Here is a 71423-nt window from a genome sequence, read left to right on the forward strand (position 1 = left end):
GAAGAGGAAGACCGCATGTGCTAGGGATCTAAGCACAGGTCGTTGCACCCATAATGCTCCCTTAAAACCTTTATTTCATTCATTTGTGTGTGAGAGGGAACAAGCACCTTGGCCTGGTTATGGAAGTCAGAGGTCAGCACACAGGCAGGAGTCAGTGCTTTCCTTCCACCATGTTCTGGGGATTGAACTCAGGTCATCAGGCTTGGCTGCAAGCGCCTTTACCCACTGAGCCATCCACGATCCAGACACTTTAACAGTCTTACGTGAAAGATCTCCATATAGAAAGCCAGTTGTCTCCAGTTGTCCAGCTGCACAGCAAGGATTCCTAATTGGGTTGGAATTCTTGACTCTCAGCTGGTGAGAGGCTCCTCTTCCACCCTGCGGCTCCTTATCTTTCCCTGCCTCTGGCTCCTGCCTCTGTTCCCTCCCTGCTTCAGCGGTAGAACCCTGGGAATCAAAGATCCCTCTGCTTCTTTTTCTGGCTCCTCCATCCACTTTTTCTGTGACCTTGGAAAAAAATCACCTCCCCTCTTGGGGCATGGCGGCCACTGCTAATAGAACCTTACATTTGTAGAATGCTTTTAACTTTATCAAAATGTACTCATGCATTCTCCAAGAGGCGTCGGAGACCAGCTTTATCAAGGCACTGATTTGACAAGTGAAACAGCAGAGAATCCAAATCGCCCAGAGCTCCTTGGAAGTGATCTCCAGAGAAGGCTGTCATGGGCGACCCCTTATAACAAGCCCTGGGATTCTCCCCCACAACAAAGCCAGTCCCTGGATATGGGCCCATGGTAGTCATTTCAAATGATGCTAGGACAGCACGGTTCCAATGTCTGCAGGATGCTATAAGGACAAAGATACCTTTATCTTTTATTTAAAAAAAAAGCCACCACTATGAACATTTCAAAGATTCACGAAGAATGCTTCCAATTCAATTTGAAAACAGGCCATCCTCCAGGCCTGGGACAGCTCCTTACTTAACAAGTGGGGATCCTAAGGCCTCAGAGCCCCAAGCGGCCCTTTAGGAGGGGAGAGGAGAGATGCCGGCCCTACTGCCTCCCCCCAGTCTGAGGCAGGCTGCCTCGGCCTGTGATGGAAAATTAGAGTGCTTACTCCCCACATACCCACCGTGCAGGGAACACTTTCATTTTACAGGTGGGTCAGTTGAGACTCGCAAGGCAGAAAGGCAATCATGTAGACCTGCCAGATGGTTGGGATGGGGTGGGGTGAAGGAGGTGAGCTTGCATGCCTGAGGAGTTGAACCCAGAACGGAAAAGAGGGAACAAACTCCAAAAAGGGAGGTGTCCTCTGTGTGCCCTGAAGTGTGCATTCACATCCACACTCACAAATAGATGGGTAAATATGTTTTAATTAAAAAGAAAGCCACACATCTTGTACAGGTTGGACTGGGGTCCTTGGGTGGATTTTGGGAAAGCTCACAGGAAGGCACTACCAGATGAGAGAAGAGCAAATCTTTTTGTTTGTTTGAGACAGAGTTTTTCTATGTAGCTTTGGAACTCACTCTGTAAACCAGGCTGACCTCAAACTCATAGAGATCCACCTGCCTCTGCCTCCCAAGTGCTGGGATTAAAGGCTTTGCTACCAACACCCGGTGAGAAGTACAAATCTTACAGGACTTGGAGGTCACACAGTCATTGCTAGTCTTTTACTGCCTTCCCTGGAGCCTACCCATTCTCCCTTCTGCAGGCACCTGCTTCTTTTCCTTGTCAAGCCCGCCATCCCAAGCCCTGTCCCCTCTGCCTGGACATGAGATGACACCTCAAAGCCTTCCAGCCTTTCCTCCCCAAGGCAGCCAGTGCCATCCTCCCTACAACCAATTAGATAAAGTACCTCTCCCTGCCCAGTCTTCTTGGGCTCTGCATGGCTCTGGGGCATCCCAGTGAGTCTCTGGGGCCCCGCCAGGTCTTCAAGCTTCACCTCTACTGTAGGGAACTCTCCTGCAGTGTTGTTACCCCACTGCTCACTCCCAACCCTGCTCTACCTGTCAGCCCCTTCCCTCCTTTTTCTCTGGGTCATTTCCGCTTCTCTCCCACCCTCAGCTCGTACTTGATTCCTTTAAGCATCCAGCAGATACTTACTCCACCCAGGCAGGCACTGTTCCAGATGGAGGAGGTGTTAGTCGGAGACCCGGAGCTCGGTTCTTAGAACAGCCTCCTCCAGGAAGCCTCCTTGGCTCATTCTCAAAGCTGTGTAGCTAATAACACCACTCAGCCTGCCTCCGGGTTAGCAGCAAGCCACATGCAGCTTGGATGCATCAACACACAGGGGTGCCTGTAGGGGAGGGTATCTCTCTGACTGAGAGCTTCCTTTGGCTACGCAGGTCCCTGTAGGCTAGCCTGACTTCTCATAGTGACCTGACTGCCCGCCCAACAGAGGCAAAAGATCAAATCATATGAGAAGGGAAGAACCTGCACCCACCATCAGTTCCCCCTGACCCACCCAGATGCCTAGGGCTGTACTCCTAACTCTCTGGCCCCACACTGATCCCTCCCCCGCTTTTTCCCAGTTCTATTTTTACTGCTTATGCAAATCTCCCATCAGGCCTAAGCGAAGCATGTGAGAAGTGGGCCAGTGCACAGGATATACGATAGGAACGACAGATTGCAACCATGCACTCCGGTAAACACGGTCTAATTGCTTTTTCCGATGGGAAAGTGGTGGGGGCAGGCTCAGAAAGAGCACATTTCCAGTCAGCTGTGTCAGGCCAAGGAGCTGGGCAGGGCTGGTCTATGACCTGGGAAAGGGGTAATGGGACTTAAGGGGTGACCCTGGTGACAGCACTGGTCATTTGGGTCAAGGGTGCTTTGTAACAGGATAGGGAGGTGGTGCTGAGAGCTGCCTGACCAGCTTCCCATGTATCTTTAGTTGCACCAAGAATGGACCGGGCTGTGGCTCAGTTGGTAGAGTACCCACCTAGCGCACACAAAGCCGTGAGTACAATCTCCAGGGGTGGTGGTGCAGGCCTGTCATTTCAACTCCAGGGAGCTGGAGGCAAGAGGACCGGGAGCCCAGGGTCATTCACTGCAACCTGGGCTACCCAACAATGGCAATGACCCCACCCCACCTACGGGTCCTACCATGTGCTGATTGAGAGTGTTGAAGACAGAGGCAAGAGTAATTGTCTGCCCAGATCCCATGGGTCCAGAGTCAGCAAACCCACGAGTGTCGAGATGTCACTCAGTGTCAGTTACTGCCTGACATTAATAAGGATTGAGCCTGAGATTCAAACCCTGGCCTGCCTGATGCCAGGTCTTTGAGCTGTAGAGCACTGATAAGCTACACCATGTTCCTGGGTGCTAAGATGCAGATGCCTTTGAGCTGTACAACACTGATAAGCTACACCATGTTCCTGAGTGCTACTGCTCGTGTCTCAGCAACAATGTATCCAAGAGCTCATTAAGCACTTAGTCCATGCCTGGCCCCAGGCTAGGGATAAGACAGAGTCCATGTGCCTTAGAAGTCCTCGATCTAAAAAGACTAAAAAGACGAGAGGACTGGAACCTTCCTTCAGTAGAGGAGGAAAGGGACGGGAGAATAGAGATGTCAGAGCAAATGCCTCCCAGCAGTCGAGTCCCTGGGCAATGGGCACAGAGGCATGTCTGGAATGACAGGTCACTGTTAAGGGGAACTGATGTAAGACGGGACTCTTGGTAGGGTCACAGGTCAAGTCTCAGGAGGAGTAAGCAGGGAATAAGGGGGCACTGAGGTCAAGTTCTAGTGATTGGCTGGAGTAGAAGGGAAAGGCTTGTGTTAACACACTTCTCTCCAGAGAATGCTGCCCATCTCCTTGAAGACTGAGCCAGTGGGTGATGTTTAGAACCATCTACATCTGAGAGAAGTTCCTGAGGAATCAGAGTTTGGGTGCTGAGCTCCTGGTTGACCCACTCAACCTGGCTGTCCCTGGTGAGAGCAACCTGTAATTCAGGGAACAAAAGCCTCAGATGGCCCCTGAAGGTCACCCATCCTGTCTCAAAGCCTGGGATCTAGACAGGTGATGGGGGGTTAGGAGGAGCTGACCCCAACTTCCAGAGTGGGAGGCACAGGGCTTGAGCACCCCCAGGCCTCATCTTACCTGTAGCCTGAGTGCTCAGAGCTGGACCTCCAGGAGTCAAGGACTCAGAAGATACACCAAGATAGACCTGGTCTGGAGCTGAACCCTTCCTCCTGTGAAACTCTGCTGTGAGGCCTGGGAGGCAACAGGAGACGCAGGCCCCGGCCCCACGTGCCCAGTACCCATGGGGCTTGAGCACTGAGTCCTGCTGGGTGACCTCAAGAAAGCTGCTTTCCCTCGCTTAGGTTGAGAGTGTGACTGGGACCTCCCTGGATGACATGATGCACATGACAAGGATGCCATTTGGTGCCATCCACACACACAGCAGCCATGCAGGGAAGTCGAACCTGCACCCCTACTTCGGACATGCTCAGTGACAAAGAGGGACACTTGGAGGGTGTTGTTAGTGAACTGAATGCTCTACCGTCAGTGAGGGGGGGCGGGAAGTCTGGGTCCCAGAGAGACCGGTGCGCACTGAAATGAGCCCCCATCAAAGGCTAGCTGAGAGACTCAGCCGCAAAGCAAATCCCAGAAAGGCTGATCCTGCTCAAGGGCAGCCTACACTGACCACCATGATGAAGGTCCTACTGTGTTCCAGGCATTCTACATGTCTGGCTAGGCCCTGCCCCCTTCTGGGGTGATCTAGGAACTGGGCATGTGCGGTTCTGCCCGGAGTCAGTGAGGGGCAGGTCTCAGCAACACCGTTACTCCACCCAATGTTGGAAGGCAATGTAAGGACTCAGACACTGTGCTGGCTGCCCCTGTCACCTGGCAGAATGCACTCAGGCAGTACCCTGGTCAGCCCAGGGTTCCATGATTGCGTAGTCTGCATGGAAGTGCAGGGGCCCCTTTAAAGAAAGACCCCCGCCCACTTACTCTCTCTTTCTCTCTCCCTGCCGTTCCCCTGGGGCAGACAGGACTTTTCCTGTCTCCCTTTTCTGTCCTCTCTCTGTCTCTGTGTCTCTTTACCTGTGTCCTCTTTATTTCCCCCTTCCCTCCCCTTTCTAATAAAACCTCTCACTTAAGCTCTGTCTGCCTGGCATGTTTGTCCCTCTGCCTCGGCCACCCTCGCCTGCCGTGGAATCCGCCAACGTCCCCCACAAGCTTTATCATAACAGACAAGGCTGAGGGACTTTGGAGCCAATCCTACTTCTGCTTCTTCTCAGTAATCCAGGAGGCCCTCCTGGCGGAGGCAGAGGCCTAGTGCATCTCGGGAATGACTGATTTGTCCGGGACAGAGGACATGAAGGAAAGAGTTCCCTGCCTGAGAGCCCTTCTTGCTCTCAGTCTGTGTTACAGATCTCAGACACACTGCACCAGCCCCCAGTGCTCCAGGGGGGTTCATCTAAACATGATTAAACAACCATTAGGGCTCCGCGGTTGGGAAATGCAGATTTACAGACTTCCAGGCCTCCATTTAAATGCAAATGTCTCTTCTAGGCTGGAACTAGATCCCGCAGCACCAGCGATGTCTTCCTCCTCCGCCTCCTTAGTGCTCCGGGAGAGGTGCTGAGTCACCTTGAGCCCTAGTGAATCCCAGGAGGCCAGGACACCTGCCAGACCCCGGAGCAGGCAGGGTGGAGAGTGAACGTCCCTGCCTCGCCTTGTCCTTGGGCACAATTCCCGGCAGGTTAACCTCTGGCACATAGCAGCAGGCCCCTCGTGGGACCTCAGTGAGTTGGTGCCCAGAAAATTGTCACTGATTAAAGCAGAGAACCTGAGGGTGGGCAAAGAACACAGTAGGGCTTTGTGACCACACACTGAGTGCCAGACAAAGAATGCCATCTTCCTCCTCCCTAGATCCTCCAAGGCGGGTTTGGGGGTCACCCCCACACACTCACTGATCATTTTATTTTCTTAATGTTAGGGATCCGGATGGTACCTCACACCTAGGCAGGTGTTTCATCACTGAGCTGCATCCTGTCTTTAAAAGAGAATCTGAGAAAGGGAAGGTGTGGGAAGGGGAAACATCAACAGTATCCACTCTGGAGGACCGAGCCCTGGATCAGGACTTGAACCTAAGTCTCTATGTCTCTCCAAACCACTTAGCCACCTCTCTGGGCTCTGCTCCTGAGCTCCTGTGTGGCCTTTGTGAGCAACTTGTCCTCTCTGGGCCTCTTCTGTGGGATCTAAAATGGGTGTAAAATACACAAGAGTTAAGGGGCACAGGGTCCAAGCAGTAGGCGGGCCATCCTGAGGAGGTACCACACTACCAAGTCCTTCACAGCCAAGCCTGCGAGTGGGGACAGTCTGTGGCTGAGCACAGTGAGTGAGGAGGTGGGGGCACCGGGAACCATAGCCAGGGGCGTGACTGTGCCTGAGTACCTGGGTGCTGGGTCCAGTCTGTCCACACTGTCTCACTCCCTCCTCTAAGCGACCTTGCCAAGTTGGCATTCAGGATTACTACATAAGTTCCATGAGGCAACCATGAAGGAGTGGGGAGTCAGGCTGAAGGTCACCTAAGGCCACCAGTGTCCCTGAAGTAGTAGACTCAAGGCTCTAGACACTGGCCAGGCTCCTCACACTCCACTCCCAGCCTGCTGCTCCCTCTGACCCTGACTTCTCCATCTGGATGCCCAGCTGAACCACATCTTGGGGTTCTCAGAGCATCCCTGTGTACCTGAGGTAAACTGAACAGGCTCATCACCCCTGGGCTGCCCCGGGCGAAAGACAGAGGTGAGACGGATTAGCCAAGGCTATGCCATTTGCACAACACCTCCGTTTCGGTTGAACTGTGACAATTCTCAGAAGCAATTTGGTTTTACAGTTGAAGTAACTCCTCTAGAGTGTTGCTCCCACACCCTACCAACACCAGCAAAGGCCAAGGAGGAGAGATGTTTATCCATCACCAGACATCGGTAACCCCTAGCAACATCCAACTGCGGGACAAAAAGAGAACTTCTTCTCCTTCCCATCCGTCTGTCCATAGGCACGCCCACCTGTGAACAGATGAGGGGGTCTAATGCTCATACCAGAATCATCCCTCCCGCAAGCAGCTTTTTCTTTGAACGGCTGCCGGCCGCTCAATCGGTCCCCTGTCTGTCCTCCCTTCCAGCCGACCTTACAAATGGGAAGAAGATGGGCAGCGTTTTCTGGTAAGTCGAGGTAAGGCTCCAGGCATCAGGCCGTGCTGTTGTTCAGGCCAACTTTGGAGCCAGCCATAGAGACCTAGAAAGCCATGAAAGAGTGACCACGGAGGAGGAAGCCTTTCTTCCACAGACCAAGACGGCTCACTGGACTCCATCCCACTCCCGGCGGCCTTGCTCTCCAGCCTCCTGGCTTGAATGCAGGGAACTGGGCTCCAGTGTCCTCTGGCACTGGGACAGCTCTCACCCTGAAATATGCCCAGCGGAGCTTCCCAGCAATGCCAGCGAGGACAGAGGCCAGTGGCTCCTGTTGTGTATAAGTCCTTCCCGCTTCCCCCAGCTCACTTTACCCCTGGCCTATTTGCCTCTGATCTTTGTCCTCAGTGACGGAACCCCAAGGGTAAGAGAGGCCATGGCCAGCTCTGTCCACTACCACCCCTAAGACGAGGAACACGCTGCGGCTGGTAAGGATTTAGCCTCCATGCCCAGGTGTACAGGGTTGCTGTTTTCCTTGGCACAAGACTAACAGGGGAAGAGCACAGTCTAAGGATGTTAGGGGTTCTGATAGCCATCACCCATGCTGTGACCCTGGAGCAGTGGACTTCGGTTTAATCATCCATCGGAGGGGTACCATGGTAACCCATTCAACTTCCTGGGATGCTGTGGGCAGAGGCTGGTCAAGACCATGAGCAGTGTCCTGGTTAGGAAGAAAACAAGAGGACAATGAAGGGCAGGACGGAGAGGGAGATGGGTATAAATGAGGTGGGGGGAGGCTATACACCAGACGACAGAAGGCAGAGGCAGGTGAGTGCATGTTAAAGAGGAGAACCAGATGTGGGCCATCAATCAGATCTTCTGTGCCCTGCCCTCCCCTCTCCACCGCTTCCTGCCCCTCCCCGCTCTGTGGATAATTGAGAAGGACACCGATTAGGAGCCTGGGCCATGGGCTCCTTTGTTTGAGGGTTTCTGGGTGAATTATGCAGGAGGTTTCGGAGTGAGGGCCTGGGAGCACTTTATTATTGATGAGAGACAGCGGATCCTCTGCTGACAGCCTGCCTGAAAGATATGATTAGCTTGTAAAATATTAATCACCGTTCTGGGGAGGACATGGATTAAAGCCCCCAAGGAGTGGTGTTATCGATGGTCCCTAATTTCAGGGGACTTTGAAAAGGTTTTAGCGTAACTTGGAGGAGACAATTAAATTCAATTAGAATCACCAGTACTGAAATGTCACTCCCTCCCGGGAGGCTGGGCTGAGGAAGGTCCCCCCACCCACTGGTGAGATTCTGTCCTTGCTCTGTGAGCAGGCTCATCCTTACCTGTGGCTTCAACTCCTATCCAAACTCCAGCTGAGGTTTCTCCCCAAAAGGCCCCAAGCCGGATGGCTAACTTTATGTCAGCTTGACACAAGCCAGACTTATCTGAAAGGAGAGATCTTCAGTTGAGAAAAGGTCTCCATAAGACCAGACTATAGTCTATAAGGCATTTTCTTACTAGTGATTGATGGGGGAGGGCCCAGCCCGTTGTGGGTGGAGCCATCCCTGAGCTGGTGGTACTCTGGTCTATAAGAAAGCAGGCTGAGCCGGGCGTTGGTGGCGCACGCCTTTAATCCCAGCACTCGGGAGGCAGAGGCAGGCGGATCTCTGTGAGTTCGAGACCAGCCTGGACTACCAAGTGAGTTCCAGGACAGCCTGCAAAGCCACAGAGAAACCCTGTCTCGAAAAACCAAAAAAAAAAAAAGGAAGCAGGCTGAGCAAGCTATGAGGAGTAAGCCAGTAAGCAGCTCCCTCCGTGTCCGCTGCATCAGCTCCAGCCTGCAGGTTCCCACCCTGTTTCGGTTCCTGTCCTCACTGCTTGTATTGCACCACAGCAGTAGTGACCCTGACCAAAGCACCAACAACTATCCACCTGCTGGTCTCCACGAAGTACCTGAGATACGGCAAAACCACCTCCCGGTGGTCCCATGTGATACTGAACCAGCCATCTCCAGCCACTCATCCTGGTACCAGGCCCTTCTCCCAGCCTGAAATGCCTGTGAAAGAAACTCCCTTTAATCCCAGCACCCAGGAAGACAGACGAGTGCTAGAGCCTGGTGGATCTCTTTACATTCTAGGCCAGCCTGGTCTACACAGCAAACTCCAGACCAGTCCGTGCTACATAATGAGATGGATCCTGTCTCAAAAACAAACAAACAAGAACCTTGAAATATTTGGGGGGCAGGAAATCCCTCCCCTTCCCTCCTCCCCGGCCACGCCCCTTGTTCACCTGAATAGATGTGGCGAGCCCTTCTGTGTACTGTGCAAGCTTGCCTGCACTCCACCTCTCCTGACCCAGCCACAATCCCCTGGTCTAAGACTCCCAGTACTCTGGCACCGTCTGGTCTAACCAATGCTCATTGCTTATCTTCCCTTTGACCTAACATTTCTGTGAAGTTCGGAGTCTGGAGGTGCTCAGAAGTGACCCCCCCCTCCAGGGGCCAGCTCCCCGATGTGAAGCACAAAGTAGGCACTTGACTTAAGCTGTAAAGTGCTTGCTCCTCTCTTGACCCACAAGGCAACTGACCGCGGGATGTGGACCTCGTGGTGTCCTCCCTATCGTGGATCCCCTGCTTTTAACCAGGGGACCAGGCCAGTTCATCACCCAAGGAGCACACAGGTCTCCAGTAACCCCAGACATCTGACCCCCTCTGCCCTCAGTTCCCACTACTATAAAAAATAACAATAATTCCCTCTTTTTCCTTTGTAGTCATTAACTGGGGCTTCTGTAACAAAAGACAGATTAGCGAGAGAGACACAAACAGCAGTTGATTGGTATTTGTTCCTGTTGCATGCTGGGAAGAATTGCTGACTCTCCAGAGTGGATCTACAGGGAAGCTTAAGCCTCGGGCCTCACCATCTGAGTTTGTGGAAATAAAAATGCAAAAGAAAAGAAAAGCTGAGGGAGGCTAGGACTTGCTGAAAGGAGTTCCTGAAACAAGGCAGCTCAAAATAGCCATTGTGCCAGAGGGGCATATTTGAAGCTGGTGTGTTCTGATCCATAGTCATACTTTGAGGCGGTGTGTCCCTATGGCCACTCTGCACAGCCTTGTGTTCTCCGGGATCATGGAGTCTACACATATGACACACATGGCCTGCAGTCCTCCCTTGGCCTTTGCTGTGAGGCTCACAGACTTCCTCGGGTCTTAGCTAGTCACCATGGCATATGGAAGATTTCTCTGAACAATCCATAGCCTGGGGAGCTGGCTCCGTCAGAAGCTGCATGATGAGTTGGGATCCCCAACATCCATGGAAAAGCTGAGTGTGTCAGCCTGTGTCAGACAGGAGGATTCCCTGGGGACTTGCTGGCCAGCCAGTCTCAAAAGAACAGGGAATTCCAGATTTAGTGGAGGACCTCACCTCAAAAAGCAGCAGCAACAACAAAAAAGCAAGTGGAGATACAAGGCACCTGCCATTGACCTGTGGTAAAAAGCAAGTGGAGATACAAGGCACCTGCCATTGACCTGTGGTAAAAAGCAAGTGGAGATACAAGGCACCTGCCATTGACCTGTGGTAAAAAGCAAGTGGAGATACAAGGCACCTGCCATTGACCTGTGGTCTCTGCAGTGCACACACACACACACACACACACACACACACACACATATATATGTATGTTAGTGTGTACATGTGTATGTAGACAGAGTTTCTGTCCTGCCTGTTCCCACAGCTCTTTAGTCCCAAATAAACACACAGAGGCTTATATTAATTATAAACTGTTTAGCCAATGGCTCAGGCTTCTTATTGGCTATCTCTCTCTTAATTATTAACCCATTTCTATTAAACTATGTATTGTCACAAGGCTGTGGCTTACCCATAATGCTACGGCATGTTACTGCTTCAGCAATTACATGGTGTCTCTCTCTGGTGTGATCCCTGCTTTTCCTCTTCCCATAATTCTCCTAGTCTGGTAGCCCTGCCTATACCTCCTGCCTGGCTACTGGCCAATCGGCATTTATTCATCAACCAATAAGAGAAGCATATAATCACAGCATACAGAAGGACATCCTCCATCATGTGTACATACACAGTATGTGTGTGTGTGTGTGTGTGTGTGTGTGTGTGTGTGTGTGTGTGTGTGTGTGTTCCGGGGATATACATACACACCTGCATGCATGCATACATACATACATATAAAATAATCCAGTAATCAAGGTGATGTATGAGCTGGATTAAAATCAAAGCCATACACCCAGGACCAACTCAACACGAGCTTTCAGGTTCATTCTCTGACAAGAGCCTCCCCCTCAAAAGCCCTGTGCACTGGACTTCCCAGATGCTCCTGTATTTGGAAGGTGACAAATCCTCGTCACTCTGTAGGGTGTAGGCCTGTGACACGTATTGGCTTTTAAGAGGGAGCAGATAGTCTTGAATGCAGTGATAAAAGAGACCAGGAAGCTAATTATCAAGACTCTGCACTGGGCATTCAACACATGTGATCTAGCTGCGCACACAGGTGCCATGTTGCCGCGTCTCCCAGAAACAGACATTGCCCAGGAATGCTTAGGAATCTTGCCCCAGCCACGCGGTTTGTGAATGTCAGAAGGAGGCCTCAAGCCTGGGTTCCCTGCTATGGCTCCTTGCCTATTTTATTACTTTACCTATTTATTATTTTTAGGGTATTTATTTTGAGAGATAGGGTGTCTTGGCTACCTTTCTGTGACTGTGATAAAATTCCCTGCCAGAAGCAACTAAAAGGAGGAGAGGAGTTTTTCCGCTCACAGTCCATCACGGCTAAATGTCAGGGCAGCAGGAACCTGAGGCAGCAGGTCACATTCTTCTACAGTCGGGAAGAGGAGAGCAGAGGAAAACGGGTATTGATCACTCTTCCTTCTGCAGCCCAGGACCCCAGCTCAGGGAGTGTGCTGCCCACTTTTAGGATGGTTCCTCCCACCTCAACAGAATCAAGACAATTCCTTCCAGGTCCACCTGGGGGCTCAGTGACTCTGGATCCTGTCAAGCTGACAATTAACCCCAGCATCACCCAGAGTCTACTCTATCACAAGCTGGCTCCACAAGCTTGCTCTGTAGTAGATGGTAACTTTGAACTTCTCCCCCTGCCTCTCCCTCCCCAGGGCCAGAATTACAGGTGTGCACCACCACACCCAGCAGCGCTGGGGATGGACTTCACAGTTTCATGCGTGCAAATACTCTACCAACTGAGTCTCATCCCCAGCCCCTTTCTGCTGTGTTCTGGGTACTGAAGCAGTTAGAGGCTGGACCACACTCAGGGAAGAAGGCAGAAACGATGTCGTGGGATAGCCTCAAAGTCGGGGCAAGTCCAGGGATGCTCTCTAGCGGCCATCAGTGCAGACTGACCTAGTTCGTCAGAGGCATGAAGATCGAGTTCATTAGTGAACATTTGCAAAGCACTTAGGCCAGGGCCTAGCATCTCAGGAGCAATCAGCCATCCTCCGGCTGTGATTCTCGGTGTGGCTATTGTGTTTATTTAGGAAGGGAGGTCCACAGTTGAGCGGTGGGTTGGGCATCTGAACTGTGACTCCATCCGGTTGTCTGGTCTCCTGTCTGTAGCCGCCCTTCTCATTCTTTTTCTCCCTCCTTGCGTCCCTCCCCCTCCTCCTCTCCAGCCCTGAGGCAAAGACACTCTGGAATTCATCCCCACCCGATGCACTCAATTCCTGGAGCCTTCGGAGCTTCAATATTGTTGCAGCTAATTTAGCGCCATTAAAACGCAGCGGTTATTAGCGACTCCTCAAGCAGGTGGATGGCGCAGCTCCAACTCTAGCAAATGAAACTTACTGCTCTGGGAGATTGATCCACTGCTCTTCCACGGCGTCCTTGGCTTCTGAGAGAGTGGAGCTGCAGCCTTGACGCCCAAGCCCGAGCCCCCAAGCCCTCGCCGGTCTGACACTAGGAACTATGCACCCCACTCACTCACTTACATGGGAGCCAGGGAACAAGGGACTGGTGGCCTTCAATAGACCACTTAGCTTCAACCCTGCAGTTAAGTAATTAATTAATTAACTTATGGGAGGGTACATGCATAACAATCCAGGCAAATCTGGCTCTGCCCCTTGGGAATCTGACACAGTGTGTCACCCCTCTGCACATGGCAGGCAGTACCCTGGCTCTGCACACATGTGTGGAGGTCCCTTTAAGAGACAAACCCCACCCACTTCTGCTCTGTCTTTTTTGCCATTTCTCTGGGGAGCCAGTCTGTCTCTGTCTCTGTCTCTGTCTCTGTCTCTCCCTCCCTCCCTCTCTCTCTCTCCCTCCCTCCCTCCTACCCTCCCTTCCTCCCTTTCTCTCTCCCTCTCCCTCCTTCTCTCTTTCTTCTCTCACCCCTCTCTTTCTCCCTGACCCCACTCCCTTTCCTTTCCAATAAAAACTTCCTTTCCATATAAGCTCTGCCTGATGGCGTGTTTGCCCCCCCATGGGATCCGTCGTGTCCTACCTCATGCCATATTCCTAACAACACACACACACACACACACAAAAGCATCAGAATCCTAGAGCTGCAGTTATAGATAGCTGTGAGCTGCCTAACTGAACACTGGGAACCAAGTACAGGTCTTCTAGAAGAACATCTAGTACTCTTACCCCGGAGCCATCTTTCCAGCCCCCAACTCTACAGCTGGCTGGGGTCTTCTCCCTGAGACAACAACCGTGACCGGTTGTAGTAAGCACCTGCTAAAATTGCTAAAATTTCATATTCCTGGAGCCAATTCTCTCCTGAATACCGCGCCCTGATGACCTCAGAATAAGACTTGGGTCAGGAGAGAAGTTTTGGAGTGGAGGGTGGTCACATTACCATCACCTGAGCCCCAGTCTCAGGATGCAGGCCTACCAACAGGATGCTTGAGAGTCATGAGGAAAGCATTCTGAGGTAATGGAGGGCAGTGTCTGACTTGCCTTCAGGGACTCCATACAAGCCAGCTGCGTCCACTGTCTTTCTAAGAGGTACATGGGAACAAGGCCGGAAGCCCCTCCTCAAAGCCCTTGTCCTTATGGTATTGGCTTTCAGGTGTTGGGCAGACAGGCTTGGGCCTGACCATATCTGCCCAGTCTGCCACAGACAGGTGAGAATTATCCAACTAGCCCTAGTCACCCTCAGATTTTACCCAATAAGTTGACTTGCTGAACCCACAGTTCTTTTACTTATTTATTTTGGTTCTTTGAGACATGGTTTCTCTGTGTAACAGCCCTGGCTGTCCTAGAACTTGCTCTGTAGACCAGGCTGACCTCGAACTCACAGAGATCAGCCTGCCTCTGCCTCCCAGGTTCTGGGACTAAAGGTGTACACCACTACATTCTTTTATTTATTTATTTTTAAGTCTTAGTTTTAGACATGTTCTAACTCTGTTGCCCAGGCTGACTTTAAATTTCTAGTCCTGCCTACACTTCCTGCTTAGCTGCAGTTACTTGCCTAGGATCCTGCGCCCTAAAATCCCACATCTGTCCCTCCATTCAGCAACACCAGCAGCCGGTGACTCCTCAGAGACCTCTATAAACTCACAGCTCTTATCCAAGCAGCATCTGGGACCTGGACCTCGCCCTTCTCCTTGGAGCTGTGGCTATACCACATTCAAGCCATGGTCCTCATCCCTGGAAGGGTGCATCGTGAAGCCACTGTAAGGATGCCAAAGTGCCCTGGCACAGGGCCACCCTAATTCCCAGGTCCTGATGTTGCTCACTCGGCCACCTCTGCCTTTTGAGAACCCCTTCACAGCCTGCCAGGCAGCCCCGATTCTGAAACCCCTCTGTGAAAGAGCCCAATCCCTCTGTAGCTCACAAGCTCTCTCCAAGCCAAGGCCCTGGACCCAGAGGCTTCCCCACACCTGCCCCAGGGAGGAAGAAAGCCAAGCTGCTTTTCTTCACTTGCTAATGAGCATCCCTCCCATTGGCCAAGGATGTGGCTTTCAGAGCTCTTGTGAGGCATCCTAGGAATCCCAAAGGACATGAAGAAGGTTCCTGTGCCTCACAGGGTATTTCCCCTGTCATCTCCCTCTCCTGTAGATCTCATCACCATTCCTCAGGAGGCAGAGATGCTGGTCTCCATCTAGAGGGGACCATGGATTTCCCTGTGAGCTGGTGTGTTAACAGGGCAATAGAAACAAGAATAAACAACCAAACAGAAGAACACTGCAATGCCTGTCACCCTAGGCAAAGGCCTGAGCCCTGGGAATCACATGCAGATCAGAGAGTGTTTCCCAGAGTGGCTAGAGAGCCCTGGATTTGACTGGGCATGGTGACACACGCTTTTAATGAAAGCACTTGGGAGGCAGAGGTAGGTGGAACCCTGAGTTCTAGCCAGCCTGCCTGGTCTGCAAAGTGAGTTCCAGGACAGCCAAGGCTACACAAAGAAACCCTGTCCTGAAAATCAAAACAAAATGAGAGAGAGAGAGAGAGAGAGAGAGAGAGAGAGAGAGAGAGAGAGAGAGAGAGAGAGAGAGAGAGCAAGCAACCTGGCTGGGGTTAGCTTCCTGTGGCCCTGAAACTGGCTGGTGTGTGTAATCTCTTGGGCCTCAGTTTCCTTGTCTGTGAAATTGGAATTATGTAGTAAAACCTGAGTATCTCTTATCTGAAATGCTTGTGACTTGGAGCACTTTGGAATTTTCCAGAGTTTGAAAGGTTTATGTATATGTAATAAGGTATCTTGGGGAGGGAGCCCAAATCTAAGTAAAATTCATTTATGTTTCATGGCTATGTATGTGAAAGGCATAGCCTGAAGGCAACACACACACACACACACACACTCACACACGTGTGTATATAAACTTTTTATGAAAGAGAGTCTCATGTAGCCCAGGTTGACCTTGAACTCATGACCCTCCTGCCGCAGCCAAGTTCTGGAACTACAAGAATGTGCTGCACCATGCTGCCCAGCTACCTTATGCAAAATTTTTAAATAATTTAAATAATGTGTGACATTATGCCAGCATTTGAAAATGCTCAGATTTTGAAGCCTGGCCCATTGGCATACACCTACAATCCCAGGTACTTGGGTGACTGAGGCAGGAGGATTGAGTTTGAGGCATTGGCCTGCAGAGACGGCTCAGTGGTCAAGAGTACATACCATCCTTGCAGAGGACCTCGTTCAGCTCCCAGCTCCTGTATCACACTGCTCACAACTGCCTGTAACTGGAGCTCCAGGGATCTGACACCCTCTGGTTTCAAAGGACACCCTGACACACATACACATATCCACACAGAGAGACACAAAAGTAAACGAAAGCTCGAGGCCAGCCTGGGCTACATAGAGAGTTCTTCTCTCAAAACAAGACAGAAGGCCTGAGCGTAGCTGAGAGGTCGAGGGCTTGCCTAGCCTGGTGGGGCCCTGGGTTCTACTCCCAGAGCTGGTTTTCTTTGCTTGCTTGTTTCTATTTAGGAGTATTTCCGATTTAGGCTTCTGTTTGAGGCGCAGCCTGCGACGCCCACAACTCACAGACTGTCTGGGAGCTACTCGGTAAGTTATGGCTTTAAAATTGTGCGTGATTGACACTCAGGATAAGTACCCTGCAACTATCAGCCATCAATCCATGCAGACTGTGGTTTGTTAGTCTTTTGGCCAGCTTTGGCGGGAGGAGGGGGCATCCTTGATCACTGTCAGTGTCAAGTGGCTAGCTAGAACCAGCCTGTTGGAGGACCAGCTTTGTCATCTGTGTTACACATCATAGGAGGGAATTGGCTGTCTTCTGCCTTCTAGGCTTGGGTCTGCCTTCTTCAGGACTGAGGCCTTGGTGCCTGGGTTAGTGTTAAGTACGTTTATTGAATAAATGAATGAATGAACACTAAACTTACTCAGCTTGCCTTAACCGTGGGGAAAGCAGCATATGTTGTGCTTACCAAGCATGGTTTCTGGCCGGGCGGTGGTGGTGCACGCCTTTAATCCCAGCACTCGGGAGGCAGAGGCACGTGGATCTCCATGAGTTCAAGACCAGCCTGGTCTACTGAGCGAATTCCAGGACAGGCTCCAAAACAATACAGAGAAACCCTGTCTCGTAAAAAACAAACAAACAAACAAAAAAAAAAACCAACACCAAGCATGGTTTCTAATTGCCTGGGTGTGGCGTGGGTCAGGGACTCTCCCTCTGGCCAAGATGGGTGAAGTAGATGGCCAAGGCCAAGATGTCCTTAGCACCACTGAAATGTTGGTGTATAGCTACAAGCAAGAGACACGGCATCTCCCTGAAGACGCTACTGAGTAAAAGGATAGTGTGATCCAATTTGTGTAACAGTGTGGTGTGTATGTGTGTGTCCTCCACAGCCACATGCAAAGGCAATGGGTTGTATATCCTGTGTACATGTCCGCTATCATAGCTGTGCTAACTGCCTGTGCCTTGATCCTGTAACGATCTCATTATGTACAGCAGGAGCCTAAGGCACAGAGAGGTTCAGTTATGTGGTCCAAGTCACTAGTTATTGTGCTGCTGCAGATTCCAGAATGGAGACCCCCAAAACTGCAGCGATGTGGGTATGTGCTCAGAGTGTAGGTGCCGTCAGAGGCCAGAGATGTTCAGTAACCCTGGAGCTGGAGTTACAGGTAATTGTAAACTGCCACGTGGGTGCTGGGAATTGAACCTGAGTCCTCTGCAAGAGAAGCCAGTGCTCTTAACCACTAAGGCATCTTCCCAGAGTCCCCGACAGTTATTTTAGAGCACAAATATTTTTCCTGTTTCTTTTTTTAAAGAATCCAGACAAGTGATCATCTGTTCAGAAATGTGTACGTGAAGCCTTGAGATAGTTCAGTGGGTAAGGGAGCAAGACACCAAACCTGATGACCCGAGTTCTATCCCCGGGGAACCAACATGAATGAAGGAGGGAGCCAGCCTCTGACCTCCACATACCCACTGTGGTATTCATGTGTTTGTGTACACACGTACACCATGTAATAAAAAGAAAATTAGAGAAATGCGAATTAGTAGTGTCTTATCACTCCCTTTTTCTTGGAACATCTTGGGATCCCTGGGAGGGTGATGAGAGGAGGCCCCCACTGAGCTGATTCGAGAGCTGAGCTGCCTTTCATATACAGAGTCGATCAGAGCCCAACTCCAGGGCCTCTCATGAACCACCCTTGCCCAGCGTCAGAGCCCAAGTTGCCAAGGACTGTGTACACTGCAGGAATGCTGAGATGATCCAGAAGGTTCTTTGCTCCCTGCCCAAGCCCACTAACTCCACCTCCACTCCTGAGTTCACCACTTGGCTGGGGTCCCCTCTGTCCTCATCCCCAGAGCTCCAAGGCCTCCCTGCCCTGAGGTGTGTTTTACCGCCATGTCCATCCGGGCTCTGCATGTACCATCTCCATGTTCCTGAGCTGTCCTGGCATGGGGTTCATCCAGAGCTCAGCTCCCCACCCCCACCCTACCCCTGCCTCTTCACACTATAGCCTCTTCATGATAGGAGGCTCTCTTCAGCCTCCACACCCACCACACTCCTCCAGGAACTTTCTATTCCGTCCCTGCCCCTTCCCAGCCCCCTGACTTTGCATACAAGGTGTCCAGGCCTTTCAGCACCCTGTCCCTACCCGCCTCCCCTCTGCTTGAGCCTCCTCATCTTGAGAAGTGGAGGTCATATCAGAACCACGCTGGAAATGAGACCAGAAAGGCCACGGAGCATGCTCAGAGTGGCACGGGCACACAGGAAACACTCAGTGATGATGCTGCCACAGTCGTTGCCCAAGCTTGTCCCCGCCTCCTCCAGGAAGCCCTCAGCACCCTCTCTACCTCTTCTCACCCCCACGTTCCTGGCCCTGCTCCGAGCTTTCTTTGTATGTTAGAGACAAGATAACCACTGACTCTTCTCATGCCAGCAAATGAGAGCACCCCTCACCCCCGATGTCTAACAGATCCTTGAGAAGCCACACTGTGTCGTCATCACTCCAGCGGGAGTTTCTTGGCGTTGATGAGGAGAACATGCTCACTCCCCTCCCTGCCCTGCTCTCCCTGCTGACTGGGGAACCCCCACACAAGGCTGGCGTTCTCAGAGTTAGTACCTTGTCCTCTCACCAGCCTGCTGGTCTGAACTGAGACACCCCCCTCACCTCCACCTCTGCACCTGGAGCTGCATCAAAACATCCTGACTTCCCCCCTGCAGTCCCACCCACAGCTCTGCATCGTCCAACACAGGCCATCCCTCCCCTCCAGCCCAGAGGCCTAGCCTGGGCTGTGCACGGCCCCACTAGGTCTGTCCTTCCCTAAGCCTATCAGAGTGTCTGACCCAAGAAGACAGAGGGGAGCCCAGGCATGGGTAATCCACAGCAGAGTGTCCAGAAGTCGTTTCCAGATGCCTTTGAAACGTGTTCATGAACTCACGTTCATTTCCCCCATGACAGATTTGACTTCTTCGTCCTCTCTACTTCTGACGTTGAGAAGAGCCTACTTGCCCTGCACCCACACCATTGATAAGCAAGGTTTGAAGGCTTCGAGGAGCAGTGTCTGGCTGAAGCTGAGCTGGGCACAGGGTCAGACTCTGCTCCAGGGATCTGGAGATAAACACGGATCTAAAGATGCCCCCAGAGTTCCCAGTCCAGCAAGACCTTAGCTGGGCCTGCTGTCGGCTACGGGAGCTCTTTGGCAAGGCAGCTTTGTCTCACAAGAGACCAGATTCTCCCCATGACACAGATAAACAACACACACACACACTCATGCATGCACGCACACATACGTTACTGTGACACCCACATCAGCCACTAAGGCAGAAGGTGTGACCACCTATGTGGACGTGGCCCAGTGCTAGGGACTTGCATTGGTCACCAACAGTCTAGGTCACCCGAGGTCTTGGAGCTCAGCACGATAAAGAATCCTCTCCCCGTGCCACCCATATGGAGCTGGTTAGCAAGCATCTCTGTCCCATTTACTCGGGGACCCAGGGTAAGGGAAGGTACCTCATCTTGTGACGCTGTTACCCAACGTATAGGGATTCTGTGGAAGGAAAAGCAGAACTTAAAGAATTCCCATGTACCCCAGGCTAGCCTATAGCTCACTTTGTAGCTAAGGTTGGCCTTGAACTCCTGGTCTTCTTGTCTCTACCCCACTCCTCCAGCCAAGTGCTAGGATTATAGGTGAGCACCCACCATGCCTAGTCTATATTGTGCTGGAAATAGAACCCTGAGCTTCCTGCACGCTAGGCACACACTATACCAACCGAGTCACATCCCTACCTACCACATGTGCTTTTATAGATGATTTGGCCTGAGGTTGACTCCTATTATATCTACTTGCATTCTATTGGCTGGCACGAGTCACATGACCCCCAGCTATAAGAGCATCCAGGAAATGCAATCATCTTTATGTCCTGAGAGGAGAGGAGAGCTGGACCTGGCGCACACTCTCTGCTGTGTCAGTGTGTTTGACCCACAAAGGCCAAATCAATTCTCCGATGGGGCGCTTGATGTTTATTTGACAGGACTTGTCTGTTGTCCCAGTGCAGGGGCTATCATGAAGGGGCTTTCCAAGGGTCCTTTGGGCCTCCCTAGAATCTTCCTTCCTGTGATCTGGGCCAGTAGCTCTCCATTTGGCATCCATGACACATCGGGAGGGTCCCCCTAAGCTACTGACTATTAACAATAGGCAAATTAACTAAAATTCAAATCATTTACTTTGCTAAGAAAATATGACAATTACATGGGGCAGCAGGGCGAGGCAGAGCATTCAAGGTTAAACCTCGCATCAGCTGCACCTCCTGAGATGCAAATGAGAGGGGCACAGGCTACCAGGGGCTATGTCCTTTGGGGACTGACATCTGTCCGGGTGGACATTTGGAAATGACTGCACCTAGCAGCCCAGACTTGCAGCCACATGCCCTTCCAAGTGGCAGGAGGCATTTATAGTTCTCTGAAGTGTACGTCAGCATGTCACTGACCAGATAGGAGACTTCTGTCCATACCCTGGAAACAGTCAGGAGCAGAGAGAGAAGCACGGGGGAAACTGTCCGGTCTCTAAGGGAACTACCTTCATCCCACAGCATTTAAGTCCCCCACAGTTCACCTACACAGTGTCCACAAGTGGCCTTGAAGGGCACAACTGGGAAAGCTCAGGAGAGCTCTGGGCAGGCTCTTGCTGCCTCTGTGCCTTCCCTTCCTCCAGCTGATAAGGGACCAGGTGTCCTAGGACAGGTCACATATCCCCCAGGGGAGTGGCTGGCTGCACCTGCCTTCTCACCTGCCAGGGAGGCTGAAAGTGCTGTATGGAGAGAAAGAAAAAAAAAAAAAACAGAAGGAATAAAATATTCAAGTAAAGCAGAGTGGTTAAGTCAAACACATTCTGGTTGATGAAGAGTGTGCTACTAGGAGCCTAAGAGGAACTTGAAGTAGCAAAATGAAAGACTAGTGATACCGTTTCAGGATGCGAAAATAGAACACAATATAGCATCCTCAAGTTCTATCAACTCTACAGAGTCCTGGGCTCCAGAAGCCACACTGCTGCTCAGCATCCTTTTTCCATGTTCCACAGGCCAGGATCGCAGCCAGGGAATGGTGCTGTCCACAGTGGATGAGTTTCCCACCTCAGATAACCCAGTCAAGATAATCCCCCACAGGCGTAGCAAGAGGGGGGTCTTCTGGGTGAGTCTAGATTCTGTCCACACTCGATCGGTAACACTCCCCATCACACCCCGACATGCTCTGCAGATCTTCAGGGAGGCAACCTCCTTGCAAATTGTGTTTAACTTCCTATTTATCTCATGTTACAACTATCCCTTTTTATTTGATTGTATTTTAAAACATAGAAAATTAAGCCAGGCCTCATGGCACACATCTGTAAACCCAACACTTGCCGGGGGAGGTTCAGGGCAGGGAGCTATGTGTTTGAGGATAACATGGACTGCATATCAAGAGCCTGACTTGGAAAATCAGAGGGGTGCAGGAGAGAAGATAGAGACAGAAAGGGAGGGGCGAGGGAGGCGAAACAGGAACCATCGAGTTCTTCAGGGAAGGCAGAGCTGAACTTAAAGATGCCCTGCTCCTTTCTTGCTGTGACTTTGGCCAAATCCCCAGATCACGATGCAGGCCACATTGCCAAGATCTCCATTCCAGAGACAGCGGGGTGTTGCGCACACACCCAGCCCCTCCCTCAGCCTTTCCTTCCTTCCTTCCTTCCTTCCTTCCTTCCTTCCTTCCTTCCTTCCTTCCTTCCTTCCTTCTTTCCCACTCTGTGGTCCCTCCTGAGCAAGCATCCTGTAAAGTGATATTGCTGACTGAACAAGTCACAGAGTAGAGCCAATACAGAGCTGCCTTCAGAGGGACAAGGAGAGACGGAGCAGAGGAGCACACTTTTCTCTATTGAGTGTCTTTGAAGTCCAGGCTGTGGCCCCAGAGCCATTGAGTAGGGTGACCTGGGCAGGGTTTCCTCCTGCTTCCATTACTAGGAACGTGGTAAGGTGGCCACCACCACCTCCAATGGCCCTAACTCCCTCCTGCCTCCACTTCTTACACTCCCCTGTGCCCCACAGATCCTGCACAAGAAAGACTCTAGAAACTTCCAAACTTCATAGGCTTGCCTGGAGCTCTGACCTGTGTTCTCAGGAATACAGCTAGCTTGCTCCCCTCCACATGCAGAGCTCCTGAGGGCTGGACCTCCTTAATTATCTTCACATTCCTGTGCCTAGGTCTACACAAAGCTCTACCCCAGCACTGCAGATACCCAGCATACTGGAACACACCTGTGACCCCAGCATCCAGGAGGCAGAGACAGCAGGATAGGGAGTTTCAGGTCATCCTCAGCTAATAGGGAGTTTGAGGCCAGCCTTGGCTACCTGAAACACCACCTTTAAAAAATAAGTGTTTGTCTCCAGGCGTTGGTGGTGCACACCTTTAATCCCAGCACTCTGGAGGCAGAGGCAGGCAGATCTCTGTAAGTTCTAGGCCAGCCTGGTCTACAGAGTGAGTTCCAGGACAGATTCCAAAGCAATGCAGAGAAACCCTGTCTCAAAAAATAAATAAATGTTTGTCAGTTCATATTCTTATCAATAAGGTCAAAGTTTAGTTGCTCTCCTGGAGAGGACAAGTATTGTCTGAATTGAACCCAGGGTCTTGCATGTGACCTGTGGGTACCCTGCCATAGTGCCATAGCCTAGACCCCAAGAATTGATCACTGTTTTCCTTCGATGGTATCTGGTGGGCTAAACACATATATGTTCAACTAATTGACCCACCTTAAGTGTACATGTGAAATTTACAGTTGTCCAGTGACGACCACATTGTGAATTGAGGTTCTTTCCATCATGCAGAAAAGAAACTGCACACTCTTGACAGTCGTGGCCCCAGGCAGCAAGCCCCTGGGATCCACTGCCTCGCCCACCCCACGACTGAGATCACAGGCATGTGCATCCTGTCCAGCTTTTCCACGTGGTTCTGGGGATCAAACTCAGGTCCTCACTCATTATATAAATACTTTTCCTACTGAGCTATCTCCAAAGCCTGGAGACTGTGTTCAAGGCCATCCTTAGATATGTGTGGTGTTCAAAGTCATCCTGGGCCACATGAGGCCTTGGAGAGAGAGAGGGAGAGAGACAGAGAGACAGAGACACAGAGAGAGAGACAGAGACAGAGAGACAGACAGAGACATAGAGACAGACAGAGACAGAGACAGACAGAGAGAGACAAAGAAACTGCAGCACGCCTATGCATTCCCTCTTGCCTTGTATGAGGATTCCAACTTCCTACACTGGTTCAACACTGTGTATGATCTGGGTGGGTTGGTTTGGATCGTTGGGATTTGGTTTTATGAGGCAGAGTTCCTTGTAACTAGCCTTGAACTCGGTGTGTAGCAGAAGATAACCTTGAACTCCTGATTCTCCTGCCTCCACCTCCTGGTCACAAGTATGTGTCACAAGCTATTGTACCCAATAATTGTCGTCGTTTATTTTTTAAAATTTAAATTACATTTTAAAATCAGAAGTGGAGCATGAGGTGGGTCAAGTGCCATCTCATGGGTATAAAATACAGCAACACTCAGGAGCCAGTTCTCTCTTTCCACAAGGGGTTCCAGGGGTAGAACTCAGATCTTCAGGCTTGGCAGCAGGTGACTTTATCAGATGAGCCAGCTTGTCACACTGATTGTCTGTTTTTTAATAGTCATCCTAACCCATGGGAAGTCTCTCTCTCTCATTGTGATTTTAATTTTGCTTTCTCTGATGACAAATGGTGTTGAGTGTCTTGCTTTTCTCACTGGCCATTTGTTTATCTTGTTTGGTGAAATATTTATTAAAGCTTTTTGCCCATTTTTAATTGGCTTATTTGTCTTACTGTTGAACCGCGGGAGCCTGGTTTTTTTCCTACCAAAGCTACGATCTCATAATTGCTTTGGGGAGCAGAGAGGATTTTATTTGTTGGAAAAACAGATTTGTGTTTAAATCTTGGCTTGGCCACTTTGAGGACCCAGGGTTCCAGAAAGACCCTTGAGTCCCTAGTTCTCGTCTTCCCTTCCTCTGAGCAGGGTAAGACTGTTCTGGAAAGAGCACGATGCCTGACTGTTTCAGTAACACAAGTAAAGTGTACGGAGTGTGCTCAGCTTCTGTTTGCAGTGTTTCGGGGAGCTGTTCTGAGCTGGGAGCTGGGCACAGGGGAAGAGCAGAGTCCCTGTCCTCACCTGGCTAGCCCAGGAGGCTGGGGGCAGAGAACACACGGTATCAAAATAACACGGGATAAATGCATGCATCATGTAACATCAGGAAAAGACGGCAGGTGCAAGTGCAGAGGTATGGGGCTTCCTGAATCAGGTTCTTAGAAGGTTCAAGAATGCAGGAGCCCATCTGGGTGTAAACACAGCCCAAACTCACACACAGAAGTTTATATGCCTGCCTCTCTCACTCCCTCTTTACCTCCATTCTCTCTCTCTCTCTCTCTCTCTCTCTCTCTCTCTCTCTCTCTCTCTCTCTCTCTCTCTCTCTCTCTCTCTCTCGTATGTGTGTGTGTGTGTGTGTGTGTGCCTCATAGTCCAGAAGAAGGCATCAGATCCATCAGATCTCCTAGAGCTGGAGTTATAGGCAGTTGTAAGAGTTACGGTGAGCTGTCCAACATAGGTACTGGGAGCCCAACTCAGGTCCTCTGAAAGAGCAGCCAACGCTCTTTAACCACTGAGCCGTCTCTCCAGCCCTCTCAAGTTCTTTCTGTCTCACTGTAACCAGGGCTGTGCTCCTCCAGGTCAACATGGTTCTGCCTTCTGGGAGTATTCACAATGTTTTATCACGTTCTGCTAAGTGCAAGCTGCCAGAAGGATCACTTGGAAGAGGTCACAGGTCCTCCCTTCAGGAGAAGCCTTGAAGTCACTCACACACCTTACCGTCACACATCACTGGCCAGCGTTTACTGGAATAGCCAGGCCTCACCTGATTCAGGGCAGGGTGGGAAGCAGACTTCATGCTGATGCTTAGCTGTTTTTTCAGCTAACACTCAGGGATTCAACTACTTCTGGCTAAAAGGGAGGGCTGGGGAGATGGTTCCGTGGTCAAGAGCACTTAACTGCTCTTCCAGAGGACCTGAGTTCAGTTCCTAGCACCCACAACTGCCTGTAACTCCAGTCCCACAGGGTCTGACCCCTCTAAACTTTTGGTGCGCCTACACACACACACACACACACACACACACACACACACACACACACACACTACACCGCACTTTTTTAAAAAAGAGGGAGTAACTATCATATTTCTGCCATGGATGGTCAAGGAAGGTGTCTCAAATGTCCAAGAGAAGCAAAGGAGGGAGTCATGCAAGGTTTTGGAGAAAAAGCATTAGTTCCCAATAGGAAGCAGCAAGGGTTCCAATGTCTATAAATCAGGAGCAAGTTGGAGCACTGGAGGGAAAGCCAGGTCCAGTGATGTCTGTGTCTCCGTGAGGCGATGGTTGCCTGACTCGTGTGCTGGGAACTCAGGCTCTAGTCACGCCCTCTTCATGGGCTCCGCCTGGACAGATACACACAGGCACCCCGCCCTGTACCCTGGCCTTGACTTGCTGCTGCTGCTGTTTCATCAAACACAGGACACCCAGCAGGGGTTCCGCATATCAAACCCAAATAGCGACAACCCTATCATCTTCAAAGTGCCGCACACTTTTCCATTAGAGGCGCCCAGGCTCCTGGGGGTGCTTTGTGCAGCATTTTCCCTGCCCTAGGGTAAGCTGGTGCCTCTCAGCTGCCATTGCTCCCATCGGGGAGGCTGCAGTGTTCTGAAACCCTTCGGAGACGCCATAGAGATCCCTGCAGCCTGTTCATATCCCCACAGGGAGCCTCGCCCTGCGCGTCCAGCTTTGTCTTGCTTTCCTGAAGGCGTCCCTGACCCTCCGCCCAAAGGGTCCCATGCTGCCGAGGACAGCTGTGAACACAGCCCAACCCAACACAAAATCCATAAGCTTACATAAGACACTGTAAGGATACTTTATGCAGTTTTATTTTCTAATTGAATCATTCAGTTCTCGAGTCTGAACGCTCTTAATGACAACATCATGTTGTGATGTCAGAAGGTTAGAGGTGCCTGCTGGAGGATGGCTCAGCTGCACAGTCAGGAGCAAGGGCCCAAGCACCAGGCTGCCTGAGCGCGAATTCCAGCCTGGCTGGCCTGGCTCTTGGCTGCTCCAGCTTCTATGTGTTCCTCTGCTCAACAGGAGAATTCCCAGCACAAGGGATTCTGGGAGATTAAGGGCGAGAGGTACCTGTCACAGATGTTCAGCCCTAGAGAACTGTGTTGTTCTACCAAGCAGCTCTTTTTTAAAGATTAATCCTGCCACTGCCTCTCCTCTCTTGGCCCCCTGAAAGCCAGGGGATTCTGCAGGGTCTCCCTGTGACACCCTCATCCCACTGCAAGCCTGCCCACGGCCTGACTGCGGCTCGATCGCCTTCACTCATTACTACATTTGCTCTACATTTGTTCTCACGCTCTGTTGTCCAAACACTCAACTTTCCTTGTTGTATTACTCACACTCCTGGCCAGGTGTGATGGTGCCGGTGGGTCACCCCAACTCTGGGGGGGTGAAGGCAGGAGGAGGAAGAGTGCTATGCTAACTTTAGTTACACAGCTAAACTTTGCTTAATGCACTCCTACCACAGGGCCTTTGCATATCCACGCCAGAGGAGCCACTCGGTGGTAGAGCACTTGCCTAGCATAGATGAGGTGCTAGATTCGATCCCTGGCAAAATGAAACAACAGCAACAACAATAAAGAATAAGACATGTCACATAAAAGGGAGACGCCAGTCAATCTGTGCCAGAGTTTGATGCCGTGGTGTGTCCTACGGGCTAGGTCACCCCCTTGTAAGGTTGAGGCTAGGCGTTCCTCTAGCTGTGGGGGTGTTCCAGCTGCCAGTTCACAAATGAGCCAGGCCTCAGGCTCCTGCTTAGCTTGGGAAGGCTCTTTCTCTTGCCCTAGCTGGGGACCACTCTGCAGGGCCATCCCAGAACCATAGCCTCCAGGGGATGGGGTGGGACCTCTAAGATCTCAGAGCTGTAGCTCAGCTTATCCTCCTGCCCAGATCTGCCTCCTCCTCTCTTACTTTGACTTGAAACAAAAGGCATCTCCCAGTAAATTCTACCTGTCCCCAAAGAAACTCAGAGAAGATGATAAACAATGGAAGCTCAATTATGAAGATATTGTGGCCGATAGATCACACTTACAAGGAGGCAGAGTCAGCCAGGTTCTGTGGCCCCTGAGGCTAAACACTGTAACATTCCTCTGGAAGCTCTCATCCTGTCTTCCTCTCTGGAGCAGTATTGTGAAGCCTACCTGGGGCCCTTCTCTCAGAGGATCAGGCCTCTGATGAAGGGCTGGTTGCAGAGCTCCACCAAGGCTGGAACCAAATCCATTTCACTTATGAATTATCTTTGAGGCCAGAGGATAGCACTCAGCACCTTTAGTAAATGGTTCCATGAATGGTTGGATGGAAAAATGGATAGGTGAATGAATGGATGGATGATTGGATGATGGAGATGGATGGATGGATGGACGGACGGACGGACGGACGGATGGACGGATGGATGGATGGATGGATGGGTAGGAGGATGGATGGATGGACGGATGGGCATATGGAATCTGAACTCGGGTCTTCAGGTTTAAACAGCAGGCACTTTACCCATGAGTTACCTTGCTAGCCCTAAAGGGTACCTTAATGTCACTCCTGGGTATCTCTGACATAGTGGCTTAAAACTGCACATGCCTGCAGACTCCCCAGGGACACGCAGCAAGTTTGCATTGCGGTTGTAATAAGGTCCTGGCTTCTTGAGTGTTCATCTGGGGATCTCTCTGTCACCTCTCCCTCCTTTTTTCTTTCTTTTCTTTTGTCTGAGTTGGACTTATGTATGTTAGACAAATGCTCTAACCACTGAGCTACACCCAAGCCCCATCTTTATTTTAGGTGACAGTCCATCAGACTTAATGAGAACACCCAATTCTCCCACCAGCATGTGTGTATACACGCACACAGGTCTGTATTTCCCCCCTTTCCTTTATGAACAGTGCCCATACACACCCAACCCACCACTGTGTTGACCTACTCCATATTCGCAGCTGAATCCATGGGGATCCATCGCTGATACAGACAGAAACTGCAGCCAATGAGGAAAGAGTTGGACCCAACAGCCTCAGAAGGTGAGTAAGGGGGTCAGTGTCCATTCTAGTTTGGGGAACTCCACTCAGTCATACTGTTGCTCCCTAGCCACGAACAACTGCTCTATGTAGATGACAAAGGCATCCACACCCAGCCTCCCTCAGCCCTCCCCTAACCCACAGAGACAAAACGAGATTATGTATCTAGAAGGTCCTAGAAAAGCAGTCTGACCAGTGACAGCCTCTAGCTAAGACATAGCATGAAAAACTGGTTCTACAGGCTGAGTTTCTGGCCACCATCCTGTGCGACCTTAGCTCAGCCACAGAAAGGCAAAGGCCCAATGCTCAGTCTGGGGGTTATGGGTCAGCTGGAGTTCAGTCCACCTGCAGTAGAGGGACCACAGACCTCAGACACGTCTAGGTTTTCTTTTTTTTTTTTTTTAACTCCATATCATTTAGCTCTTTGGAGCCTCATTTTCCCTATCTGAGAGTAATCCTAGCATATGGCCCTGAGAATTGTTGTTCAGGATAGAGAGAGCCGGAAGCACAAAGGCCGGCTATAATTTTCCTTCTTAGCACTGATTTTTTTTTCAATATCAAAAGGAGCAGATTCTAGAACTGGAAGACCAGTGTAGCCCCTAAGGGGAACAGTCACAGGAGAGAAGAACCAGGGGCCCCAGTAGCAGAAAGCCTGGGTACCTTCCTGGGATTGCCCACCACTGTCCCTGGCAGGGTCCTGCTGCAGGGCGTGCAGGCAAGAGGGGAACAGCCACTCCCCACTCATGTCACAAATCGGGAGGTGAAGACAAAAGTCACTTGATGTGAACCTAGAATCACTCCTCTCCTGACACAGAAGTCCACTTCTGCTTTTGGAGATTTCCAGTCTTCTAATCTCCTCGGTCCTCCTAGGAACACTTGACTTTGTTGTTTTTGTGCGTGTGTGTGTGTGTGTGTGTGTGTGTGTGTGTGTGTGTGTGTGTGTGTGTGTGTGTGTGTGTGGCCATCAGTCAACCTCTAGGGTTGTATTTTGAGTCTGTGTCTCGTTGGAACCTGGGACTCACTGAGTAGGCTAGCCTGGTGATCTGGGGATCCTCCTGCCTCAGCTTTCCCACTGCTGGGATACAGGTGGACACCACCACAACCAGCTTTAACATGGGGTGCTGGGGATCGAAGCCAGATCTTCACCCCCACATGGCAAGCACACCACTGTTCGGGCCGTCTTCCCGGCTCCTTCTGTTTTGTTCTCAGCCTCTCTGACAAGCAGCTCTGCACAACTGTCTTGCCCCTTACACCCCCTGAAAGGCTTTTTGAAAGAACACATTGCTGAACTCAGAGACCCCAGCAAGTTTAGTGTTTCATGTCCTCAGTCCTTGCTGTGACACTCACCTCCACCCTGCTGCGACTCTGCTACTCTGGCCCTACTTGGAGCCTTTGGGTAAGCTGGGCCCCTTTCGGGATCTCTGGGCAAAGCAGAGTCTTCCAGAGTCAGGGCCAGGTGTCCCTTTGTCTGTGATCTTCTCACCCTCCCTGTGGATCGTGGCTCTGGGAACACAGACTCACAGGGATCATAGAGCTCTAGCCTGAGCCCTTCACGCCCATGGCCAGTAATTGTTAAAGGACTTCTTGGCCTGGCATCAATCCCTCATTTGTTTATTCAGCAAATGTTCATCAAATACCAGCTAGGAGACAGGTTCTGCCTGCGGGCATGGCCTGCTGGGCTCTGTGTCACTTCCTCTGCCTGCCTCTGTCTCAACTCCTCCTGGGTGGGGGTGGGGGAGTCACCTGAGAGATGAATGCCACAGGAGGACAGAAGTTTGCATGAAGCCCAACTCCTCCACCTCCTAGGCAACATTAGCTTTTGGGTCTTTTCCTTTTGTGAAGTTAGGGAGTGCCTGTCTGGAGGATCGGGCAGAAACCAAGGGGCAGGTCCATCCCAGAGCACATGGGGACAGGGGACCTCCTGCAAGTGAGGCCTGCAGGGTCCGGGAGCAATGATAGCAGGCACACTGATTTGGGGCGAGCCACCCCTGTGCATGGGCTCTGCTCTCTCACCAGCAGTGCCAGGGTTGGGCTGCCTGAGGTCCCTCCAGTTTGGAGAAGCTCTGACTATGAGGACAGCCAGCTGCCTAGGAACTGTGGCAGGCAGACAGGTAGGCAGGCAGGCTCGTGGCCCCTGAGTTCTTCTAAGGTGGTGTCACATATAGAAACCATGGCCTTGGAAGACACAGTGTCAGATAAGCAGCGTGCATCTGCTCCCACCTAGATGGCCGTGAGAGGAAACCACCCAGCAGACAGTCACACGCACAAACCAGGAGGCCATCTTTTAGCTACAGAACTTGGAACGATTAGAACTTGGGACCCAGATGACCAAAAGTGATCTCCCCCTGGGGCAGTGTCTGGGGCCCTTGAACGACGGATCACGGTTTAGACTGTCACCTCCCCACACGGAACTGTTACTTCTCTGGTCTCCTTCCAACTCTTGGTGACTGCTGAGGAGACCACCAGCCCTGCTCTTTTCTGGAGTGTTCCAAACAAAAGAAATTATTTCCTTGATTCTCTCTCTCTCTCTCTCTCTCATGTATGTGTGTGTGTACATTCTAACGAGTGTGCACATGTGTGTGGAGGCCAGAAGTTGGTATCCGGTATCTTTCTCACTTGCTCTCCACCATAGCTTTGGAGACATGGTCTCTCACTGAACCTGGTGCTCACTGAGTAGCTGCACTGGCCAGCCAAGGATCCTCTCTGCTTGTCTTCCCCTTCCTAGCACTGGGACTGCAGATGCTCACCCACGGGCTTTGTTTTTTACATGGTTTCCGGAGACCAAACTCGGAACAGGGAAGCAGTTCACAGACTGAGCTGTCTCCTCAGACTCCTCCCTTAGTTCTCATCTCCATCTTTCTTCCTTCAAGTGCCACTGTTTGCTTGGTTCCATGTCATTCCACCCAGTTAGGAATAAATTCTGATCACTTCTCCAGGGGCCCATTAGCCCGATTCCTGCCTCAGAACTTTTGTGAATACAGACGTGGTTTGGAAGGGCTTCATACATCTCCTAAAACTCAGCTCCCATAGCACATCACACCTGCCCTGTATAATTTCGTATCAACCCAGAAGCTTCCCCAGGGCAGGAGAGAAACAGAGAAAAACAATGATCCCTCCCTTCATGAACTCAGCCACCTGGTCACTTCTGTTTGCCCTTCTGGGGTTGACTCAACCAAATTCTTCTTGTCTAGCCGCAAAGGAGTCTGGGAAATTAAATTGTTCTGGTTGTCCAGGAAAATCCAACTGAATCATAACTGAATGGACACTGTCCTGTGTCTGTTCCAGGCCTGCCATAAGAATTAACCAGCAAAGGATATGAGGTCCTAAGCTCAGTGCCTGGCACATAGTACGTGCTCAACAAAACTGATAGTTCTCTTTGACTTCCTCCATCATCAGTACCATCCCCAAGGGACCAGATCCCTCTGCAGCCTGCTGCCTCCTAACTGGATGCAGGGTTCTGCTGTTTAGCACAGGACCAGCTTTTGGGCTGCTCCCCCCACAGCCCTTATCCCTCTTCTCACTCTCCCCATTCTTGGCTGGAACTGCCCTCCCTACCTTCTGCCCGCTGCTCCTTCCCTCTACAAAGCATTGGTTTACAATGGACTGGAGCAGCTCTGGTGGGCCAACCTGTGCTGTTACCACTATGTGAAGGGCAGAAAGATTTTGCTGCTCTGGCTGTGCGTGTCTTCCCACTCATTCCACAGGATGTAGGAGCCCAAAAGGCATAGTATCCTTAACGCATTGCAGCAGCAACAGTTAGAAGCAAGTCTCACTGGACCCATTTTAGAGATGAAGAAATCGAGGCCCAGAGGTCGCAGTGTGGTGCTTCTAAACTTATCTGGCCTTTTCTTGCAGAAAGGGAATCCAAAATTCATACTTCAAACCATGCCACCCTCCTCAGGAGCCAGTCTGACAATGATTGCTTGAGAGTTCAGTGTGTACCTGCCTTTTAGCACAGGTCTGGAGCCTTCCAAAATTGCTCCAAAATCTTCCATGAGCATTCCACTTTCCAGCCATGTCCCAATCCTCAAAGATATACTCAGAGTGGAAGGGGGCCAGGTCCACCTGGATAACTCCTGCCTTAGTGTGAGGCCCTAAGGACAAAATGGCATTTCTAGCTTGGGTTTTGCGAATGTAAGTGTGGTACAGCAGAGATCTAGGGAGGAGCCCCATGAGTAGAGAAATGGCCCGTGTGGCGGCAAAGACAATGGGACAGTAAACAGATGAGCTTGGCTGAAGCAGAACGGGTGTTTGGAGACAGTGACAAATGAGGCCAGGACATCATAGGGACTGGAGAATGGGCCAGCCATTTAGATTTGATTGGAGAGGCTGTGGGGAGCCCCAGGAAGTTCTGCAGCCAGCTTGTGGCAGAAAAGGCATATTAGAGCCTAAGAGAGATGTCCTGAGAGGTCGGGGAGGACAGCCAGGCACAGGGAGCTCTCTGCAGGCGACCAGCATGGCCGGGCTGGAGGCATCAGGGATACTGTAGAGGAGGGACAGTAACTGGACTGGGTGTGACAGACAGTTTGTGCCTCAGCAAGCCAGATTCGGCCACCTGCTCTTGTTACGCCAACTAAAGCAGCCAAATTAATAGTAGAAACAGAAAACAGAGACTACTCAATATGGCCACACCAGGAAAAGGATCAAAGACATCCACTAGCATCCCAAGTCCATCTGTGGGGTCCAGATATGAGGTTAATGTTTAAGTGAAGGCCACAGTTATGCATATCTGAGGAGTCCAAGTCAAGCTGAGGTCCTACCTGCCATTAACCCATTGTTGCCTCTCCTGTAAGGTGGGTCTGACAAATTGCAAAGCTCTTTCCAAGAAGAAAACTTTTCACTCTTGCTAGCCCACGCTTCAGACTCTCTCTTCTCCCACACTGAGGTTACAAGGAATCCCAGAGTGCACTGTTTCAATAGTTTTGATAGCCAGAGTGAGAGCATGATGTCTCTTTAAACCATTTCTGTCACTGCTAAGAGGTTACAAGACCAAGATGTGAGGAGGAGGCAACCCTGCTGGGAACAAGTCCATAGCTCTGGAAGGCTCGAGGCTTGCCTCCCACTGGCCATCTCCTGTGTCTGAGTTTGTCCTTTTAAAATACAGATCATCCTACCTTCTGGTAAGTGCAAAGATGCATGGGAGAGAATCCATGTGAAGCCCTCCCCAGGATACCTTCGAGCACAGGGCTGGGCACTGCTCTTCTGACCCATCTCCTGCCAGAGGCCGCTTATCTATTGTCTGCCTGGTACCATGAGCCATCTCGGCCATACCAGCCTGTTTCCTGAAAAACAACTCCGTGAAATGGGGAACATCACACCAATTTGAGGGACAGAGAAACACTGAGGCGCAAGGGACACTTTTGGCACCATGATATGGGCATGAGGGCTGGACATAACTCAATGGACTGAGTATTTACCTAGCACGCAGGAATCCCAGGGTTTGATCTCCCATCACCACATAAGTAATACCTGGGAGGTAGCAGCAGGTAGATTGGAAGTTCAAGGCCATTCTTGGCTGTTTAGCCAGTTTGAGACCAGCTTGGGCTATATAATAAATACCCTGTCCAGAAAGGCGGTGAGTGGGGAGAAGGGAAGGGAGAAATGGAGGGAGGCAGGGAGGGAGGAATGGAGGCAGGAAGGAAGGAAGGAAGGAAGGAAGGAAGGAAGGAAGGAAGGAAGGAAGGGATCCGTAGTTAACAGTACTGGCTGCTTCAGGGGCTCCAACACTTTTGGCCTCTGAAGGTTCCTGTACTCACATGCATCCTCACATAATTAAAAATAATAAAACTAGGGGCTGCAGTGACGGCTCAGTGGTTAAGAGCACTGGCTGCTCTCCCAGAAGATGGAGATTTGGTTCCCCACAGGGCAGCTCACAGCCATCTGTAAGTGTGATCCATTGCCCTCTTCCAGCTCCTACAGTTACCAGACATTCATATGAATGAGGTACACACACACACACACACACACACACACACACACACACACACACGTGGGGAAAACACCTATGCTCTTTAAACAATTTAAAAGTCACAGTAATAAATAAATCTAAAAGGAAATAGGTCACACAATAATTCAAGTATCAGGGAGTCACTGACTGAGGATGGGGGGCAACCCAATTGTTCCCAATCTTCAGGTCTGTGGAGCTGATTTTCAAGGTCATGGGGACTTGGGCATCTGTCTGGATATTTTTGATCCCTCTCTAGAATCATTCAGGGTCTAAATAAAGATTCAGGACGTGGGGAGCTGTGGTGGGGGCCCAAGTCCCTCATACTAACCAGCTCCTAGGTCATGTTGTTTAGGGCAAAAGGCAAGAATTTTTCGAAAGTGGCTTATGGGATGGCTTACTCATCCACGGACTTGGTAAATCTGCAGCCTGGCAGGGCTGTTGGGAGTTGGAGGAGATGATGTCTGCAGATCCTCCGAGCATGGAGCCAGAGTGGTGGAAGGAACCCAGTGTCTGCTGTTCTGGCTACTGTTGTTAGTGTGGCTGTGGGCTCCAAGCCCACAGTGAAGGCAGATCTTGACCATGGAGGAAGGCCTTACTGACTCACGCCCCCATCTCAGGATGCTTCCCGCCTCCACCTCCTCCCACCCCAGGAAGAAACAGCAGGACACAGGCTGCCATCTCCTATGGCAACCATGAATTTCACATTCAATTTCTCCATCAAATCCATAGGCACACCCAACCTGACCTTATTTTAGTTCCTAAATCTAAACAGCATAGGCCTTCATGGCAAGCCTTTGAAACTCTTTCCAGGCCCAGACCCCTTTCACCAGCTGCAGCATGCCTTGTCCTTTCCTGATTCCTGGTGTCACTGCCTCTGATCTGTGCATACCTGAGACACAGGCAGCCCATGGTCCTTATGGGTGGTGGGTCCAAGTTCAAAGAAGAGACTTACTTCCACCTGAGATCTTGAATAAAGAGGCATTCTTGCCTTCTAGGAGCCTCAATGTCTTCATCTCTAAAATGGGTTGATAGGGCCTGGGGTGATGGCTCAGTTGTCATGGTGCTTGCATGTGGACCTTAGTTCAGATCCCCATCGCCCATGTCATAAGCCAGGCATAGTGGCCTGCATCTGTGACCCCAGCACCCCCTGAATGTGGGTGTGAGACTGAGTGAGGGTGTAAGTGTGATGGTGTGTGGCAGTGTGAGTTATGATGGGTCACTGCATATGTGTGTGTGAGATCAGTTGTGTGTGATTGTACGTATGATTTTGTGCGGGAGAGTGTTAGTAATTGGGAAAGTGTGAGAGAGTATAGTGTGGGTGCGTGCGTGTGTAAGTGTATGAGAGTGCGATTTTGTGGCAGTGCATAAGTGTGTAAGAGTATGTCAGTGGCTGCATCCCTGTGACTATGTGAGTGGGATGTGAGTGTGTATGATTGTGTAAGAAGTGTAAATGATTGTGTGATTGCATGTAGTTCTGTTGAGTATGCTTGTGTGAATGTGTGAGAGAGTATGTGTATGTTTGAGTGTGAGAGCATGTGTGGAGGGAAAGTGTGTATCACTCTGTATGTGTAAATTCATATCACTGTGTATGTGTAAATTCATGTCATTGTGAGTGTATGAGACTATGTATACATCTAAGAGTGTGTACATGAATGCATATAGATGTGAGTTTGTGTGTGAATTTGTACATATGTAATACTCTGAGTGTGTATCACTGTAGCTATGTGCTGTCATTTGAGTACGTGTAAATGTGCATTTACACATATGTGTAATATGTGAGAGTGGTAGTGTGACTGTGATCATGCGTGATTGTGAGTGTGGTTGTTTAACAAAGTGAGTGCATATGTGCTAGTGAGAGTCTATGTGTGAATGTGTGTGTATTAGAGGGTGTTTGTATGAGTATGGATATGTGTTTGTGAGTGTGTATGAAGGTATGTGTGAGTGTGTGGTTGTGATTTATGAGTGTGTTTGTGAGGATATCTATAAATGTCTGAGAGTGTGATTCAATAAACATATATGTGCACTCGCACATGCAAGTGTGAGGGTGAACATGAATGTTGAATTTTGTGTGAGTGTATAAGTATGTGAGCATGAAGGAGTTTGAATCTTTTTTGTTTCTGTGTGTAGCCATGGCTGTCCTGGAACTTGCTCTGTAGACCACATTGGTCTACGAGCTCACAGAGACCCATTTCTGCCTTCTGAGTGCTGGGATTAAACCTGTTCACTATTACCACATGGCAAGTTTGAGTCTTAATGTGAGTATGTGAGTGTGTGAGTTAGTGTGTATGACTGAGTGTGAGTACATGTGTGCGAATGTTTGAATTTATGAGGGCTTGAGAGTATTGAGACTGCGTGTGAGTGTGTATTTTGAAACTATCTCACTGTGTAACCAAGGCTGACTTTGAATTCACCCGCCTCTGCCTCCTTAGCGCTGGGATTACAAGAGTGAACACTCACACCTGACCCATTCCAGCATCTTAAGACCCAGGTAGGGCGTGTTCAAGGCCCTGGGTTCGGCTACCAGGACTTAAAACACTCAATCAGTCAGCATGGTGGGCAGGCCAGGCAATGTCCAGCAGCCAGGAAGCCACCCTGGGATGCAGAGTACCCGGGGGACAGCACATGTCCACATGAGCTTGTCCACAAAACACCCCTGGATGAGTGTGGAGCCCAAAATCACTGCCAAGGCATGCTAGAATCTTCTGGGTGAGATGTAGGAACCTTCATCAGACCTCTTCCACATCCAGTCCAGCCTGCTGCCCTGAATTCCAGTGCCTTCTAAACCATACCATACACTCTGGGCCTCAGTCTCTCCATTGGCCAAACCAATATCAATTCATCTCTGATCTTGGCACCCCAAAGGCCCACACCTTCTCTCGTGTATATGGGCACATGGAGGCACGCATGTGTACATCAAGAGGGTTCAGGTCTTCCAACTTCCATGTTTCAATGTTTCTCTAATGCTCCCCCCTCGTCCTCCGCACCAACCTTCCTCAGCCCTGGGCTCTCTGTTCACCTACTATGGCCACCAGGGTTGTGGCCTCCACCTTGGGAAAGTGAGCTGGGCACAATCGGGGCCATCGGCTGCAAAGCTGACTACCCAGGATGGGCCTGTTGATCTGTGCGGCATCCATCTGAGGGCCCTGCCTTCCCCCGGGGCCACATTGAGAGTTCTCAATTTATCCTGCCTGAGCACACGGGAGACCAGATTGGTGTCAGGCAAGCACATCCACAGAAGCCCAATATAGACTTCCAATTATCTTTTAATTTCACTTCTGTCTTCCTCTGTTCATTTCAGTTTTCTCTAAACAGAGCCCTTTAAAAAAATGTAATTTATGGCATTTAGGTAGCGTTTGTTCACCTGCAGATGGAATACAACCTGGGTTGGAGTGGAGCTGGAATCCTCACACTCTGAAAGAGAGGTGCTGTCTCCAGGGACCCCAGAGCCCTCTTCTTCCGCCTTCTCTGTATGATCGGTGGCTTCTGACCTTCCGGATATGCAATGCTCAGCCTGGCTTCTGCTCTTCTTCTGTGCTCTGCTCTTCCTGGAGGGCCCCACAGTAGGCTCTCCCCCTCCTCTTCAGGGTCATCTCCTCTCATGGCTGCCTTCTTTTCTCTGGTGGCCTCCCTGTCAATGAACACACATTTCAAACATTCACAAGCTGAGAGGAGGAGACCGCCATCTTGTGTCTCCCAGAGAGGTCTGTGGGTATCAGCTCTGATCTGACCAGGAGCCCACCTGATTCAGCCGATGGCCCCTCCCTTGCTGGATCTAGTTCACTAGGTCCAGGGCCACTGGTCCACGAGGAGTCAGTCCTGCAGAAGTCAGACACCTTGCTCGGGGCCTTTGGATATAACAAAGATTGGGAGAGGAGACTGAGGAAGGAAAAGCCAGTTTGGAAGGACGGAGAGCTCAGGAAGGCAGTCAAGGAAGAGCCCAGGGAGGCCTGGAATTTGACTGGACCCAGACAAGTTGGAAAGATTCCCACCAGCAAAGATAAGGAGGCCTGGCCTGAAAGAGGAAACAAAGCTGGGCACGCTAGGCTGTGACTGGGACACAACACAGAAGGATAAACTGAGGCTGTAGAGCAGAGAAAGGGTCACACATAAGCGCCTGACAACGGGGTGAGGATCCCAGGAGGCCAGCAAGGTGGCTTCATGGGTAAAAAAGCTCTCACCCAAGCCTGGAAAACTGAGTTCATTCAGTCTCAGGATTGACATGGTGAAAGGAGAGAACAGGCTGCTAGGGTTGGCCTATGACTGTCACATGCGTGCTATGGCATGTACACACACACACACACACACACACACACACACACACACATGCACACACACACAGAGTAACAAAAAAAGTATAGTTTTCCCATGAGCAGAACCAAGTTCCTGGGCCCTCAAAGTAGATCTTATTTTCACTGTTTGGTCAGAAGACATTTAAAAAGTGGAGCATGTGTGAAGGGCATCTAGGCAGCTCAGCTACTTGAGTCCTGGACACCGATGGAGGCTTATGCAGAGCAGAGCTGGGCCCAGCTCTTGCTCACTGACTTGGTAACTCCCTGGCAGCTGCAAACTCTGCACCCACCCTTGAGGACCCTTGGAGGACCCTGGTGTGTGTGTGAGATAGGAACAGCTGAGAATCACAGAGCTTTAGCAACCCCGGGGGGGGGGGGGTTCACACATGTTAATTACAACCCGAGGAGGTGCTGTCATGTTCCCTTCCCCATCACTTTTCAGATAGGGAAATGGAGGCACAGAGAAGGGAAGCTACTTGCCTGAGGTCACACAGTTGGTGAATAGCAAACTTGAGCAGTTTGGGTCCAGGGTCCACAGGGCTGATATTAAGGTGGATGTGGATGGGGGCTGCAGGGTGTTGAAAAGTTTCTACACCCAATAAGCCTCTCTGCCTATGCTATAATCCAAAACAGACCAAATCAAACCAGATTAGAAAAAGCCTTCCAGCCCCCCCCCCCTTGCTCCCAGAGAGGAGATGGGGAAAAGAGACCGGAAAAACCTGGTTTCTGGGGGGCAGTTTAAATACCCTGTGGGAGTGGTCTTCAGCATCTCTGGGAGAGGGGTCATCATTTGAAGGGCTTTCTGAGATGCAGCAGGGTTTGGGAGGAGATGGGGGGGGGGGCTTGGGTGGAACTTCCACCATAACATTCCAGATTGGGTGTATAGATGCCAGGGGCTGGGGCAAAGCTTCCACCATAACATCCCAGACTCTTTGGGTCTATGGATGCCAGGGGCTGGGGTGAAGCTTCCACCTTAACAGGTATCAGTCCTCCATGGTCCTCGTTCCCTGAGATCGGCTCATCCTGAAGAAGAGGGTTGCTCTAGGGTCTCACTTTTTTTCCTGGGCTGCTTCAACAAAGCTGGTTTCTCTTTAGTTTGTCACACAGAGGGCGGAGGCTGTCAAGGGCCAGTCAGGTGGCTTGGCTGCTGGCCCAGGCTCAGCCTCCCGCACTGCTCCCTCACTTGGCCAGTTAAATGCTGACCTTTCGGTTGGGGCCAGGACTGTCCCTGCTCTCCAGGTACCTGTGGCTCCACCTACCCCAGGAAACACCACAAAAGCTGCCTCAAGCCTCCAACCCAAGGATTTGCAAAAGAGAAAACAAACGCGCTCACACACAAAGACCCACTGCGCGTGCTTCCAGGTACCCAGGGACAGATCTTCTGAGAGCTTCCTTCCTTTTCGAATCCCTGCTGGCGCTCCAAATGCCCTCCAGCTGCAGCAGCAGACTGATCTGGAGCTTGGCCTCTGGTTAGGAGCCTCCCCCACCCCCACTTCAGGGGAGGATCCAAAGAGGCCAGCAGTGACCTTAGCCATCCCTTGTCCCCGTGCCACCTCAGCCAACTCAAACTCACCTCTGCTCCGACAACTCAGCTGGCCAGAACCAGCTAGTGACTCCCTCCCACTCCGCAGCAGGATCCAGGAACTTGCCCCTATTGGGCAATCATTAATCAGATTCTTGGCATTCCTCTATCCCTGGCCAGCATGCTTCCCACCAGAGCGGGAGCAGAGACCCAGGACTGGCACTTGGACATGCAGCTGACCAGCAAGGTGGTGCTGTCTGCAGCTGCGCTGCTCCTGGTAACTGCGGCTTACAAACTCTACAAGTCCAGGCCTGCCCCAGCTGGGCAAGCAGGGAGAGATACCAAGGGCCACAAGGCTGATGATGAAGCAGAGGGCTTGGGGGGAGGTTGCCTTCCAAGGGACTTCTCCAGGGACCCTGCCAAGGGGGCCAAGACGCAGGAAGGCCAGCAAGGGGGCCGGAGCCCCACTGGACTGCAGCTTGGAGGACCCAGGAGACTCCTGCCAACTGGTCACCTCCAGATCTGGGGAGTCCACAAGAAAAGGCTCTGATGAGAATCAGGAAGGGCAGCGCCCAGAATCTCAGCCTGTGCCTCCTCCCTGCAGTGGCCAGGAAGCCGGAACAGCTGTTAGAGGTAAGCCCAACCCTCCCCCCCTCCCTCATCTGGGCTGTGAACCTACAAGCTCCCCAGCTAGACTTGCCCCAGGAGTGGGCGGCAGCTGGGTGGGTGACAAGCTCTCTCCATGGCCAGACGACAGACCCCCAGATCAAACAGGGTCTGAGGTCTTGGGAGCTCTCAGCTGTGGCACTGATCCCACCGTGGTCAGCAGTGACATGGACCAGAGCTGGGTCTTCACCCATGTGACAGGGGTCAATAGGGGGAGAGGCTGGTGCCCTCCAGGCTGCAGCAGACATGGGCCTGGCCACCCAGCAGCGGGAAGGAGCCACCAATGCCTCCTACACCTTCTCATCTGTGGCCCGGATCCGGATGGAGGAGAATATTATCCAGAAGGCAGAGGGACTGGGGCCCAAGCTGAAGGGGAGAGTATATGACTACTTCGTGGAGTCCACATCGAAGGCAGTCTCCAGGCCGGTCCCCTGTACAGCAGCTCTGGCTGATGCTCCATCCCCTGGGCCTGAGCCAGAGGTCACAGGAGCAGACTCCAGAGGCCAAGCTCACAATCCAGAGGGTGCCGCTGAAGTAATATCCCCACCTCCTATGCCGTCCCCCTCTGCACCAGGCTTTAGCAGAAAGGTGAGCCTCCTGCAGATCGCCGAGAACCCAGAGCTCCAGCTGCAGCCCGAAGGCTTCACGATGCCTGCTCCAGCCCACCTGGACCAGGAAGCCCAGATCAATTCAGCCTGCAGCCATGGGGAGCCCCGTGTACAGCTTGTAGCTGGGACCAATTTCTTCCACATCCAGCTCACCCCCGCGTCGGCTCAGGATGTACGCCTGGACCTGGGCAATTGCTATGAGGTGCTGACCTTGGCCAAGAGGCAGGGCCTGGAGGCCCTGAAGGAGGCAGCCTACAAGGTGATGAGTGATAACTACCTTCAAGTCCTCCGCAGCGCAGACATCTACGGAGGCCTGAGTGGGACAGAACGGGAGCTGATCCTCCAGCGGCGGTTCCGTGGCCACAAGTGCCTGGTGGTTGCCGATGTGTGTCCCCAGGAAGACAGTGGCCGTCTCTGTTGCTATGACAATGTGCAGGATGCCTGGCATCCGCTGGCTCAGCTGCCCATGGAGGTCATGTCCCAAGGTTGTGCTGTCTGCACTCTCTTCAATTATCTGTTTGTGGTGTCTGGCTGCCAGGGACCTGGGGGCCAACCCTCCAACCGCGTCTTCTGCTACAACCCCCTGACTGCAATCTGGAGTGAGGTGTGTCCTCTGAACCAGGCCCGGCCGCACTGCCGGCTGGTGGCTCTGGAGGGGTACCTCTATGCCATTGGAGGTGAGTGTTTGAACACAGTGGAGCGTTATGACCCTCGAGTGGACCGCTGGACCTTTGCCCCCCCACTCCCCAATGACACATTTGCCCTGGCGCACACAGCCACAGTGTGCGCCAATGAGATCTTCGTCACCGGGGGCAGCCTGTGCTACTTGCTGCTCCGATTTTCAAGCCAGGAGCAGCGTTGGTGGGCCAGCCCCACAGGGGGCAGCAAGGACCGCACAGCTGAGATGGTGGCGGTCAATGGCTTTCTCTACCGTTTTGACCTCAACCGCAGCCTGGGTATCAGCGTGTACCGCTGCAGTGCCAGCACCCGGCTCTGGTATGAGTGTGCCACGTACCGCTTGCCTTACCCCGATGCCTTCCAGTGCGCTGTGGTGGATGACCATATCTACTGTGTGGGACGCAGGCGGATGTTCTGCTTCCTGGCGGACCACATCTCACCCAGGTTTGTGTCTAAGGAGCTACAGGGTTTCCCTGCTGCGCGGGGCACCCTTCTGCCTGCCGTCCTGACCCTGCCTGTCCCTGATGTGCCTCAGACCCCCGTCTAACAGCCCCTCTGGTGGGCTCCATCGGGATACAGAGAAACTCTCTGCCAATCACTATGGGTAAGAAGTGGGCAGGAACATAGCCATGGGGTGGAAAGTCATCTCTCCTCCACCACAGGCTACAGGGCCTCGGAGGAGTCTTTAACACCCACAGTTCGCAGGCCTGCTACAACAGTGAAGCCAGGGCCCAGCATTCCAGGACTGTGGGTAGCCACACTCATGAGTGGCTAGTCGGCATCGAACTTCAAATCAGAATTCTGGCAGGGGCTGTTTCAGGGCCCCACTGAAACTCAGGGCCATAATCTCATCCCAGTCACAGTTCCAGGTGCCAGGGGCCCCTCAAGCTTCTCGACTTTCTGTGAGCCACCACAGACCACCTTCCTAAGCATTGGGGTCCACCTTTGAAGTTTCTAGAAGCATCTAAAGCACAGATGGGAACAACTGAGGGAGGATCCCTGAGGTTCAGCCAGAAGGATGGGCGTGGTTAAGGCTGAAGGCACCCACAGGGACACCTGTTTGCAGAGCACACTGACCGAGGCCCACTTTCCTTTTTTGGTTATCCCAAATTCTGTGTGCTGGAAGGAAGAGAAGCATTCATCTTAGCATGAGTTCTATTTGAATATTAGTCACTGCACAACTGAGGTCTTGGGAGACCGGTATGTATGTGGTTCCAGACTCCCTTTTTCAAGACCACTGCCATGCCCACTACCGCCTGACCACAGCACTCTCCCCAGAGTTCATAATCCTCTCTGCCTGCAGGCCAGGACAGCTACCACTTTTCAGCTCCTCAGGACCGCCTTCTCGGTGTCTGGTAGCCATCTTGTCTGCCTTGTCGGATGGGAAGGAATGGGAGAAGCAGGTCCAGGACGGAGCTAAGAGACGGAAGATTCTAGTGGAGCATCCAAGTCCTCAGTATTTTACATCCAGTGAGACCCAATTCCAGGAAGAATGACAGCCTGACATGACATGTTGCCCCGCCTACCGTGACGTGTTCCATTCTGAGGGAGACAAAGACATCCGGAGGAAAGCAATGATGCTCTTGGACCAGTCAGGTGTGAGTCACAGTTGGGGTGGGCCTGACTAGTGGGAGAACAACACTCCAGACTCTGTGTCCCTTTAAAGTCCTCCCCAGATCCCATGGGTGGCCATGCAGACCCCCGGGTGGCCACGAAGCTGCTGGAGCTCAGGTTGAGGGGCTTTTTAGAAGATGCAGGATTAGAATGCAGAACAAGGAGGAAGTTGGCATGGAGATGAGAAAAGAGCTTTGGTTGGACCACACAAGGTGACTCTCCCTGGCCGGGGGCCTAGGAGGAGGAAGCAGCTGAGTGATTCCTAAATTGAAAGCTGAGTGAGAAAGGATGTCTGGGCCATGGGGGGTCCCCAGGGAAGGAATCCTACCCTCTGCCAAGTCCACGTCAATACTCAGACATCAGCCTCTGAGGGACGCCGGCGCAGTGGGAGGGATGGCTTCAGTAAAGAGAGTCAAAGGCTGTTGTGGGGTATTTGTACACTGTGTGAAGATGTATTGCTGTGATTGGTGTAATAAAAATCTGAACAGCCAATAGCTAGGCAGGAGGCATAGGGGGGACTTCCAGGCAGAGAGAGAACTCTGCAAAGAAAGCATGGTCACTAAGAGAGATGAGGTCACGGGCAATGGGACAGAACATAGATTAAAACTAATAGGTTAATTTAAATTATAAGAGGTAGTGGGACAAGTCTAAGGTAAGGCCGAGCTTTCATAATTAATAATGAGTCTCTATGTCATTATTTGTGAGCTGGAGGCCCAAAGAAAAATCTGATTACAGAAAGGGGCATTGGCATGGTGGTGTCAGGCTGAGGTGAGGTGCTTTGGGAAGATACCTTCAGATCCCAAGTGCAAGTGAACCCAGGTCTGAGGGCAACCTGCAGCAATGAGCCGGACAAAAGGCAAGACCCCGGTCAAGCTGAGTAGGGTCTAATAGGGTCTAGGCCCAGGAGCCCAGGAGAAGAGGGAACACACTAGGGAAACCTTCAGAAGCCTATGGTGCACCAATGATAGGAACCTGGCAGGTATCCCAAGAAGTTACAAAAAAAAAAAGTTCTAGACCCAGTGAGTGGTGAGCTTGGTCTTTATTGAGAGGGTGTTGGGATTGGGCTGTTGAGCCCCTCCCTTATGCCATGTGGCAGACATCACCAATCAATCCTGTATCTCTTCCTGATGAGCCCTTAGAATGACTTCAGAACTATTTAAAACAGAAACCCAGCAGTCACGGCTGCCAGGTCGGAGCTGGAATGTCATCACTGACTTGCCAAGGAGCTGGTTTGGGGGTGGAAGTGGTTACAGTAACCAGGGAGTCCAGCAGAGGCACGGTGGTCAGAGTTCACTGGTGAAATGAACATGAGCAGGCTGTTTGGGCCTGGCACTGCTCTGTGCCCACGGGAACAGAGTTCCAATGGAGGAGAGAAGAGCACAGGAGGAGGAGAGACGTTGAACTCAGCACATGCAACTCCCAAGACAAGGGCAAAGCAGGCCAAGTGCTCTGATCAGGCCTCCTGATGAGGAATGGGGAGTTGCACCGAGCAGGAAGGGGAGGGTTTGCCACAAAGGATGGGGAACATAGCTGCTTCTGAGGAGGAGGAGGAGGAGGAGGAGGAGGAGGAGGAGGAGGAGGACCATCAACGGGTGGCAGAGGGGTAGAGGATTGATTGATCTCGCTCGTCTCTGCTCCCTAGGAGAGAAGCTGACTTGGTGGCAGGAGCCAGCATAATTGCCAGGGAGTCACAGGTACCATGGCCATGTCTGAAGCCTAGGGCAGCCTGCTGGCATCTGCATCCTGTAACCTCAGAGTCTAGGCTGCCCATTTGACTTGGGGAATAGACTGGGTCTGCCGACCTCCTGACCTCAGCTTCTGGATGGCCTAAGAATTAGCTTGCTCTCTGGGGGCCATCTGTCTTGCTTTTTTCTAATAAGAGTTCTTACTGCTTTGGGGGAGGAAAAAATGATGTTTGGCTTATCTTCCACTTTAAGCCAGCCCATGGCCCTTTATAGAAAAATAAAGAGACAATTGAAAGATAGAGAAATGTATAAGAAAATTCTCAATTCTGCCACCCAAAGGCATCTCCTGCTGGGGTGCTCGTCCCTCGGGTCTCTTTCTTGTTTGTGGGTTTTGTTTGGCTTGGATTTTGCTAGGGTGTGTTTGTGCTGAACACACAATTCTGTTGCTTCCTTCTGCATGGCATTTTCAGAATAAGCATCTTCCGTGTTATTACAAACCCTTGGTAAACATCATTTCAATAGTCACAGAGTATTCCACCGAGTGAATGCATCTCGCTCTATTTAAACATGCTCCCCTCCCTTTGGGCCTGTGGACTTGTGCCCCCTGTTGATTTATTTTTCTATCATAAACAAAATGTCCTTTGTTTTCTCCGTCTTCTCTGAGGCCTCCACCAAAACCAGAGAAGACAGGTCAAGTCCTGTCTGGAAGTGCATGGCTGTTTGGGACAAACACAGACTCTAGCATTTACCCAGAATTGGGGCTTCACCCCCTTTGAGCCGTAGGACAGACACACAGCCGACCTTGGTGATGCCCAGTGAGAAAGTCAGAGCTGGCTGGTAGGAGGGAGCGATCCAGGCATCCCTCACACAGAGTTCTCAGTGCAGTGACATTGTCAACATTGCACAAGCTTGTGTACACAGCTCCTCACGACCATAGCCCCATTTACAGGTGAGGAAATGGGGCTCAGAGAGTTTACGGAAACATCTTCCCTAGAGACAGAATTGAAGACTTTTCATTTCTTTAAAGTGTGCTAGAGGGACAGGGGGTGTGGCTTGTTCGAGTACTTGCCCGGTAGGCATGAGCCCTAGGTTACATCTCAAACACTGCACAAACTGGGTGTGGCGGGACCATATCTATAAACTTGGCACTTGGGAGGTAGAGACAGGAGGCTCAGAAACTCAAGGCCACCATGACTATATATTAAGTTTGAGGCCAGTCTGGGATTCATGAGACCCTGTCTCAAAACCCCAAACAAACAAGTGTGCTGGAAGCCAGTTTCACCTAGGCTGGACACCAGCCCCACCCCTGGGATTTTTCTAACCCTGCTTTATCCATGCCAGTCAATCATGCTCTCAGTGCCTACATCTGTAAAACAGGTTTGTCCCCATCAAGCTCAAGGGGCGGTGTGAGAACAAGGCATTTCCTGTTAAGCCAACAACTCAGGGACAGTTCCAGGACATGTCCCAGAAGAACCCCCAGCCGTCCTGGAGGGTCCAACTGGAAGGTCAGGTTCCCCCCTCCAACCCCCACATGCCCCCCAGTTCCTTTGCCCAGGCCTTTGAGGAACCAGGTTGTCTGAGTTAGGCTGTATGCTCCGTTCTTGTCTGAGAAGGTATGAGGTTCCTCAAGATGAAAGGCAGTCCTTTTTTAGGGCATCTAGGTTTCAGACAAGTAAAGCCCACCCCACCCCCGTTATTCAGGCAGATGGAGGGGGTGCTGTTCAGGACCTGCTTGCCGATTGGTGGTTTCCCAGGTCAGAATAAGGCCATTTTCCTTGGAGTTCAAAGGGCTTCAGGCCCTCTTAAGACCCTCCAGCCCCAAGTGGAGAGGCACCTTTCCCTTACAGGTTAGGAGTAACCACTCCCCAGGAAGAGGAGGGCACACCCTGGCAGAGAGATATGCGGACACTGGCATCCGGGCATCCAGAGTTTTACCTGGAAGGACCCTGCAGCTCTGCCCTGCCCCCTAGTTCCCTGAAGCTGAAGCTCCAGCTAGAAGCAGCCCCTAGGCAGATGAGAGACTGGAGAAAAGAGGGAGATGAAACCAGGGCAGGAGACACCTTCAGGGAGCTGGGGAACAGAAGAAAGGACAGCCTGGAGGGAAGGCTCTGCCAACGGCTCCCAGCATCGGGTCCTTTGAAAAGGGAGAAGCGGGTCAAAGTAAAACAAAAAATGGTAACTGACTCTCAGGTGCCTTTTTCATGAGTAAAGGGATGGAAACGGCTGCGTTCTCAGCCCCAGGGCTCTGCAGATGCACAGGAGAGATGGAAGCTGCCACCCCTCACTGATGTCAAGGTAGGGTATGTGGCTTGGCTGCCATCTTCACATCCCAGAGGAAAATGAGGCTGGGACAATGCAACAAAAAAATCACTGTTTAAGTCAGTCTTGGTAGTGCAGGTCTGTGATCTCAGTACTTGGGACGTGCAGATAGGATGAGTCGCTCAAGGCCAGCCTTGGCTACATAGCAAGTTTGAGGCTAGCTTGGGCTACATGAGACTTTGTTTATTTAAGTGATTTTTAAAAGCTGAGTTGGATCTAATAAGTATATGTTGGTATGGATCGAAGGACAAGGGTTAAGAGAAAGAGAAAGGCCCACAGGAAGAAAGCAAGACCCACTCAGAGTGAAAGCATGAGCTTCCGGTAAAACCCACACTTCATTGCCTTGCAGAGTCATATGCCGGTGGCTCCTGCAGGGTGACAATACATAAAGTAAACTCAGTCTCTCGGGGATTCAGGCAGGTAGGGTACATTCACATAAACGAGGTCTGATCTGAGATGCCAAGAGAAATGTCTTGCAGAAGGTATAAGTAATATGTACTCAGGTTGTAAAGCTGGGTCATTGCTATTAACAAAACAAAAACAAAAAATAAGCTATGTGTGGAAGGGATGTTCTATGTGGGAAAGCCTTCACTGCAAATGCTGCTAATTATGTTGGAAATTTTGCTTCTCAGACAGTAAAAAGTATCAGTCACAGTCCAAGGTAAGAGGTTCCTTTCTCTCCCCATTTCCCCATAATTTCTCCTGTTTTTCTATTCTGCCTTAGTTTCTCTCCTATCTAAGATTCTAGTCAGGGGATCTTTTGATCTTAAGAATTGCAGAAGGCCAAAGTTCTGTCTTGTGTACTTTCCTTCCATACCCAACCAAAGTGTAGCCCCTACCTTTCCAGGAATCAGAAGACTGAAACTATGTGATCTGAAGGGACAAGAGGGTCTAAGCTTGCAGGCAGAGGGCCATCATTTGAAGGGAAGAGAGAGTATCATTACAAGAGTCTTCAAGCCCCGTACAAACAATAAAGCGTTCGGATTGTTCTAAGATCAGTGCCCAGAGCAGTGCAACCCTCTCAGATCCATCTTTTATGCTAAGACTCTCCAAAGAGAGAAATGCAATCATTATCTACACATTAATTGAACACCCAGGCTTATTTATTGGAAAGGGATCTTTTTTAAATGACTTACTTTTATTGTGTGTATATGAGTGTTTGTCTGAATATATGTCTGTGTGCCTCCTATGTGCATGCCTGGTGCCCACAGAGGCCAGAAGAGGACATCGGATGCCCTGGAACTGGAGCTACAGAAGGTTGAGAGCTGCCATGTGGGTGCTGGGAACTGAACCTGGGTCCTCTGAAAGAGCAGCCAGTGCTCTTTACCACTAAGCTGTATCTCTGGCTCTGAGACAAGGTCTTGCTAAGTAACCCTTGCTGTCCTGGAACTCTCTACACAGGCCATGCTAGCCTCGAACTTGTGGGCATCCTCCTGCTGGATTCCAGACACATGCCACCAAAGCCACCAAAGCTCTTTGTGTCATTTAAAACATGTTTATTTTGTTTCATCTTTAAGAGACTTGGGCATCAGGTGTACCTTGCTGTGACAGATGCATGGGGACAGTTTAAAGGAGTAGAGGTTTATTTTGGTTCATGGTTTCAGTAGGGCCATTCACGGACCCCTGGATCCATTGTGTCTGAATCTGTCAAGACAGAGCTTTGAGGCCAGGACTGTGTAGTGTGCAAAGCTGCTCAGGCCAAGGTGGATAAGAGCAGAGAGAGTAAAAAGACCAGGCAGATTTCAATTTTCTAGTCCCTGTTTCCCTCAATGAGGCCTTGTCTCCTCCTTTAATACCTTCTCCCAATAACACCATCCAATTATGATTCCATCAACAGAATCCACTGATTAGGGTAAGATCCATTGATAACATGGAATCCTCAGGGACCAATCAGTTCTAGGAAGCTTATCAGCAACCAAACAATTATCCAGTCCACGAGATTGTAGGGAACTCTTCTGAACCAAGCTTCATCGTGGAGTCTTGCTATATTGCTCAGGTTAGCCTTTAGCTCCTCCTGCCTTAGCCTCCCAAGCACCTGGGACCACAGGCAGATACCACTTTCATCTGACTTCTGTTGTTTCATTTTATCCTCAAAGAAAGCATGGTAAATGAGTGAATTCCTCACTGGCTTGTCCACCAAATCTTTCATCCCTAGAATCTGGTCACATGACTTGCTTTGGCCTCTGTGGGAGAGTAATATACCTTCCATAGCAGAAGCTTGGAAATCTTGTGTGTGTGTGTGTGTGTGTGTGTACATATGGATCCATGTCTGTGTTCTTGTGAGTTGCATATGCACGTACGTGTTCACACATGTAGAGGTCAGGGGTCAGGTCTTCTCAGTCACTCTCCACTTTCTATTTTTGAGACAGTCTCTTGCTGAACCTGGAGCTCACCTGTTCAGTTAAGCTGGCTGGCGAGTGAACTCCAGGGATCTGTCTGTTTCTGCCTCCCCACACTGGGACCACAGGTGCATGCTCTGGCACCCAGCTTCACCCCCTTTTTAAACATAGGGATCCAAGTCAAGGTCTCAGGCTTCTGTTGCAAACACTTTGCTGACCGTCTACCCAGCCCCAGAAAGAATAGTTTGTTCACCTTGTTCAGAGAAGCCTTCAGCCTGCCACTGTGGAGACGAGGCCAGGCTAGCCATGGGACAATGATATGGTGCTATTGCCCCTGTCAACAGCAAGCCAAGGAGCTAATCTAGAGTGAGATTACCGACTCACCTTGGCCAAAGATGCCGAAACTGAGCCCAGGAGGACCAAGGGCTGAACCTGGCACAAGCTGCCGATCCAGAGGTGCGTATGAGAAGCAGGTGGCAATCCACAACAGGCCTGTGAAGTCTAAGCTAATGTCACCACTTTAACTGAGGAAACTATAGCGTTCAAGACAGCAAAGTAGCCTTCCTTCCCAGGGTCACACAACTGCAAGGGAGAGGAGCTGGGATACCACCTAGTTCTGTCTGGCATCAAGCCATAGGCGCTTCACCATTCAGTCACGTGGCTGGGCTCTGTCCTATCTGGAACTAGGGCATGGGTTTCCATCCGAGGACCTACTCATCTCTCTGTCATTCCAGGACAGGGCCTTCTCCAGGGCCCAGGAATACAGGGGTGGCGTGGGGTAGGCTCTGAGTCAAGTCAGAGGAGGATCTTAGAAAGATCTAGAGCACAGTCTGGGGGAGTTAGCTCAGAGGGTAAAGTGCTTGCTGTACAAGCATGAAGATATGAGTTCAGATTCCTATAACCTACAAAGAAAAGCCAGTAGTGATGTTATGCCCTTGTAATCCCAAGAGATACAAAAAGCCTTGCTGTCTAGCTAGTGAAGCTCCCAAAACAAGGCATATGGACAGGAATCATCATCAAAATTGACCTCTGGCCTCCACACCATGCAAACACACGCACTCCTTTGCACATGCATGCATGCACGTATGCACACACGCATGTGCGTGCACACACACAATCACAAGTTCAATTCCCTGAACAGCAACCACTAACACCCATTAGGCACTTTATTTGAGATAATTCATTTACTTTTCTTTGTGTGTGTGTGTGTGTGTGTGTGTGTGTGTGTGTGTGTGTGTGTGTGTTTTAGGGGTCAAACTTGGGGCAACTTGAGTACCCCGGGCAACTACTACTGAGCTATATCCCTTTATTTACTTCTCAAGACAGCCCTGTGTATTAGACACTGCACTGTTTTACATGTTAGGTACCTGAGTCACAGAAACTTGGCACCACCTGCTCAAGGTTACACAGCCACGAAGCAATGATTAGGCCTGGGTTATTCCCCGGCATCGTAGAGAAGGAGGGTGCAACAGGACGCTCTGCCTCTGCCTCAACCCTCAGATTTCAGAGTTGGCCCCTGTTTAAACTCCTTGTGGGTCCCAGGAGTCAAGGTCTCCCTTGCCTGTCTTACCTATTGGGTTTTGGTTTACTGGCGTCTCCAGACCCTGGACCTGACTCAGGCAGGAACGGGACTGGAGGACAAGTTACTGAAGAATGAAGGTAGGGGTGTCACAGCAAAGCCCCCTAGGTTCTTCAAGACTCCCTGGAGCATCATGGCATGGTTTTGTCCCAGGGGTGAGAGTGGGAAGTCTGGAATCCAGAGGCCACTTCAAAGCTGTCACTGTTCTGTTTCACAGATAAAGCAAGAGAGGCTGGTGGGGAGGGGGGATGAGGGGGAGGGGTGGGAGGTGGGGGTGGGGGGTGGGGGGTCTCACCATCCATGTCGAGGCCTTGAAGTGTAGCATCTCTTGTAAATCACAACAATCCCCTCACCATGGCCTCTGTCTGCAGGGCTGCTGGCCCCCCGTGGTGACCACAGAAAGTAACTAGTAATAGTTGAGTGTGTCCTCCGTGCCCACCATGGCCTTTCGTGGAACTTAACTCAGAGGCAGCCCAGCAGAACGGTGTACTGTCTGAAATGTCCCCCAGCCCCACCCATAACCTGCTTCCCTGGCCACCGGGTTGCCTTCCTGTCTGTGACGGTGTCACAACTTTTCCCTGTTGCTTTACACCCTATTGGCACACAAGGTCAGGGAAGCCGATGGCCTCTCAGTCCCCGGATCCTCCAGGATGCTGAACGGTGTTCTACCCACCAAGAACAGCTTCCACACTGCCCAGACTTCAGCGCCCCCAAAGGCCCAGACTTCAGCGCCCCCAAAGGAGCTCCCGGCAACTACAGGTGGCACATCAGTTTCCCACCTCAGCCTTGCGGGAGGGAGCTCCGAGGCCCTAGTTCCGCCCAGATTCCCGAGTAGGACCGCACCTCATTGTCCTACGAGGAACAAGCTTGATAAGCTCCCTTTAACAGTCACTTAGGACGAACCTGTGCCCAATTTCCCCACCCCCTGCCTTCTTTGCGCCCCCCCCACATACAGGGCAGCTCTGCTCTAGCCCAGGTCTCTCTCACTGCCCCCAGCTCCACCCTCCCCCCACACCCCGCAGCTCTTGGCGGTGCTCTGGAGCTACCCACCTCAACAAACAAACCTCGTGGCACAACAAACAAAACCGTAAACGCACGTTGGAAGGTGGCGAACACTACCCACGTGTGATGTGTCTTTATTTGTAATGAGTGTCAAAGGAATGCGGCCTCGCTCAATTCAGGAGCACAGTTTGCCCGGCTGCAGATTGCTATTTATTCCCACAATCACCTTGATTCGATCACACTCAGCGGGCTCCCTGCTAGATCAGAGGAGGGTCGGCTTTAACCTGGCCTCAATTTGAATCTCAATAAACGGAGTGAATTCTTGCAAAAACAAAACAAAACAAGAACCTTCTGTAACTAAATCAAATCCTTGGGGGCCAAATCAAGCCCGACCCTCCTGGAGAGAAGGTTTTCCTCCCTGGATCGGACCTGGGAGCTTGCGATGGCCCTGATTGTTTTCATCTCTGACTTCCACTTACTTGGCCTCCTCCGAGATTCCCAGACCCAGCTGGCAGTGGGGATCCAGAATTAGTTGTCTCCCCCGCCCCACCAAAGACATTTAGGATGGGGAGCTGGGAAGCTCAGGGACTGGGGAGCTGGGGGGTTGGGGCCTGAGGGGCTGGAGGCTGGGAGCTGAGGGCCTGGGGAGCTGCGGTTTGAGGGCTGAATAGCTAAGAGGCTGGGGGTCTGGGGACTAGGGTACCGAGGGGCTGGGGAGCTGGGGTTTGGGGGCTGAATAACTGAGGGGCTAATGGCTGGAGGGTTGGGGGCCTAGGGAGCTGGAGATCTGGGGGGCTGAGGGCTGGGGCACTGAGGAGCTGGAGGTCTGGGGGTCTGGGTGCTGGGGGACTGAGGAGGGTAGGGATCTGGGGACTGGGGGTCTGGGTGCTGGGGGACTGAGGGAGTAGGGATCTGGGGACTGGAGGTCTGGGGGTCTGGAGAACTGGCTGTGTCAGTCATGTGTCTCCTTCGTAAGTGTGAGGACCTGAGTTTAAATCCTCAGCTCTCACATGAAACCAAATTTGGCTGGGAGTGTGTGTAACCTCATACACGAAATAAATGAAAAAGACAGTGTGTGTGTGTGTGTGTGTGTGTGTGTATGTATGTGTGTGTATGTGTGTGTGTATGTGTGTGTATGTGTGTGTGTATGTGTGTGTATGTGTGTGTATGTATGTGTGTGTATGTGTGTGTATGTGTGTGTATATGTGTGTGTATGTGTGTGTGTGTATGTGTGTGTGTATGTGTGTGTATGTGTGTGTGTGTGTATGTGTGTGTGTATGTGTGTGTGTGTATGTGTGTGTGTATGTGTGTGTGTATGTGTGTGTATGTGTGTGTATGTGTGTGTATGTGTGTGTGTATGTATGTGTGTGTGTATGTATGTGTGTGTGTATGTGTGTGTATGTGTGTGTATGTGTGTGTGTGTATGTGTGTGTGTGTATGTGTGTGTGTGTATGTGTGTGTGTATGTGTGTGTGTGTATGTGTGTGTGTATGTGTGTGTATGTGTGTGTGTATGTGTGTGTATGTGTGTGTGTGGTGTGTGTGTATGTGTGTGTGTGTAAGTGTGTGTGTGTATGTGTGTGTGTAAATACAACACAGCATGACATTTGCCATCGGGACAACTTTAAAATACACCGTCCACCAGCAGGAAGCCCATTCACAGCCTGTGTCTTCTTACGTGCTTTTCTGATTACAAAAGATATATAAACATTTGCTGCAGGATATATAATTGGAAAAATACAGCCTCCAAAGAGAGGGGAAGCCATTCCCCCTAGAAACAGCCCATTGCTGTTTGATTTCTTTATTTCGTGATTTTAAAAATAAAAAATGTACTCTCCCCCACACCACAATTGATGCTGTTTTTTTCCTCCTATCAGAATATTATGACTATTTTTGTAGCTTGAGTTTTAAAAATGTATCCCTGGGTCTCTTTTGATTGTGGTAAAATACATACAGTATAACATTTTTACCATTTGAGCCATTCATGAACAGAGTTGGGCAGTGTAGTTATCAGTACAAAGGGAAACTGTGCCCATTGCACCCCTTCCCCCCTCCGCGGAGCGCCCCCACCCCCCAGTAAACACTGACTTTCCCTCAGGAGAACATCCTCCCTAGGAGGAAGATGCTCTCTGCTCTGTCAGCACAGATAATTGGAAACACGCCTTAAGCACAAATATATACTGACTTTTCATTCATTCTGGAAGGTTCCACAGACCACACAGCAGCCAGCTCAGTGGGAAGCTTTGGGGCAGGAGAATCTGAAGAATGGTTTCCTCTCAGAAACACCGCGTCCCTCCTCATTCCCGTGGGCAAAACAAGGGAGCATCCTTGACTCCCTGCATACTTCTCAGGCTTCTGGCTCAGTTAGCTACTTTTGGCATTTTAACAAAATATAGTTTGAAAACAGTGGAATAATGCAGCATGCTAATGACTGTGTTCATTGTGGGCCCTCACTGTGCAAGTGAGCGTCTTCCGGGGATGTAGAACTCAGCAGCTGCGATTAAATGGTAACAATCTCTTCCCAGTTGCAGGCTACCCAGGCCAGAGACTGTGTTTATGGAAAATGGCTAGCGCTGGGGAGGTGCTTCGGTTGGTAAGTCCTTGCCTTTCAAGCTGAAGGATATGAGTTCGATTCCTTGGATTCTATGTGCAGTTGGAATCCAACTCCTGGGGAGGCTGAGATTGTAGGATCCCGTGGCCTTGCTGACCTACTGGATAAGCTCCAGACCATTGGAGACTCTGTGTTGTGCATGTGAGGAATGACATAGCTGTCCTCTGCTATTTGCATGCATGTGTATACACATGCATGTACATGCACACATGCAGGCACACACAGAGCATGGCTGAGCAGCATGGGAAATGAGAAGACCAAGGTTGTGATGTATAGTGGACACCAGAAAATGTACAGGGAACAGTGAGGTTCAGGGAGGGGGTGGCAGTCAACATGATTGACACGCAGATATCGGGCCTCCCTTCCTCAAAGGTGGGTGGGTGGGCGCTGAGGAATAATGTCAAGGCACACTGGCACAGACTTTAGCACAGGAAGGAAATGCGGCAACACACACGGAAGAGATGTGAGGCTGCTCTCCAGGTGGCTTCTCCTAACAGTGGTACGGAAGCTGGCATATGAAGATTCACAAGACTTGGAGTACCAGGGAAGGGGATACCCAGGGCAAAGTTAGGGTGCTTAGCTAGATAAGGCCAGGTCTCAAGGCACTGTCAGCCAGGGTAAGAAGTCTGGGTTTTATTTGGAGCCTGCCTGGAAGACTTCAGAGAATTCTGTCATTAGAATTCATTCATTTGGTTTTGGTTTCTTTGAGACCGGAGGTCATTATGCAGATCTGGCTGGCCTCAAACTCGTGGCCATCCTCCCACTTTCCCCCACCGCATGCTAGGTTTACAGGTGTCAGCAGCTCTCTCTCAGGGATGCACATGTATCTGGGGGTGGGGGTACAGTGCCCAAGGAGTACAGAAAAGGGTGTCAGATCCCTTGGAGCTGGAGTTACAGATGGTTGTGAGCTGCCATGTGGGTGCTGGGAATTGAACCTGGGTCCTCTGCAAGAGTAGCATGTACTCTTAACTACTGAGCCATCTCTCCAGGCCCTTTTAATATGCTTTTATTAGATGTAAGAGTTTCAAGGATGGTACCAGGGTACAGTCACCATCCTCATACTGGCTTCCTCTATTGTTAGCAAGTTACACCCGGCTGGCTCACTTGCTGCATCTGCTGATGCTGGTTCATTGAAAGTCCATACATTACCAAGGTTTCCTGAGCCTGCAACTGATGCCTCGTTTCTCCCAGAATTCCACATGGGAAGACTGTTGGCTGTAGTCTTTACGACTCCTTAATCTGCTCCTGGTAGAACTCTTCCCCAAGCTTTTCTTGGCAATAGCCATGCTGGCTTGAGATGCACTCTAGAATTTTTGAAAACTGACCATCATGGAGTTCCACTCGAGGTTTTTCATGCGTGATTATAGGGTTTTTTGAGGGAAGTCAAAGGAGTGTTATCTTGGACATGTCTGTGAGGGAGTCCCAAGCCTGGGTTAGCTGAGGTGGGAAGACCATCCCCCTTGCTGAATGTGAACACCATCCTGTGGGCTGAATAAATAGGAGGAGGCAAGCTGAGTACCAGCGTTCATCTCTCTCTGCATCCTGTCAGTGGATACAACATGACCAGCCACCACGCCTTCCCGCCATGATGGACTGTGTACCCTTGAACAGTGAGCCACTGTTCTCTTCCTTTTTTGTCAGGTGTTTTTTTCACAGTGATGATAGGATAATGACCACAATGCTGCCAGCCAAGAGTACCTGCTGTCCCTGTGACAAATCACTGCTGGAACCACCAGCACAGACTACTATGGAAGGAAGTGTCTGTGTGGGAGTGGGGAGTGGAATTCTGAATGAAACATTTCTTTGTCCTCCCCCTCATTCTGCTTCTGTCAACGATGACACAGAAGCCATCTTTCTGTCTGGATAATATTCCACCTAGTACTGGGCATCAGGAGCTCTTCTAGGCTTCCCTATCCCTGCATGTGCCCATTCCTGTTGCTGTCATAAAATACCTGGAGCTAGGTGCTTGCAAAGATAAGAGATTTACTTGGCTTGCAGTTCTGAAATTTAGAATATAGTACCAGTATCATGTAGGCTCAGGTCAGGGCCTCATGGTATATGATATCAAAGGTATGAGTATGCGGAAATGATCACATGGGGAGCTGGGGAGGGACCAACCCAAATGACTCTTTCTGGAACTAACTCCCTCCCTGAGACCAGTATTAATCCATCCCAATGGCATGCCTCTGATAACCTAGCCACCTTCCATTAGACTGTGCCTCATGAAGATCCTGTCCTTTTGCACTGCTAGCCTTGTGACTAAGTGTCCAGTGCATGAACCCTGGGGACAAACCACATGCAAACAACCAGCAGTCCCCGTGACACAAACACCCTATCGCTGTGTTCCTGGGACCATAGATGCTGCAGACTCAAAGGTCCTGCCTTCCTCCGAGGAACCTTGAGCACTGTTTGTGGAGAATGACACCAATGACCAATGTCTGAACTAGTGGTGTCTAAGCACAAGGTGGCATCATCCAGTTTGTCCCTCGGGTCACCTGGGAGAGGATGTATTGGTGGTGCCAGTTTCTGGTGTGTTACTTACTATTTTTTTCATGGCAGCGGCTAATTGCCTGCCCCTCCTCAAAAAAAAACTCAAGGAAGTGTCTTTGTTTGCTTTTTGTTGCTGTAATAAACACTATGGCCCAAAGCAGCCTCGGGAGGGAAGGGTTTATTTGGCTTACACTTCCAAAGTCACAGTCCGCCAAGAGAAATCAGGGCAGGAACTCAAGGCAGGAACTGGCGCACTGAAGCAGAAGCCATGGAGGAGTACTGCTTCCTGGCTTGCTCTCCAGGCTCACTGCCAGGTACCTTTCTTATATCGTCAGGAGCAAGCGAAGCAAGGCCTGGCCACATCAATTATTCATCAAGAAAATGCCCCTGTAGACTTGCCTGCAGGCAAAGTAATAGAGACATTTTTTCAATTGAAATTGCCTCCTCCTAGGAAAAAGTGCTTGATTCTAGCTCGCAGCTTGCCAGTGCAGTCCGTGATGGTCTTAGCAGCAGGAGCATGACATGGGTGGTCATGTGATGCCTGCAGTCAGGAAGCAGGAAAAGGGGAACACTGAGGCTCAGCTCCACCCCTCCCTTGTACTCAGTCCTGAACCCCAGCCTAGGGAAAGGTGCCACCACTTTCAAGGTGGCTCTTCTCTCTAAACTAACCCAGTCTAGAAACAGAGGTATGTTCCCTGGGTAGTTCTACATCTTGTTACCCTAACAATATTACCCTTCACAGAGGGTATAATGTCTGTGGAGTGGAGATCTTCACCACACAAGACTTAATGGGCAGCTAGAGGTTGGGCCTTATGGTAGCCACATGCCTACCAGGTTGGCCTGCTGCCCAGCCCACCTCTGCCCAGCGACCCCTCCCACATCTTTTCTTTCCCAGTGATGCCAGATTGCTTACAGCCTGAACCCACACTTGGGGGAACTTAGCGACTCATCTTCGACTTCTCCAACAGGTTTCTAGAATAGCTGGGTCTGCATTAGGGCCCTGACTCTCACGTGGAGCTGCACAAGTCTGATGGGTACTCTTGGGCTGCACAGCAGTGGAGCACCGATGTCAGGCCACAGGGAGCACCATAGAACCCACTTAACAAAATAAACTGTGATCCAGCTCTCCCCACATTCAGTTGATGGAGACCATTAGTGTGCTAATTAAAACAGAGTCTTATCTGTTTGTTGAACGGGCCCGGCAGGACCTTATGTTGGCAAGATTGCACTGGCAACATTCTTACATTTCTTTGGTAATAGAATAAGAAGCCACTTTGGTTTTAGCCCCACGTTTAATAATTCAGACGACTGCTGCATTTGGAGGCCCCTTATCCCAAGGGCTCTTGGTAGCACAGTTGGGAAGCACACGCCAGCCAACACCCCCAGACCCAACTCCAAGAAATAAGATTTTGTAATCCTCCTCTCAGCCTGCCTGCTTTCATTAAGAGTTTGTTACTCAAATTAATAGTACAAACAAGATTGCAGAAGGGACTGTTTAACCTACTTAAGACAGCACACTGTTTTTAAGCAATTAGGACCATTTGCACACAGTGAACGAGCTCACCAGATAAGCCCCATTTGTGCCGCTGGGACAGATCTGGCGAGCAGGGCTCTGCAATGCTGTGTGATGGTTCCAGAATATGTAACATAGCCATTTACTGAAAGAAGTCCCCTAAGGTTCAACTTCTCCTTCCTTCTCACTGGGCCTGAATTCAGCATCTATAAAATGGGGGTGATCCTGTCTCTCAGAGTCATTGGAAAGAGGTAATGGGTAAGTTTATGTCCATAAACAGGAGTTGGATTGACCCAGACCTTCCCCCAAATTGGGCCAAATGAGAGGACAAACTCCAAGCTCAGCTGCTGATGGGGACAGTCAGGCATGGAGCAGGCAGACACTGTGTTCGTGAAATGAGACCAGCATCCATCTTTGATCTGGGCTTTACTTACAACTAGCTTGACAATGTGTGTCCAAATTCTCCACATTTTAAATGCTTCATGAGTCAAGTAGATGAACTTTGAGGCTTTAAGCTTCTTAAAAAGTAGATCTAATGGTTAGGACCTGGCACTCTCGTTGCTATGGTCCAGGTTCCATTCTGCTATGGAAACCTCTCTTCTTGGAGCTGAAAAGATGGCTTAAGTTAAGAGTACTTGTTTTACCCAGTGGTAATGCCGCACACCTTTAATTCCAGCACTAGGGAGACAGAGGCAGGCAGATCTCTGTGAGTTCAAGGCCAGCCTGGTCTACAAAATGAGTTCTAGGAGGGCCAGGGCTGTTACACAGAGAAACCCTGTCTTTAAAAACAAAAAAACTTGTTGCTCCTGTAGAGAACCTAAGTTCAGTTCTGAGCACCCATGACAGACAGCTGTAACTCCAGCTCCAGGGTGAATCCGGCGCCCTCTTCTGACTCCCAAGGGCACAACACTCACATGCACAAACACCAAAATAAGATTCTTTAAAATTGTTTTTGTTAGATGAATTTATTTATATTCCACTAAGAAAGAAATATTTTTCTTCTGCTTTTCTTGGCTAGTTCATGGAGCCTGCAAAGTAAACTAATGAAAGTTAGATAGATGTCTAGGGACGTACGGTGCTTGCCTGACATGCTTTAGGGCCTGGATTACAAACCAGATGCAATGGCACAAACCTGTGATCCCAGCACTTGAGAGATGGGGCAGAAGGAGCAGAAGTTCAAGGTCATCCTCCAATTACTTAGTAAGTTCAAGGTCAACTGGGGATGTATGGGCCCTGTCTCAAATACAAAGATAAATTATAGATACATCATGTTTGATGATATTTGTCTGCCCAGAAATTCCCCCCAAACAAGTGAAATGCAAAGAGGTATTACCTCAATTGCCCTTTGAAGGAAAGAGAGAGAGATGGGCCTCTGATGGGGGGTGAATAAAACACTGATTGGCCAGTAGCCAGGCAGGAAGTATACGAGGGGCTACCAGAAGAGGAGAATGCTGGGGAGAGGACACAGAGAGAAGCCACCAAGGGACGCCATGTACCTGAGGAAGGAGTAACAGGTCCAGACCCTTCTCCGGCAAGATAAGACCACGTGGAAATACTTAGATTCATAGAAATGGGTTAATAATTAAGAGAGAGCTAGCCAATAAGAAGCCTGAGCCATCAGTCAAACAGTTTATAATTAATACGTCTCAGTGTGATCATTTGGGGCTAATGGCTGTAGGACCAGGCTGGAAAGAAACTCCAGCTACATGCCCGAAAGGGAAATACATCACTAGGGAATCTAGAAGGGTGTTCTGGAGCCAATCCCCAGTTGATACCAAGGTGACTATATTCACACTGATAAAGAAATGATTGTATGGGTGGGGAGATGGTTCAGTGAGTAAAGGCATCTTCCAGGCAGAAACCTAATGACCCAAGTTTTATCCCTTGGACCGTATAGGAAGACAGGAGCACTTCTTTAGTCCCAGAGTTCCTGTAGTGAGAGGGAGGTAGAAAGGTGAAATTTATCTGGAAATTCACCGTTTAGCTAGTGGGGAAACAAAACAAGAGAGACGATGCCTCAAAAACAAAGTGTAAAAGCGAGGAAGACCTAGGGAATGGAGGGGAACCGTCTGCATTTGTGTATGTGTGAAAGAGTATGTGGGTGTATGTGAAGTGTGTTGTTATGTGTGTGTTTGTGTGAATTTGAGTGTGTGAATGCGTGTGACCAGTGTGAGTGTATGTGAATGTGCTAGTGTAGGTGTGTTTACATGTATGTGTTTGTGAGTTTGTGTGTGAGAGTGTATGTACATGAGTCTAAGTGTATACATGAATTTTTGAGTGTGAGAATCTGCATATGAGTCTGATTGTGAGTGACTGAGGTTGTGAATGTGTGTTAGCATACATGAGTGTGTGAGAGTGTGTGGAAGTGTGTAAGCATGTGTATGCTTGTGTGAGTGTATGAATGACTATGTAAAAATACATGTGTATGTGTATGTATGACAGTGTGCATGTGTTAGTGTGTGTGAGAACATATATATATATTTGAATTTCTGTATGTGGTGTGTGAATGTGAGCAAGTGAGTATATGTATGAGTGTGAGAATATTTGTAAGTGTGCTTGTGTGTGAGTGTATTGCTGTGTGGGTGTATGGACATATGTGGGTACATAAGAGGGTTGTGTGAATGTGTGTGTCTCTGTGAATCTCGTGAGTGTGTGAGTCTGTGTATGAGTGTGAATTTTAAGTATGAGTGTATATTTTGTGAGTCTTTGGATGTGTTTGTGTATACATACACTAAACGCTTTACCAACTGAGCTAAATCTCCAGCACAAGCTCAGTTCCTTTTTATCTTATCTTTAAGTTTTGTGCTTTTTTAAACATTTTGTAGCCCAGCCTGGCCTTGAACTCCATGTAACTGATATGATCTTCAACTCCAGATCCCCCAACTTCACGTCCTGGGAGCTAAGATTACAGACCTGTACCCACATGCCTGTTGTGTTGTTGTGTTGTGTTATGGGTCAACCCCAGGGCTTCATGCATACAGGAAAAGGACTCTAACAACTGAGCACCTGCCCTAGCACCTTGATATGATTGGTCCTGATGCTGCTGGTCAGTCCTGCACGCTGGACTCTGTGTCTCTGACATCATCTCACTCTGAACAACCTTCTTACCTATCCTCCATGGAATCCTGGTTCCTGGGTAAGATGGTGGTTAGATACCTAGATTCCAGGGTTTAGAGTGTTCATAACTCTAGTAGTAGCTCTAGTGGTAGGCTCTTTGCCATGACATGACTGCATGCTTCTACTTCTGTACTCATTTCCTTCCTTCCTTCCTTCTTTCCCTTCTTACTTTCCATCTATCTTTGTCTCTTTATCTTGTGTGCATGGTGTGTGAGTTCAGGTGTGTGTGTGCGCTCACGTGGGTGCACATATATGTGTTTATGTATATGCATGTGTATGCATGCATTTGTGTGTGTGCATGCATACATTCATGAGTGAGTGTGTTTATGTTCATGTGTGAATGTGCATTGCATGTGTGTGTGCATGCGTGTGTGTGTGTTTGTGTGCACGAAGGTGTGTGCATCAGAAGGGATTTTTTGTTGTTGTTGTTTTTTCGAGACAGGGTTTGGAGGCTGTCCTGGAACTCACTCTGGAGACCAGGCTGGCCTCGAACTCACAGAGATTCACCTGCCTCTGCCTCCCGAGTACTGGGATTAAAGACGTGTACCACCAACGCCCGGCCAGAAGGGATTTTTAAGAAGTCAGTTTTCACCTTTCCACCTTGTTCTTAAGGCAGAGTCACACTTGTATTTTGCCACTGAGCATGCCAGGCTAGCTGGCCTGTGAGCCTCTGGGTGGCTCCTCTGTCTTCACCCCGCATCTGAACACAAGAGCACAGGGATTGGAGGTGTGTACCATTGCATGCAGTTTTCTATGTGGTCTCTGGCATAAAACTTAGGTCGTCAGGCTTGCCTGGCTTTCACCTGCTGAGCCATCTCTCCAGCCCACATAGCTATTTCTCATCTGTGTGAATGCAGTCACCTTAGTGTCGACCAGGGATTGGTTCTAGAGCAACAAAATCTATGGATGCGCAAGTGCCCTCTACATACACACGTGGTGGCACTCACCTGTCACCTCAGCACTCCAGAGGCTAAAGCAAGAGGATTCCCGTGAGTCTATATAGTGAGTTCCAGGCCAGCCTACTTATAGTGACAGAGAAGAGCTGCCCCATCTAAAATGTTGTGGCATCTGCCTGTAACCCCACATGTCCTCTTATGTGCCTTACTCATCCCTAGATGACATGGTACTCAAGAGAATGTGTGTAGCTGTACTAACAACCATCTGTTTACTGTAGTGTGGGAGTGACGTCAGGGCAGTAGTAGCACACTCTGCACACAATTCCTTCCCATCTTTTGGGTCCACACTTGGTTGGATCCCTGGGTAAGTTGGTCTCAACTGTCAACCCGATTGGTTGAGAGAGGCCAGGGGTTTACTAAGTACACTTCTGAGTGCCTCTGTGATGAGGAGACTCAGGCCAGAGTCCAAGAATCGAAAAGGGGGGTGGAGTCTGGTGAGCACAGGTATGTGTGCTGGCCCTCCTCTCCCTCCTCTCCCTCCTCTCCCTCCTCTCCCTCCCTCTCTCTGTCTCTATTGCTGTCTCTTCGCCCCTCCTCTGTTCTCTCTTTCTCTGCCTTTTATCTCCATCCCTGTTTGCCCCTTGTTCTGTTTCTTCCCCTCTCTCACTCATCTCTACTTCTTCCTCTCTCTGTCTCTGTCATTCTAGTTTTTCTCTATTTCTCTTTGACTCTGTCTCTCTGCTGCTGTTTCTACCTCTCTTAACCTCTGTCTGGTTCTAACTCCCTGTCTCTGTCTTTCTTCAACCCCTTCCTCTTCCTCTGCCCCCACAGCCCACTCCTGGTTGTCATGCTGTGGACAGCTCTGCTCCCCCAGAACCTCTCTCCCATGACAGACTGAACCCTCAAAACCCAGGAGCTGAAATAAATCATCCCTCCTTTTAAGTTGTGCTCTCAAATATTTTGTCCAATACAATCCTAAATCCAGTGCAAGGACAGAATGTGCTAGAAACACTACTTCCTGCTGACTCAGATGCAGTCAAGGGGGTGAAGGAAAACCATTTTTACTATTGACTGACAAAAGTCATGGACAGATGAGGTAAAGTGTTTTCTGTACAATACGAGGGAGGAGCTGAAATCAAATTCCCAGCATTCACATAAAGCCTGATGTGGTGGTGTGCACCTGTAACCCAGGTACTGCCGTGGGAAGATGGGAGGTGAGGTAGGAGAATCCCCGGAAGTCCGTGGACCAGCTAGCCTAGCACACACAGCGGTGAACAATGAAAGATTCTGTCTCAAATTCTCTGGTTGTTCTCTTACCTCAACATGCTTGCTATGGTATGGGTGCATAAGCACACACACACACACACACACACACACACACACACACACACACACGCACACACACACACACCATATACTCCCCAAAAAGGACAAACAAAAATCTAATAACCAAAATATATCAAGATCCTTTATGACCCAGTAGTAACATAGTAATACTGAAATCTAATTTATAATAGGCAGATAGTTTGAATCGATACTCAAGTGGCCAATAAGCTCATAAGAACACGCTTAGCATCACTAGTTACTGGGGAAATGCCACTGCGACCATGAGCAACCATGTCCCACTCAGGAGGATGGCTGGCTATCATGAGGAAATGGAAAACAAGGCTTGGCAAGAATATGAAAAAACCCAACGAGTGCTAGTGTGTAGGCAAGAGACAACTGGAGAGATGGCTGGGTGGTTAAGGGCACTAGCTGCTCTTGCGGAAGACCAGGGTTTGGTTTCCAGCACCCATGTGATGGCTCATAACTGTGCAACTGCAGTCCCAAGGCATCTGACACCTCCCTCTGGCCTCCCCAGGTACTGCCATGTGTGCATGGTGCACTTGCATGCATGTAGGCAAAACACACATACACATGCAAAATAAGTTAAGTAGTGGGGGGAACGTACGATAGAGCCACTATGGAGACTAGTTCACTAGCTGTTCCAACAGTTAAATGTGACTTTGCCATAGGACCTATCAATTCAGAGACAGAGGCACAGCTAAGGTAGATGCTCAAAAGGACCAAACCGCATTCACACAAGAACAAATACAAAATGTTCCCGGCAGCATTGTTCATGAGAGCCAAACAGGAAAGATAGCCGAGATGTCCATCAACTGATAAATGCATGAACAATGTGGTGTGGCCGTCAAAACGAGAGAAGGACCAATCTAAACCACATAATGTATAAGCCTTGGAAATATTACACTAAATGGAAGAAGCCACGCACGGAGGACCAGAGTGTGTGATTCCATCCATACAGCCTGTTCAGAATCCATAGAAACAGAAAGCATATTAGTAGTTGCCAGGGGCTGGGACATTAAGGGGAATGAGGAATGACTGCTCGTGTGTGCCAAGCTTCTTTGGGGGGCTGGGAAAAAATGTTCTAGAATTAAATACTGACAATGGCTGCATGACTGCGAATACACAAGAACTAGTGAGTGCAGACTGGGAGATGGCTCAGTGGGCATAGCACTTGTGTGAGGACCTGAGTTCAATGCCCAGGATCTGCCTAGACGCTGAGCATTATGGTGTATGTCTGTAACTCCAGCACTGGGGAAGTGGGGGTAGAAGGACCCCTGGATCTTGCTCACAAGCCAGTGTAGCCCAAAGGGCAAGCTTCAGGCTCAGTGAGAGCTCTTGTCTCAAACGATAAAGTGGAAAGAGAAGTGACTGAAGACATCACACATTGACTTCTGCCCTCCATATGATATGTGTCCACACAGGCAAGAACACACACACACACACACACACACTCACACAGAGGGGCGGAATTACACACTTTCAGATTAAGAATTCTATGGATGGAGAGGTGGTTCAGCCGTTAAAAGTGTGTATTCATTTCCTATTGCTGCTGCATCAACTGGCCATACACTTTGTTATTTAAGATAACAGTCATGGCTGAGACGGCTAACCCCAGACGTCACAGAAGACTGAGGAAAGAGGATCACAAGTTCCAGGCCTGTCTGGGCTCCAGAGCGAGTTTGAGGCCAGTCTGGGTAACTATCCTGTCTAAAAACAAAAAGTAGAAAGAGGTCTGGGACTATAGCTCAGTGGATAACACAAACCTACCATGCACAAGATCTTAGGTTCAACACCCCCAAACAACAAAATCATGACCGTCATCACCACCATCATCACCATCACCACCATCATCATCACCACTATCATCACCACCATCATCACTACCATCATCACCATCATCACCACCACCACCACCATCATCATCACCACTACCACTGTGCTTGCTAGTTTTATGTCAACTTGACACAAGCTAGAGTCATCGGAGAGGAGGGAGCCTCAACCAAGAAAATGCTTCTGTAAGATGTGGCTTGGATATTTTCTTAATTAGTGATCAGTGGGGGAGAGCCCAGCTCATTTTGATCCTGAGTTCTATAAGAAAGCAGGCTGAATATCCGTGAGGAAAAATCCAGGAAGCAGCACTACTCCATGACCTCTGCATCAGCTCCTGCCTCCTTCCTGTCCTGTTTGAGTTCCTGCCCCCACTTTTTGATGATGATGATATGGAACCATGAGTGAAATAAATCCTTTCCTCCTCAAGTTGCTTTTGGTCATGGTGCTTCATTGCAGCAATAATAGCCCTAACTAAGACAGACAGTCACCACCACCATCAACTTCACCATCATCACCATCACTACCATCATCCAGAACCCCACCACCATCGCCGTAACATCGTGTGTTATTTTACAGCTCTCTGTAGGTCAGAACGCTTGATGCGTAACCTAATCTGAAAATTTCTTCTTAGACATGCCCTGAGCCTTGTCTCCATGGTGTTCTCAATCCAGTCGAGTTGACATTCAAGACTTTTACTTCCCTGCTGCCTTTTGTTGTTTAGGGTGTTGGGAGTGAGGGTCCCTAGTCTGTGGTGTCTACCAGGAGCAGAACCCGGACCCACTGTAAGCCACCATGGTGCTGCTTATACTGGCAGAAAAGACCCAAACGGTGCTTCTGGCAAATAGTGAGCCAGCACACACTGAGTCAGCACACACTGAGTCAGCACACTGTGAACCAGCACACACTGAGTCAGCACACACTGAGTCAGCACACACTGAGTCAGCATACACTGAGTCAGCACACACTGAGTCAGCACACTGTGAGCCAGCACACACTGAGTCAGCACACACTGAGTCAGCACACTGTGAACCAGCACACACTGAGTCAGCACACACTGAGTCAGCACACACTGAGTCAGCACACACTGAGTCAGCATACACTGAGTCAGCACACTGTGAACCAGCACACACTGAGTCAGCACACACTGAGTCAGCACACTGTGAACCAGCACACACTGAGTCAGCACACACTGAGTCAGCATACACTGAGTCAGCACACTGTGAACCAGCACACACTGAGTCAGCACACACTGAGTCAGCACACACTGAGTCAGCATACACTGAGTCAGCACACTGTGAACCAGCACACACTGAGTCAGCACACACTGAGTCAGCACACACTGAGTCAGCACACACTGAGTCAGCATACACTGAGTCAGCACACTGTGAACCAGCACACACTGAGTCAGCACACACTGAGTCAGCACACTGTGAACCAGCACACACTGAGTCAGCATGCATCTTGTAGCAGGTAAGTCCTGCTCACTTCAGGGTTTTGGGTTTGTTAGAGAATATTTCTGCATTTGAGGCTGAGCTCCACACCACACACCACTGTGTACCCCAAGAATTTAGCTTTGCTTTGAATTTTTAAAGAAGCTTGAGAAAATGCTCAAAACAATTTCATTTTAAGGGGGTCCCCAGCTATGAGCCATCCCAAGATACACCATGTCATCCTCTGCTTCTGTCCAACAGGCATGAGGCTTCTCATTGAGCAGACATCGCCCCTGCATGCCCATCTGGGTGCACCTCTGGGACCTGGCCTGTTGTCCCACCTCTGAGGAGCAGCCCAGGCCCCTGTGTGGCCTGAATGAAGATCCCTGAAACCAGACACACCTGTGGTTCTAACCACACCAGCCTTCCTGAATGTCACCCACCCTGTCTGAGCAACCTTTCTCTGGGTGCTCAACCTCTTCCCGACTTACCCTTTGGACCGCTGCCCCAAAAGAAAATAGCATGGGTTTCCTTATTCCTAAACAGAAAGCAGCAAGAGGGTGGAGGGAGGTAAAGATTCCTGACAAGAACTCAGTCAGCCTACCTGGTCCTGTGGGCTTGTTCCCTGTGGGCCCATATGCTCAAGGGGACTTGATGCTTTCAATCTGAATGCCTACAGTAACCAGGACAGAGACAGAGACTGGGAGCTCAAATACCTGTGTTAGCAATTTGCTCAGAATTCAAACATTGCCCCCTGGAGAGAGGAGACTCAGAAGTCAACACATCTCTCAAAGCCTGGGAACTTAAGCTTACAGGACCCACAAAGTCCCCTCCCCAAGGTTACAAAAGCAGCAGAAACTCTCCAGCTCTTGCAAGCCAGCCAGGGAGCACCAGGGTTGTACCTAGGCTTACACCTCACACAGTACCTAGGCCAGGGTGATGGTGCTGCTGTCTCTGAGTCCTCCCTGCCCCTGTGAATAATCCCACATTTATACTCCTGTTAGTAACCCCAACAACTCACTATTCACCAAGCTGGACTTGGGCGTACTGTTACTTGTGATCTGTAATGGGTTCCCCACCTGATGAATGGATGTTTGTGTCACATCTTCCCAGGAAAAGGCTCACACAATGTCTTGACACAACTGCTTTGTGACTTCAAGTAAGTCACCATTGTCTCTGAGCCCTGGACATTGATCTTGGGGATAAGTAAAAATGGCCATAGCCTGCCCGGTCCACGGGAACACAACACTTAGTAGCTGTTGGAACAGACAGGAATGGCTGGGCCTCACTGGCCACAAGGTTACAAATGCTTCTACACATGTGCAAAACTGGGCCACCATCTGCCCTCAGTGACCATCACGTGGTTTATCCAGACCAGCAAGTTCATGTTGTCCTTGGCACCTAGCACAGGATTCACTTGACAGGGACCCTGACAAAGAACACATCACTGATCAATCAAGGGACACGCTCGGATCTGGGCCAGCAGAGTGTTGACTGTTCCCTTCTTTTGTAAGTGACTCTCACAAACAAAGAGAGGGAATCGTATTCAAAGTGACTTCTACACAGCAGAGGCAGCTGGGAGCCTCGCCAAATATTCTGGGCAACAGAAGAAACGAAAATCTTCCCCTCTCATCGATCAGAGTTGCTCTGCCCTCTGGAGTGAAGGAAGTTACCATAGTTTCCACATTTTGTCAAATTCCGGGAGTCTCAGTCATAATCCTAACACCTTGTCTCAGTGGTATCGACATTATTAGTCATGTAAATGAAGTCTTACTGTTTCTGATGAGATGAGTTGGGTGGGCAGCCTGGGGGACACTGCCACGCACCCGGAAACGCTGATGATCAACAGGAGGGTACAGGCTGGCAGGGATGGGGTTTCCAAAACTGGTTCCTCCGTGTGGCCTTGGTGGCACTAAGAAAAGTGGTGGTGGCTACCGTTCACCTCCCTGTTAGCTTGCCCCATCAGGGATGGTCAAGGTGTGACTCAATAGTAGAGCACCTGCCTAGCGTCTGCAAGTGAGCAGGAGGTTGGGGGTGTGGCTCTGTGGTAGAGTGCCTGACTTGGAATCCTATAGCAAGGGGTTGGGATGTGGCTCAGGGGAGGAGCACCTGTCTAGAATTCACCAGTGACCGGTGGGGACATAGTCTAGCTGCAGGGTTCCTGCCTAGACTCTACTAGTGAGTAGTTTGGAGGTTGACTCTGGTACAGTGCTGACCTAGATTCAACTAGTAAAGAGCTGGGGACATGACCCAGTGGTAGCACACCTGCCTAGAACCAGCCCTCGAAGGGTGGAGAGTATGACCTCTGACCTCTAGACGCACGAGCACACATGCACCTATGAACCAACACACTTGCACCTACACAAATTCACTCCAGAAACCATCTATGAAGATACTTTGAGGGATAATTTGTCTGTGCCCCTCAGACACATGATGCCAGTGTCACCATGTGGGGCTATTGGAGGCCTGGAAGAAGGAGGGACTCAACTTGGGGTGAGTTAGAGATGTCACCAACGCCATCTGCCTCCAGCTCCATTGCTTTGCCATGCCACAAGGGTAACCAATGCTCCCCCTCCCCCTAGCTCCCATGGGTCCAGGCAACCGGAAGGTCAACGCTAATGAAAGATGCTATCCAAAACACCAGCACCAGGCTGTGCTGACATAATTAGCTGTATTTGTGGTCCTTGAGGTTTGGCATTCGAGGATGGGCTGGGAGGAGAGCTAGGGAGGGGGACATCTTCCAAAGGCTTGGAACAAAGAGAGCAATTTGGATGGCTTCCAGTTAGCGATAGCATCTTTGAGAGTGGCTATCTAATTAGCGCCTGCCTGGTTTCCGAAAGACAGGCTGCACAGAGCAAACAAAATGGGACGCTTGGCTTCCCCTCAGCCCCAGCCCGTGACTGAAGAGGTGGAGACCGCTTCAGAGGCAGCCATCATTGCCATTCTTCTGATGCCAGGGGGTGTTTTTTCCCTCACCCCCGAAAAGAATGCCACTCTCATCACTGGAGTTTGGAGTGCAGCTTAATAACACTGTTGACATCCCAAACACCCCAGAGCCCTCAACAATCATTAGTTCTTGGAGGTTGATGGGGAGAGAAGAGACGTGTGTGTAGCAGCAAACGTCCTTTTTATCTGGGCTTTAATTTTCCAACAAGCCAAGTTTACTTCTTTTTAATTTCTTTGTATTTTTTAATTGGCACATACTGCTTGTACAAC

The 71423-nt window shown here is 50.3% G+C and overlaps 1 protein-coding gene and 1 long non-coding RNA gene across 12 annotated transcripts; one reads left to right on the top strand and one right to left on the bottom strand.

The window, feature by feature from the left end:
• Positions 1-1352: 1352 nt before the first annotated feature.
• On the bottom strand, positions 1353-40670 carry LOC121144169. Of its 11 annotated transcripts, XR_005881494.1 has the most exons (9): positions 40537-40670; positions 38054-38302; positions 9091-9193; positions 8481-8582; positions 7136-8217; positions 5917-7014; positions 3102-5792; positions 2938-3009; positions 1353-2758 (listed from the first exon to the last, which is right to left on the bottom strand). It is a non-coding gene; the product is annotated as an uncharacterized LOC121144169 (long non-coding RNA). The 11 variants fall into 11 exon arrangements; XR_005881492.1 differs by having other exon boundaries at positions 1353-3009; positions 4097-5792; XR_005881491.1 differs by having other exon boundaries at positions 1353-3009.
• Positions 40516-43876, top strand: Klhdc7a (kelch domain containing 7A). Its single transcript, XM_005081072.4, is given in 4 exon segments — positions 40516-40864; positions 40866-41363; positions 41365-43041; positions 43741-43876. Coding segments are annotated over 3 exon segments (2316 nt in total). The 5' UTR covers positions 40516-40666; the 3' UTR covers positions 42985-43041; positions 43741-43876.
• The last annotated feature ends 27547 nt before the right edge of the window (positions 43877-71423 follow it).

Source organism: Mesocricetus auratus, unplaced genomic scaffold (assembly GCF_017639785.1).
Source record: "Mesocricetus auratus isolate SY011 unplaced genomic scaffold, BCM_Maur_2.0 Super-Scaffold_100014, whole genome shotgun sequence".
Taxonomy (NCBI): Eukaryota; Metazoa; Chordata; class Mammalia; order Rodentia; family Cricetidae; genus Mesocricetus; species Mesocricetus auratus.